The sequence below is a fragment of the Xyrauchen texanus genome, chromosome 5, assembly GCF_025860055.1.
Source record: "Xyrauchen texanus isolate HMW12.3.18 chromosome 5, RBS_HiC_50CHRs, whole genome shotgun sequence".
Taxonomy (NCBI): Eukaryota; Metazoa; Chordata; class Actinopteri; order Cypriniformes; family Catostomidae; genus Xyrauchen; species Xyrauchen texanus.
The window spans coordinates 4,731,331-4,803,419 of record NC_068280.1 but is presented as its reverse complement, the minus strand read 5'-3'; the positions used below and the strand labels follow the sequence as shown (position 1 = coordinate 4,803,419).

General features: G+C 38.9%; 4 protein-coding genes across 5 annotated transcripts in view; 1 reads left to right on the top strand and 3 right to left on the bottom strand.

Annotated features, from left to right (window-relative positions):
- Positions 1 to 3,191, top strand: part of LOC127643449 (BTB/POZ domain-containing protein 3-like) — a 13,911-nt gene extending 10,720 nt beyond the window's left edge. The window contains exon 5 of the mRNA XM_052126215.1: positions 1 to 3,191. This exon is cut by the window's left edge and continues 918 nt beyond it. Within this exon, the coding sequence (XP_051982175.1) occupies positions 1 to 115 (115 nt within the window). The 3' untranslated portion in view covers positions 116 to 3,191.
- A 419-nt stretch (positions 3,192 to 3,610) lies between these two features.
- esf1 (ESF1, nucleolar pre-rRNA processing protein, homolog (S. cerevisiae)) lies at positions 3,611 to 18,727 on the bottom strand. The gene is made up of 14 exons (XM_052126214.1): positions 18,662 to 18,727; positions 17,703 to 18,207; positions 15,771 to 16,075; positions 14,575 to 14,688; positions 14,348 to 14,457; positions 12,131 to 12,283; positions 11,885 to 11,999; positions 11,610 to 11,763; positions 10,199 to 10,357; positions 8,279 to 8,403; positions 8,079 to 8,175; positions 7,523 to 7,611; positions 7,291 to 7,440; positions 3,611 to 5,237 (listed from the first exon to the last, which is right to left on the bottom strand). Exons 2-14 carry the CDS (start codon positions 18,163 to 18,165, stop codon positions 4,917 to 4,919), a joined length of 2,355 nt encoding a protein of 784 aa, XP_051982174.1. The 5' UTR covers positions 18,166 to 18,207; positions 18,662 to 18,727; the 3' UTR covers positions 3,611 to 4,916.
- Positions 18,728 to 23,865: 5,138 nt separating this feature from the next.
- Positions 23,866 to 61,094, bottom strand: LOC127643446 (kinesin-like protein KIF16B). Of its 2 annotated transcripts, XM_052126210.1 has the most exons (32): positions 60,799 to 61,094; positions 58,714 to 58,783; positions 58,509 to 58,622; positions 57,136 to 57,252; positions 56,798 to 56,895; positions 56,398 to 56,507; positions 56,099 to 56,241; positions 55,716 to 55,884; positions 53,689 to 53,820; positions 53,420 to 53,595; positions 52,041 to 52,106; positions 51,874 to 51,933; positions 51,537 to 51,656; positions 51,318 to 51,369; positions 50,996 to 51,133; positions 48,708 to 48,790; positions 48,185 to 48,273; positions 45,459 to 45,491; positions 45,095 to 45,148; positions 42,663 to 42,864; positions 40,487 to 40,683; positions 38,176 to 38,560; positions 35,878 to 36,135; positions 35,192 to 35,529; positions 33,326 to 33,487; positions 32,755 to 32,860; positions 28,409 to 28,456; positions 27,707 to 27,751; positions 27,500 to 27,622; positions 27,260 to 27,349; positions 25,405 to 25,488; positions 23,866 to 25,307 (listed from the first exon to the last, which is right to left on the bottom strand). In XM_052126210.1, exons 1-32 carry the CDS (start codon positions 60,843 to 60,845, stop codon positions 25,149 to 25,151), a joined length of 4,068 nt encoding a protein of 1,355 aa, XP_051982170.1. In that variant the 5' UTR covers positions 60,846 to 61,094; the 3' UTR covers positions 23,866 to 25,148. The 2 variants fall into 2 exon arrangements, with proteins under 2 accessions (XP_051982170.1, XP_051982171.1); XM_052126211.1 differs by lacking the exon at positions 45,459 to 45,491.
- A 2,494-nt stretch (positions 61,095 to 63,588) lies between these two features.
- LOC127644126 (gastrula zinc finger protein XlCGF57.1-like) lies at positions 63,589 to 71,302 on the bottom strand. Its single transcript, XM_052127149.1, has 2 exons — positions 70,967 to 71,302; positions 63,589 to 69,230 (listed from the first exon to the last, which is right to left on the bottom strand). Exons 1-2 carry the CDS (start codon positions 71,049 to 71,051, stop codon positions 67,477 to 67,479), a joined length of 1,839 nt encoding a protein of 612 aa, XP_051983109.1. The 5' UTR covers positions 71,052 to 71,302; the 3' UTR covers positions 63,589 to 67,476.
- Between the last annotated feature and the right edge of the window lie 787 nt (positions 71,303 to 72,089).

The window sequence follows — 72,089 nt, the reverse complement described above, 5'->3', positions numbered from 1 at the left end:
GATGACGGAGGTGCAGTGTGGAAAAGTGACCTTTCAGTTCCAGTGCTCGTCAGACAGTACCAACGGGACAGGTGTGCAGGGGGGGCAGATTCCAGAACTCATCTTTTATGCCTGAGAGAGAATATGGAGAGTCCTGGTGGTAAATGAACAGAGTAGATTAGAAACTGACTTTCTTTTGTTCCTTAATGAAGTGTTGCTCACATTTTGCACAAAATCTGCAAAAAGAGAATAATAAAGATTACAGTACACTGACAATCGATATAGTCTATTTTAAAAGTGTTAGTGCACTAATGAAAGTTCTGTCATTTACTCGGCCTCGTGTCATTCCAAACCTAAAATACTGTCTTTCTTCCAAGGAACATAAAATAGATGTTTTGAAGAATGTTCAGGCTGTCAGGTGCCATAAAAGTAATCCATATGACTCTGTGACATATGACATATGCTATATTCCGAGTCTTCTGAAACCATGTGATAGATTTGGGTGAATAAACAGGCTTAGAAAATTGTGAGTGAGTTGCATAGACTATTTTTTTTTTTTTTAGGTATTTTTTTGTCCTTTTTGGGCATCCTTTCATGTTCCACAAAATAGAGAAAGACATACAGGTTTAGAAACGCACGAGGGTGAGTAAATAATGACAGAATATTTTTTTTGAAAACTATTTTTATTCACTTATTTAGATGGACAGATCTGGGTCTTTATCTTAACACTATTCATTTTCAAAAGTTTCTTGCTAAATGTAAAAATAATCTTGGCATAACAGAATTTCAACAAAATTCAAGCCAGAAGTTTTACTCTTGAATATTCATATTGTTGATGTTTACTGCTCTGACTAAAAGCAGACATGTTGTGTCTCTAATATCTTAAAATCGAACTTGTGAAGTCACACACTCGATCATTATATTTGTATCATTTTTGTTGAGTTATTGTTATGAAATGTATTTTACTGAACTTTAAAGTATTTGTATTATTTTTTACTTAACACATGAAGCACAAGGTCCTTAAAGGGACAGTTCACCCAAAAAATTCTCTCATCATTTACTCACCCTCATGCCATCCCAGATGTATATGACTTTATTTCTTCTGTAGAACACAAAGATTTTTAGAAGAATATTTCAGCTCTGTAGGTCCAAGATTTTGAAGCTTCAAAAAGCACATAAATGCAGCATAAATGTAATCCAAACAACTCCAGTGTATAAGTTCTAGGCTGCTGATAAGGGGGGGACATCTGGTCTTTTTGTCCTAGGTCCTGGCTTAAGTGGGGCCCCAGAAAGGCAATTTCATATTGTAGAGCACATCTAAATGCGTTCAGCGTGAAATGCAGATATAAACATGGAGATGGCATGCAACCACGAAAAGTGTCTTGGTAGTGCACGTTGATGGGATAACTGTCCACCACCCCCCCAACTCCCCGTTGGACAATGGACAGAATGAGGGGCATGCTGAAAATATTTTGTACCCCGTCTAAGAATTCATAACTGCTGCCCAGGTTACGTTAATGTCTTATAGTGATATAATTATTGTGGGTGAGAAACAGATTCATATTTAAGTTCTTTTTTTACTATAAATATCCACTTTCAAACAGCCCTCCTATGCGCGTTCATGAAAGGTCCTCCTCTTCTTTTGTTTTTTGGCGATTTGCATTTTTCGTGCATATTGCCACCTACTGGGCAGAGAGGAGAAAGGAAATCTGGGAAGGAAAAAGCAAAGGAAAATAATAAATAAATCATTTGCACAACAGCCCAGTAGGTGGCGATATGCACAAAGAATGTGCAAAAAACAGAAGAACTCTCTTGAACGTGCATAGCTGTGGTGTTTGAAAGTAGATTTAAAGTAAAAAAGGACTTCAATGTTGATACGCTTCTCACCTACACCTATCATATCACTTCTGAAGACATGGATTAAACCACTGAAATCCTATGGGTTACTTTTATGCTGCCTTGATGTGCTTTTTGGAGCTTCAAAGTTCAGGCCACCATTCATTTGCATTGTATGGACCTACAGAGCTGAGATATTCTTCTAAAAATCTTCATTTGTGTTCTGCAGAAGTAAGTCATGTCTGGGATGGCGTGAGGGTGAGTAAATGAGAGAATTAGCATTTTTGCGTGAACTATTCCATTAAGAGTTTTGCTAAAAATCTATTTTTCTATGTGTAATATTCACGTAATCCTACATATTCTTATTTTTATTTTCCAAAACAATATTGTGCGACAACATGTTTTGTAAACATCATAGTTATGAGGGGTTTTACAAATACTCAGATTTAATTAGTTGTAATTGCCAAGCATCACTATAAGCTATTGTTGCTCTTATTAGTGTTTGGGGATTTGAGCATCCACACTAAGTTTATTGTTTTCTTAAGTATGCAGTAATGGAAAGCAGTTTTGAAACTTTCCATTTTTGTTTTAGAAAAAACACTTTTAATGGGGATGTGATGCAGTGAAATGAACCTTTACAAACGTATTAGTCTGGACATTGCCAAAGAGACTCCAGTCGAGGGTGGGCTGTGATTTATGAGCTTAATACAGCTTTATATAGTGCATGCCATTGAAGAGACTGCAAGTCTGTCCCCAACAGCCTCGTTTCCATTCACATCTAAAATCAAATATGGCGCTAATGTGATGTAAAATATAGTTATTACAGTGGCAGTCTAATTTATGTTGCTAGCAAGACTATTTTTATAATTAGACTACATTCAAGCTCTTTCATGTACATTTTTATACGTGGATGTCAAAGTCAAACCTTAAATGCACAATTTTTCATATAGTAGGTGTAGTAGGTATTCGTAACATTATGGCACAATCTTGATTCATGCCATTCTAGAATGGTTGCACACTTGAAATGCTACGTTTCCTTTTGGAATGCCATTATGAGGTCATATCGAATTCTCTGTTCGTTATCTAACTGTGTTCTAAATATATAAAGTGTGCCTTTTCTAGATTGGGTTTACTGGTTTAAATTACCCAAGCAGTTCTTACATATACAGTTTTGAAGTGAAGAAGTGAGACGAGCTCAAAGCACTGGTTATATTCACTGTAAAAGTCATTCTTTCACATCTGTGTTGTGAAATATCTGGCACAGGGAAGTCTGTTTCATCTGTTATGTAGGAAACATATGTGCCAAAAAAGTGCCAAAATAGTTTTTTGAATGTGTAAACCGCATTTGTGTCGATATTAATACAAATAAAGCAAACTTTAACACTAAAATGTCATGTCTGTGTTTAAAGATTTCAAACTTCTTCACAATTGCAATTGTCTCTTATGTCTCACAAACACAACTCTATCATAATTACACCTTTATTTCTTGCAATTCTTACCTGCTCATAATTGCTATTTTATAGTCAATGCAACTGGTGACATGAAATAACAATGAACAATACTTTTACAGCATTTTTTAAGTCTTGGTTAATATTGATGATTTCCCAATTCAATTCCGATTCACAAGCGCTCGATTTGATATCGATTTATATGGGTATTTTGTTTAATAATGTCCCTTTTTCTCCCAGCTAATGTTGTTAATTACACAGGGGACCTTCTAACTAGGGACAATATGAAAATATTAATTTTAATAATTATATATAAACATCTATTTTGGTCACATTTTGGCTTTTTAAGAATGAACAAATCAATGTAATTAATCAATAAATATTATTTTACATATATTTAGTTCCATGTTTATTGTGTAATTGCATTGTACAAGTATTTACATTGATTTGTTGAACACATACTAAAAACCGGTACTGTCTCTTTAACCCTCCCATTGTATTGGGCAAAAAGTTAAAACATGAAGAAAACATGAGAATGTGGCATAAATTGGAGGCAGATTGTTGCCATCTGGTGGACAATATGTAAATAACATGACTTGAAAACCATGTCAGACAACCTAATTTTATATTTTATCACAAGATATGCATTTGGATATATATTTAAACATTGTCAAACCACTATTTGTCAAAGTTTAGCAATTTAAAATCAATTTGAAGTGGCAGTTTTTGCAGTTTATGTAATTATGCTTGTCATCAAACCTGACCATGGTGTTACAAAGACAAGACATCATTTATTTCAAACATAAATATTGAATAACTCAAAGTAAATCCGTAATAATGTCAAGAAAATAAACACGCAAGAGTATGTGTGAGATTGCTGTCATCAGCAGGAAAACAACAGCTGACTTGTAATGTCAACAAAGACCACAAGATGGCTCTAGAGCTTCACTTATTGATGTCCTGATTCTGTGTGTGTTCTGCATTGAGTGTGTTCTCAAATTTGGTTGCAAATGCAAGTGATTTCCTCTCATTGTAGTGGAGGGATGCACATAATGGATCAATCTTGGGATTTAAGACTCGATATGGAGATCGAAATGCATTGGGAAATTGACATTTATTTACCCACGCCAATTGGTTAAAGTTAATTTCTACATAAACGGATACATTTTAAGTTGTATAATTGTATATTGAATTTGATAACAATGAAGACTAGTAAATGTATAAATTAACGTTAACCTAGATCAATCAATGCTGCATACAACTGTTTATTCATTGTTTGTTTGTTTATGCTACTAATACATTAACTGTTTTACCAACCTTGTAAAGTGTTTCAAACTAGAGAGTTGTCGCACTATGCAGCAAAATATCCTTATTGTTTTAGAAGAAAACAACTCGATGCTTTAGTCACAAACTTATTGGCTACAATTTTCAGTACAGATTTCAGTACAGTTTGAACGAAGCCACTGACGCGTTCCAACAGTCATAATGTCCGTTCTCAGTCTGAATACAACTGTTTTAATCAATAACTTGTCATTGATCATCTTACATTAAAATATGAAGCTTATTATCATCAAGTCAAAAGTTAAGTTTGTCCTCCTAGCATGAATACGTCCCCATGGTCACTACAAAGGGAACAAGGACTCTTCCAGACTCTTATTTGGTCTTCAGTTTCTTGCGTGCTTGAAACTGTTCCGTTTTGTTCTTGATGGATTTAATGAGCATTGATAAATTAGGGTCCATGACTTTAGTGGAGGACGCGTCTCCTGCGCCGGAGGCCTCAGGTTTGGCTTTCTCCTGCGCAGATTTGCTCTTTAGCGCCCCCTCTTGGCCACGCTGCTGCTTTTCTCTGCGCCTCTGTTTCTCTTCTAAGATGCGCTGTGTGCCTTTGGTCTTCTTGTAGGCCGGATCGGACGGGTCGAGGTTGTATAGATGGGATGTGAACATGGCCTGGAAGCGAGAATCCTGAACATCAACCTGAAAAATACCAGAAAGAGAGTGTTTGAGATTTGTTTTATAGATTTAGAAATGCCATTAGTTGTTTTTAACCCTTTAGATTACAAAACAAAATCATCCTTTCATTTACAAGAAAATAACTTACAGTATTACGTACAGTGGAGCGACATATTAAACATTGTTTAGATATTACTGGCAATTTTTTATATTATAGTAATTTTGATGCACCTTCTATTCTGCCATTAAGTTTTGTAAGGAGAACACAATTTGCTTTTTTTTAATATTCTAAATATTGATATTTAACAATAAGCTGACACAATTTTTTTTTTTTTTACTTCACACATCTTAAGGGTCCTCTTGTTTGTTTTGTCACATGACAACAAAATGGCTACCTACAAGTTGGTTACACCACATGACTTCGATTTGGTGGAAAACGTTTTTAAATTATATTCATTTAAATATTATTATTTTAAAATATAAATGTTTTAATATATTTTAAAACAAAATAGTTTTACTATTTTTTTAAAGAAATAATAAAAAGATTATTCTGCACTTCTCGTGGCAATTATTTATTTATTTTAATGTCAGCTTGAGACTTTTCTTCTTTTTGCAAAAGCACCAAATTTAAAATATATCATAACCAAGCGGATCTGTTGATCGTGATGTAACATAACCAATAACAAACCATTAAATAGAGAACCTCTAGAAAACACCAATAAATACAGAAAAGAGAAACATACACATCACATACACTGCCTGGACCAAAAAAAAAAAAAAAAGTGCCCATTTGGATTTTAATAAGCAGATCCTAAAGAGTCAATGATTGGATCATTAGTGTAGTGATTAATATGTTTCAGCTGGAAACAATTTAACCCGAACTGATGTAGTGTAGCGCTTCTCATTTCTTAATCAACCTTGGATCAATGGAAAAAGGTCATGTGGTCTGAGGAGTCCAGATTTACCCAATACCAAAGCGATGGGTTTGTCAGGGAAGAAGGGAAGCACATGATGCACCCATCATGCATAGTGCCCACTGTACAAGCCTCTGGAGGCAGTGTCATGATCTGGGGTTGCTTCAATTGGTCAGGTCTGCTCTCAGTAACGTTATGCGGCAATAAAATGAAGTCAGCTGACTATCTGAATGTACTGAATGACAAGGTTATCCAATCAATTGATTTTTTTTCTTCCCTGACGGCATGGGAATATTCCAGGATGACAATGCCTAGATTCATCAGGCTCAAATTGTGAAAGAGTGGTTCAGGAAGGGGGCATGGGTAGCTCAGTGAGTAAAGACGCTGACGAATCCAGGGAGGAATATTGCAGAATGTGTCCGTTCAAAACTGTTTAGATCCACTTTCAGATTCTCCAGACGGGTTTTTATACATAGGCCAAATGAAACGTGTTTTTTTTTCTATTCATATATTGTTGAATGCTGAAGTGGGAAAACTGCTGAATAGTCTGGGGTTTTCTTTATTTGTTTTAAGTTCGGTTGCATATTGTAAGGCCAACTTTAGGCGTCTGATTTCCAGGGATGGTTCATTGGCATAGAAACTTTGGATTGGTGAAGTTCTGTAGGCTCCCAAAGCTAGTCGTATACCGTGTCCAAAAGTCAATACTTCCATAGTCCAGCTTTGAGCGTGGACTCTTCTGTACAAGTTCAAGAGAGTTGAGCTGTATGCTCCCCATTTGGTTTTGGATAAAACCTTTAAAACTTTCATAGCTTTAAAACATTTATTTTTCAGTGATTTAATATGAGGAATAAAAGAGAGTTTGCTGTCAAAGGTGATACCAAGAAACCAGTTTTCTTTAACAACTTTAATAGGGACTCAGTCCATAAACAGCTCTGGTTCACTTTTAACAAACAAAGCAGACAAAAATGCGTGCAGATGGTTGTACACACTTTAAACGTCATCACCGACGGGACTTAATGATGAACTCCTTTAATGTGATTCTGTAGATATCCTGTATGTATAGTTAAGAGGATTTTCTTCAACCATCATCTTGTCACTTTTGACAAAAGGGTTTCCTAAAATGAAAGCCTCAATATAAAAAGTGAATGTGATTGAGATCTGACCTGGAATTTGTCCTCGTCCAGTGGAGTGTCGCTCTTCAGGAGCTTCTTCCTCTTATTCTTGCTCAGGTTCTGCTGCTCTATGATCTTATCATAGTTAAAATGTTTGTGCTCGTCATCCTCATCATCATCCATTAGCAACTCCATCTCAGCCTGCAGACATCACGACAAAGCAGTTATCACCGGTTACGTCACATATAAACACACATTCCTCCCAACCATCAGGGAAACGAACCCTCTGTTTCTGCAACACTTCCTCTTCTTCTGCGGTCCTCTTTTCATCCTGTATCCTGCTCTTCTTGATCTTTTTGTTTTTCAGGGATTCTGCGGTATAATAAGAGAGGACATTCACCATCAAACATACACATAAGATGATAGCGCAGGTTCCAAAACCTAGTGAACTGCCTTGGTGTCTACTACCCACAGAGTCAGATGCCTTTTAAGGCTGTGACGGAACCCAAGAGACTGATTAGGACATGGACTGCAACTCTTCACGCTCCACAATCATTTCAATTGTTCAACACTGGCGTTAGCATGTTGCTAAGCTAACAATGTGATCCTCGAATAAGCATAAACACAGCATATTAGGGAAAATAGTTTTACATTTTAACCAGACTATTTTTAGCAATACTTTTCCATTTTGAAATGAACTACAATGTAGGCAGCTCACTAGATTTTGGAACTTATTAACTGTAATGTGCTCCGGCATCCCTTGTGTAATGACTATGATTGAGAAAAATGAAATGTATAAAAATAAGTAGTGTGAAATATAATGCAGGATTGTAACTAACGTGTCGAGCAGAGCTCCTCTGTGAAGAAAGGGTCATTGAGGTCAACATCAGCTGGAAGTTCATCATCACTGATCTCAGGCTCTGCATCCATCACTTCCTGCATAAGTAAAGAGAGAGCGTTTGGCCGAGTTCAGAGTGGCATACTAACTTACCATTTCTCTCATATGGCAGATGTTGTAAGAGAGCAGTGTCACATTCACCTTCTTTCCTTTCCTCTTCTCATTCTTCTTCTCTTTTTTCTTCTGCAGGTATTCCTCCCATGGAGTCAGTTTATCTTTGCCCTCCATTCTTTTCTTCACAAGCTTCTCAGTTGTTTCCTTCAGCCCTAAAAACAAGTCAAAAGGACATGGTAGGAATTCACAGGAGCTCACACCAAAGGAAACTAAAGATGCGTTCACACTGCCAGCTACTTTTTCGCTGCATGTTGCCAGTGGTTGGCGGTTAGGTCGCTAGTGGTTGGCGGTTAGGTCGCTAGTGGTGTGTATGGAGAGTCTAAACAGCACTGTTTCTTTACAATTAATATTATTATTAAAATATTAGGATCAAGTGAGCTCTACCATCTTCTCTCGTATTGGCTGTCACTCCCGCAAGTCGCTCTTTTTTGCATTAAGTTACAAATTTCACGCCCACTTCCGGTCGCCGTCGCTCGTGTTGCCTGAAGTCGCCAGCTCTCATTGAAAATGAATGAGATCAGGTCGTTTGGTCGCTGCCAGTGTATATCCAGCTTAAGGCTTTGTTCAGAATAGCATACTACATTCACCATTTCTGCAATACATAATATGCATTTTCACCCAAATGTCATTTTGAAATGTTTAATCATTAACTGAGGTCACAAAATTAGGCTAAAAAAGCTAAACTTTTTTTTTTTTTGTCCCAATATGACAACTGGACAACACTTGCTGAACTAAACATCGAACGAGATGAGGTCATGTGACAGCAATTTGACAACAATACTACTGTTTGAAAAGTTTGTTGCTATTGTTGCTTATAGGAGTGGTGGTGGCGTAGTGGGCTAAAGCACATAACTGAAAATCAGAAGGTTGCTGGTTCGATCCCCACAGCCACCACCATTGTGTCCTTGAGCAAGGCACTTAACTCCAGGTTGCTCAGGGGGGGATTATCCCTGTAATAAGTGCACTGTAAGTCACTTTGGATAAAAGCGTCTGCCAAATGCATAAATGTATTTGTTCTACCATGGTCTATTCGAAAACTCGATTCTTATTGGCGGGAATGCATGCGTTAGAACCGTTTAATGCACAGGTGTTTCCAGTCAGTTTTAATCACTGTTTGATATTAATGCGCCTACTCTTCCTACTCTGCTGTCCTCCGCAATAAGACATTGCAAGAGTTTTATGCCTACTTCCAGACACTATTGCCATCTTTAAATCAATTGTGAAGCACTACTGGAAACACGCCAAAGACACGAGCGTTCAACAGCTCCGTATTACTGAGTCCGACCTGGAGAAAATTACAAATGCACCTGCACTTTCCCCTTCCACACCGATAGGGCTTGTAAGGAAAGTATGACATTATTATAAGTTTGACATTTAGCTATGATTTGCACAAAGGCGGAGAGAATCAAACAACCCATTAACGGAGTCTTCCGCAGTCTGGCAAGACGATTTGAACTGTAATATGATAAACATCACCTTATATTGCAGCACTGTTCACTTGTGCTGAGAGCACACACGCTAGAGGGCGCCGCTTGATCACACAGCACTGAATGCAGACTAATAAAACACAGCTTGTGTTGCTTTGTGGTTTAGTAATCGTGCAAGGCCACATGGAGATTTCATCTTAATTCAATCAATCATGCTGATGTCTCAGAGAGGTCAAAGTCTGCAGGCTGCAAAGCATTTTGGATGGTTTTACCAAATCATGCAAGCAAAACGTTTACAAAGATCATGTCCATAAACGGCATTTATTTCCTCAATGTGAAAATTATAAATAATAGAAATTAAAAATGACATTTTTTCATTCTTACAGTCACAATTAACACACCTAGCCGTAAATTATTCCTTACATAATGCCTACTGTTTCAGTTACTATTCTAAAAGAAAAACAATGCATACTGCGCAGTGTACAGAAAGTAGGAAGCTAGAATTCCATCCCAAACATACCTGGTACCCATGTGACCTCCATGTCCATGTTGTCGTCCTTCTGTTTGTCTTTGTCCTGAATGCTCCTCAGTAGTTCTCTATATTTCTCGATCTGGTCCGAGTCTTTCTTCCTTTTACTCATCTTCTTCTCCTCAGGAAGAAACTCAACCGGCTTTATAACTGAAAGAATAGTCATGAAAACAAAACAACATTTGAAAGCCACAATTTGAAAGTTCCCTAAAGATTTATATTAGTGCTAAAAAGAGCTCGTTCGCCATTGAACGAACAAATAAAATGACAAAGTTTCATATGCCTTCAGAACAGAGGTAGACCGATATATCAGATTTACTGATTAATCGTGCCAATTGTTCATTTTTGGAACTATCGGTGATAGGGCCCCCCACCCCCACCGTGTTCCTCTGTGGCTGGTGATATTTTGATTAGATCAAGTTATCTAAATTGAAATCGCTGTCATTTCAAAATGAGAGCCGCTTGTGTTTCTGGCTTGTTTACAGTTAAAAGTCCCACATTATGCACCAAATCTTAATTTTTCTTTTTATTAGTGGGATTTTGGTTGAACCGCATATGGGATTTCCTAAATTTTATAGCCTCTGTGTCTATACAAGTCACAGTAAGGAAAGAGTAAGATATTTTTTACATTCTTTAAATTGAATTTAAGAACTATCGGCCGATTGATCGGTTATCAGCCTTTTCAAATCCCCTTAGTTATCGGTATTGGAAAACCCACTATTGGTCGACCTCTACTTAAGAGCACTTGGAATATGATGCAGGAGTCGAATGGGCAACTTTAGATAGACCGATATATCGGTTTTACGGATTAATTTGGTACCGATAGTTGCTTTTTGTAACTACTGGTTATTGGCAAAAATCTATGCTGATAGTTTTTTATTCCTCATATAATCTGGTGAAATTGTAGACAATAAAAAGATTAATTAGTTAAATATTTGCATTTAAAGCATTGTAATAAAGCCAAGTCTCTGTCCTAAATTATGAACTAAATTTGAATTTTCTGGTTATTATTGGAATTTTGGTTGCACAATAAACCGCTTTTGGGATTTGATAATTTTTTTACTCTTGTAGCCTCAATATATATGCCGGTCATTAAGTAAAGACAAAGAACTATTTGATCATTTTATAAATCGATTAAAATAATACATCGGCCGATTAATCGGTTATCAACATTTTTTCACCACCTTAGTTATCGGTATTTGTAAAATCCACTCACTATCTGTCAACCTTTACTCACCATCCAGTGACATTGGATTGAAAAGACAGATATTAAAAGAAATATTCATAAAAATAAAAAAAAACTATTACAGAATTTTCATTTATGTGTGAACTTATCCTCTAACATACAGATAATCTACAGACTGATAGAACAGTGTCAGTAACTAGATTCAACATCACAAACCTTCTGTCTCTTTCTCTGGCTCTTCCTCCTCCTCCTCGCTGGAGGATGAGGCCAGATAAGCCTTGAAGTCCATATCCAACAGCTCGTCCTTACTAAACTTCCTGCTAAGAGCCGTGACCCTGTCATGATCCGTTTCATCCCACGTCAGCTCAACCTGACCACAGCACACACAAACAAACACACACACACACACACACACACACACACTTATTTTATTACTGGAAAAATGTATATTCACTCTAGAACAGTCCATGACTGTGGTGTTGTGTTCAGACCTTGGCTGTATTGGTGGCAGTGGATGTGAAGAGTTTGGGTTTGTATGTAGCGTAATCTACATCTGTGGCTCTGTCTTTCGGCTTGTCATCAAACGTCACATAATTAGGGATGAATCTATGACAAGTGAGGAAGTCCAAGATGATAAATCTATGTTAAAAGCAAGTGGCACGCTCTTTGAAACAAATCTCTTTATTCATGTTTGTTTCACATATTTTTGAAAAACTTTTATAATTTGTCTCTCTCACCGCAGGTCGATAGTGGAGGAGCTGCTCTCGTACTCAAAGCCGTCACACTCCTCGTAAATCTTTGCCGCCGTTTCGGCTGAGTCGCACTCCACCACAGCGTAATAATACCGCAGACGTTTGAATTGGTAATCACGCACCTTCTCTCTGTAGATCCTAAAAACACACAGGAGACCCTTCATCATCACCATTTTGGGCAACACTTTGTGAATAAAGCAAAAAAAAAAAAAAAAAAAAAAAAGACGCAATAATATTAGCCTAAAACTAACTACAGGTTTCAATTAAGTCCTGATTACATTATTGTAATCATCGGTCACTTTTACTCATAAATCAGATCCTCTCTCTCTCTCTCGCTCTCTCTCTCTCTGGTAAACAAGATTACTGAACTAAACAAACAACATTTGCTCTCTCCTTCAGTCGGTCAACAGACTCTGATCCACGCTTTTCACAAACAGTCTTGTTGAATCTCAAATGCAGGGCTCAATGTTAAGGACTTTTGCTACTGGCCCGGTTGGGCTTGTGCTTCTACTGGCCCTGGCAAAATTTTCACTGGCCCCAAAACAAAAATTACAAATAGCTGTTTTTACCAAGATGGCTTTAAAAAAATATGTCCGAAGGTAAATATTTTTTACATATATTATGTTTTTAATACAATGTCCCCCAGGGACCTGGGTAGTTTAGAGAGTAAAGACACTGACTACCACCCTTAGAGTCACGAGTTTGAATCCAGGGTGTGCTGAGTGACTCCAGCCAGGTCTCCTAAGCAACCAAATTGGCCCGGTTGCTAGGGAGGGGAGTCACATGGGTGTCTATATTGTGGTCACTATAATGTGGTTTGCTCTCAGTGGGGGTGTGGAGAGTTGCCGCGGAAAATAGCGTGAGGCTCCTTAAGCGTTATGTCTCCGCAGTAACACGCTCAACAAGCCACGTGATAAGATGCATGGATTGATGGTCTCAGATGCCTTTGATTTATATATTAGATGATTAATGCCTTATGTAATCCCATATATGCGCTTTACAGATATAAATTCATAAATACATCATATTAACCTCAGCCGTCCTGCCATTTACACACGTGCTTTTAAGCCAAGAGTTCTGTGGAGGAGATGATGGGTTTTCGGTCACCCATTTAGTCATGCATCTTTTGCCCATGTGTAGTGTTTTCACAAGAACGATCAACGATCATGTGATGTGTAATAGTAGGTAGCTTTTAGGCCTAATCTGTGAATTAACAATGTGTATATAACATGAAATCAGACAACCAAAACAAGACCAACACTGACTGAGAAATGGAACAGGTGTTTTATGAGGATGATATGAGGTAGACTGTTTCAAATATTCATCATGACTCATCATGGCAGCTGAACAGCTCTGATAATAATAGCCATAGTGATCTTGCTTCTTTTCACATCAAACGCCATTATCATGTTGAATTAATAATTACATTTTGAAACATTACCTAATTAAATGTATACTTATATTTTGGATATTGAGCAGCTCGTGAGTTCCAGACACATGTATAACTGGGGTTTAACAAAGTTTATTACGTCTCATTTGGTGCTTCAACACTATAAAGGCAAATTAATGAGAGAAAATGTGTTTGTTTTTTTACTGTGGGAATAAAACTAGCACTCTGTCCCTTTAAGAGAGCACATGCATGTTAACCGGGCTCCGCTGCATGGAGAGAGATGATGATGAGACATGCACGGAGAGACATGGATTTTCAGTCATATAGAAAGAAACTGTTGATTTCTTGTGTTCCAATGTGTGAAAACAAAAATGTGGGGATTTCGTGCACTGTGAACACGGAATGTCCGTTTTTGTTTAGTGTCACACCAATGATATACTCCTCCACAGCCTATACTTGAATGCTATTGGCTCACGCTATAGTCAGTCTTTACAATTAGGAAAAATAAGCCACCAAAGAATTCTCGCGCTTCAAACGAACTCACAATGTGCGATCACACGTTTACATGCTGATTACAATGTCACAGATTTTTAGGGGGGCTAAGATTAAATATAGTGGGGCGAAAACCTCGTAAAATGGGTCTAACAACGCCTATAGATACAGTATATTTGAGTCAAGTGTTCTAGAGAGCCATAATAAGCAATACATTATTCTATGTGTATAATAACAATAAAGTATCATTCTTTCGTGAGCTTAATTGATTATCACAGTCCTGAATGAAGACCTCCAAATGCCAAATCTTGCTCCGGTACCTCTGCTCTTCTGTATCTGCATCAGGGTTCTCCGGGAGATTGGTGAGCTCCAGCGGACCTTGAGTCTGTTCTGACCGCATCCTCTCTTTCCCAAACTCAGATGGATAGATCTGAAAATGCATGTCAACATCAAGGTATCAGACTCACACAGCTGCAGGCCTGACTTCCTAAGCTAATGGGAGGAGACAGATCAGTACATTTACAATTATATATAGAAGGATACCTACGGTCACAGACAGCACCATGCCTTCTATGGGTTTAAAAGAGTTGAAAAGAGCCAAAAGATCTTTTGCTTTCAGTCTGTCCCAATTCATGTTACAAACTGCTAACCGCCGTGAAGTCTAACAACACAAACACAGAAAAAAGGAGAGAATGTCTTGTTTTTATCTATGTAAAGTTTGACTGCATCTCACAAAAACTGGTCCAGGTCACATATATATAATATATATACACACACACACACACACCGATCAGCCACAACATTAAAACCGCCTGCCTAATATTGTTGTCAATACAATTGTACAGAGCGGTTATCTGAGTTACAGTACACTTTGTCAGTTTGAACCAGTCTGGCCATTCTCCATTGACCTCTCTCATCAACAAGGCGTTTCCGTCCACAGAACTGCCTCTCACTGGATGTTTTTTGTTTTTGGCACCATTCAGAGTAAATTCTACAGACTGTTGTGAGTGAAAATCCCAGAAATACTCAAACCAGCCCGTCTGGCATCAACAATCATCCATGTTATCTAATCAGCCAATCGTGTGGCAGCAGTACAGTGCATAAAATCATTCAGATACGGGTCAGGAGCATCAGTTAATGTTCACATCAACCATCAGAATGGGGGAAAATGTGATCTCAGTGATTTGGACCGTGGCATGATTGTGCATACCGGGTACTCGCTACAAGACCTGCCGTTTTGGAGATGCTCTGACCCGGTTGCCTAGCCATCACAATTTGGCCCTTGTCAAAAGCTCAGATCCTTACGCTTGCACATGAAATTCAAGAACTGACAGTTCACTTGCTCCCTAATATATCCCACCCCTTGACAGGTGCCATTGCAATGGGATAAAGGTTATTCACTTCACCCATCAGTGATTTCAATGTTGTGGCTGATCATAGTGTATAATATATATATATATATATATATATATATATACACACACACACACACACACACAGTATATATATATATTTTTTTACAGTAAGTATAGAGATTTTTTTGCATTATATTAATGAGCACTGATGAAGGAAAGTGTGCTGAACTGTCATTACAGTAATGTCACAATACAAAACCTTCCTAAAACAAGGTTTATTTTCAATGAGCAAACTATAATTGCTCATTTCTTTCTTTAGATTTTTTGGGGTGAATATGACCCGGACACGTTCTCGACAGGTATCGTGACAATTTGTCAAGAGTCTCACATCCTCAGTGCGTGGAGCGTCTTTCCACATCTCGCCCCAGTCATGCTCAATCTTCTCTTCCTCGCGCTGCAGATATTTCTCCACCTCATCTTCACCATCTTCATCTTCATCAGAGCTGGACTCAATGTTCCCCTTCCCTCTGGCCAGATCAGGCCCATTGTCACTGTCTTCATCTGACTCACTCTCATCTTCATCATCATCATCATCATCATTATCAACATCATCGTCACTGCCTTCAGAAGAACCCTCTTCCACACTGACATCATCATCATCTTCCTCTTCCAAACCAGAGACCTTGTCCTCATCTATTAAAACCAAAAAACAATATAAGAGGATACCAAGCCAAAAAATTACTGGAAAATATGACACAGTGCCCTGCAAAGTGGACTTCACAGGGTATTCGGCCATCTTGAGTGAGATTACTAATCGTAGTTAGTGTATATTCTCCGTAAACTTAGCAAAAGATACGGTAAATGACATTGAGAACAAGTAAACGTCAATATATCACTTCACATTAGAGATAGACCGATATACATATATCAGTTTTACCAATTAATTGGTGCTTGTAGCTTTTTGGAGATATCGGTTAAATACATGCCGATAGTTTTTTCTTATTTGTTATTAACAATCATTTGCTGTATCTAAATCCTTCATCATTGACAATATCCATCCATATTTTTATCTTTTAATGCATATTTTGATTTGATAATCGAGGGCATGCACACATTGTTTTTTGACTATATGGAAACGTGCCCCGTCATCACATACATTGTGTCTCCATCTTGTGAACAATAATAAACCTTATTCCTCATCAAACCTCATCTATGAAATATCTACACAAAAACTCTTCATCTGGTGAACATATAGGCTATAAAAACTTAATTTGGTAAATTCGTACATGTAGAGCATTGTAACAGAGCCACGCCTCTGTCATTTCAAAATAAGAGTCCCTTGTGTGTTTTTGTCTTGTTTACTGTTAAAAGTTCCACATTCTCCACCAAATCCTAATTTCTTGGGGGGGTTTATTAGGATTTTGGTTAGACAATAAATAATTGTAGCTCTTGTAGCCTTTGTGCCCATTAGAGTAAGTAAACCTTAAGAACATTTAACATCCTATAAATCGATTTGTCAATCTATCCGCTGATTAATGGGTTATCTACCTTTTCCTCCACCTTAAGCTCTAGGTATACGTTCATTTTGAAGCGAAAGCTCAGCATCTGCGTATGCTCGAACGCAGCCTCTCAAAGTATACTCGTATGACCGTACGCACATACACAGGCGGTTGGAGCATGCGACTGCGGAGACACCGTACTATCTCCTCTCGAATTTACAGCCATAAATAAGTCTTTATCTTCATTCAGACTCCAGTTAAACAAATGCAGGTATCTCCAGACCTCCTCAAACACACGCTCTTGACTTGCACATCCACGGTTATTGTTTTTACAGTCATCTCCTAATGTTAAGAGGGGATTATTTTTTTCTGCTTCGTGACAGCGACGGCTCAAAATGTAAGTGATACCACCTTGTGGTCTCATTAATAAGTGCACATATGCGTGTCCAAGGACACACGAATAGAAAAATTGGGCTCAGTGCGCTCAGTGCTAGCGCACTCTGCTGATGACGAGATTTGCGGCACGCGTCCTGTACATGGAGGCTCAATGTTCTTGTCTGCCCAAAGTATACTTTGAGCTTTAGTTATCAGTCAACTTCTACTTCACAGGAAGTGTACAGGGAAACTGACCAATTAGTTATTATTGCACACCACCTCAGTACTTCAAGAAGGTTGGCTAAAAAAGGCAGTATTATTTGGTTTAAAATAATGGTTTGGGATGAAATGAGGGTAAGTAAATAATGACAGAATTGTCATTTTTGGGTGAACTATGCTTTTAAGAGGCTTGATCATTAAAAGTATAAAGAGTTTTATAGCTGTACCTTCTTCAAACACCCTCACTCCCTTCACTGGCAGCTCTGTGCTTGGTCTACTTTTCTCTGGATCATTTGACTTCTTTTTGGCTTTCTTTGAGGATTTTTCTGAAAGATCCTTATCATCATCCTCCTCAGCTTGAGCTTCCTTATCAGCCTCTAACTGTATGGCCTTCTTTTTCTTCCTCTTGGTCTTTTCCGTCTTGTCTTCCTCCTCCTCATCCTCATCGTCAGACAGTTCTGAGTCAGAGAGCTTGTAGAAGCGTTTGAGATCTTCGGATGAAGAGTGGTTGACAGGTCGACCGCGTTTATCGACTGTATACTTCAGCTGAAATCGTTTGTCATGGAACATGGACTGGAAACGCTTGTCAATCTTGACTTTGCGCTCGGTGTCAGGCATCTCCCAGAAGCGAGGGTCCTTTTTAACCTTAGAGAAGCGGTCATCAACGCTCACAGTGTTTTTGGAGGTCATGATGATTTAATCTTTATGAAAGAGCCAGACAAAAACCTTAACCTGTGAACAACATAGAAGAGGCGAGAGATATGTATCAATTACTCATAAATGGAGAATCATTCAAAGAAATGTCAGGCAACATGTCTTAGGCAGACAACCTAAAATAATAACTCTCAAGTTTGTTATCTAAACTCATCTCAGATCAAGCCAGTGCCGGGCAAAATTCTGAATTAAAGAATTGAATTCATGAACTGGAACGTGAATGAAATTGGACAAATAATATGTAGCCTATTTTTCTAAAGTTCAATAATGCAAAAACAATTAGTACAGCAATCAATGCATGTTTTAATTTGGCCATAAACAATAATAAAATGTCCACCAAACCTTTTTCAGTACTGTCACTTATCATTTGCGAGCTACACGTGCGCCAAATGGCACACTGTCAAAATTACAGCACCAAAAAAAAAAAACTACTTACTACAAATAAGAGTATTTCTTAAAGGCCGATACTCACTTGCAGTTTTCATGAGATTTTCACCACAGATCCACACGTGTTTACCCGTGATGCTCCACTACTTCCGTGACAACTATGCAGCTCCGCCCTCTTTTCCCTACGGCGCGTCAAAGAGCTCAAACCACACCAGACGCGAACAATTTCGCTTTTTATTTGCTGTTTACTTTGTGTGTAGAATTTATTTCGTGTTTAATGTGGATGCTTGTTGCTATAAATATGAAAAGTTTGCGTTAAATGTAAGATTCAAGCTGCAGTAATTTTCTTAAGTGATAAACTGATCAGCATTAAGAAGAATTAGCATTTTCAAGACTTGTGATGTTCCTGTGGGGTTTTATAATAGCTGTGGTAAACATTTTTTGAAGGTTCATTACTTGAAGGTACTAGACAGTTTGTTCTATAAAAAAGAAAATACACAAAATCATACCCCAAATGTGAATTTTGAAGCATTTGTGTGTTTAAAAAAAAGCATGGTGCTAAGAAGTATGGAGGACCAAACCTGCAAAAATAAGTAATAAATAAATAATAAATACACAAATACATGTATAAATAAGTAAATAAATCCACATATTTGTGCATAAATAAATACATAAATAATTAAATGTGCGAGGAGATATACAAATAATTAAATAAAAAATAAAAAGCAAACTCCCGCCAAAAACGTTACATCTGGTATCGATAATTTGACTTTTTGAGTTTGCCTGAACAGCTGTTGACATCCTCTCATAAGCATGTTGCATGAAGGAAAAACAAATACAGAAATTAAAATGTATATGATTTGACAGGAACATGAAGGAATGGGCGTCATCATTACAAGACAGTGACAAATAAGATTACCTTCGAGACGAGGTGAGATATTACTTTACTTTATAAATAGTGTCTTTGTCTGAAATGAACTGTGTTTCATGTTCTGCTTTTTTATGTTTTTGCAGGTGGAGAGCAGATTGGCAGACAGAGTATATGATGTCTCAAGGTCACTGTTCAACACTTTTATAACATGGAATATAATGGTGTGTTTGTAATCTTAAAGGAACAGTTCACCACCACAAATAAAAATAAAATAAAAAAGACAATTCCGGCATTATTTACTCGGCTTATTTCCCAAAATGAATGCGGTTATTAAAATAATATTTAGGGGACAAGTACAAAATAGCATCAAAAACATATCATAAAAGTAGTCCATATGGCTCGTGAACTATATTCCAACACTTTTGGAGCCATACGATATCTTTGTATGAAAAAAAGACGAAAAGTTAGGTAATTATTCACTGAAAATCTTCCCCAAATTTGCAGCTCTCAAATGTTATTCTCCCTCAGAAGACTTGTCATATCCCAGATAGCACACATACGTCATCTGCTAAATATTGATGCTGACTACCATGCCTGGAGTCGTGAGTTCAAATCCAGGGCGTGCTGAGTGACTCTAGCCAGGTCTACTAAGCAACCAAATTGGCCCGGTTGCTAGGGAGGGTAGCGTCACATGGGGTAACCTCCTCGTGGTCACGATTAGTGGTTCCTGCTCTCAATGGGGCACGTGGTAAGTTGTGCGTGGATCACGGAGAGCAGCGTAAGCCTCCACATGCGCGGTGTCATGCACAACAAGCAACATGATAAGATGCGCGGATTGACGGTCTCAGAAGCGGAGGCAACTGAGACTTGTCCTCCACCACCTGGATTGAAGTGAGTAACCGCGCCACCACAAGGACCTACTAGGTAGTGGGAATTGGGCATTCCAAACTGGAAGAAAAGGGGAGAAAAAAAATTAAAATAAAATACTCAATGTTTCAAAAGTATAGCCACAAGACTTAAAAAAAACATACATGTTAAAATGATTTTAGTGTGATAAACCTGCTTACTAACATTTTCTGTGTAAAGTTATAGCCAATTTTACAACTTCGTTGCCGTGACGACATAACACCATAAACCAGCCCACCCACACACAAACACACAAACACTCACACACACACACTGCGGCAGGGTGGAGGGCGAGGCCGTGTCATTATTCCGCACACCCTTAATCAGGCTAATCAAGCCTCAGAGAGGGATAAAGGCCGACTGGTAGCTGCAGTGCGACGAGAGAGAGAGAGAGAGAGAGAGAGAGAGAGAGAGAGAGATTTATTAGAGAAATACATTTGTGAAGTACAAAGTTTTTTATTAAAATATTATTTATATTCTCAAGCCGGTTCTCGCCTCCTCCTTTCCATTAATCCCTTTACACACATTTTTGCAAATAATTTTTACTATATAAAGTTTAATATTGCAAAATGTTTACTCTGATTCTTCTGTTTCATACTCTATTTGAATTTTCTAAATTTTGCTGTTTATTTCTGTTTCTTGATAATAAAAATGCTTATTCTGTGTCTTCTCTTTGTAACACCATGGTCAGGTTTGATTACAAATACTGATACATTTTTTAAATCAAAAGTTGTATTAGTTAACATTAATGCACTATGAACTAACATGAACTAACAATGAACAATTGTACTTTTATTAACTACCATTATGAATATAAATGCTATAAAAAATATTTTGTTCATTTTTGGTTCATAATACCTAATGCGTTAACTAATGTTAAAGAAATGAAACCAGTAAAATTACATTAATTGTGAATTGCTAACATTTATTTGTTTTGTAACAATATTGAATAGTTCTGTTGTCAATATCAAAAGGTCATTGTGACATACTGGCAACCAGTTAAAACCATGAGAGCATCACACACAGCAGAGATCCATTATAAGCTTTAAAACTGCTCCAATGAGAAATCATTAATATCTATGATTTGTTTACTGTCTTTTGCATCTTGTTGTAACACAAAACACTAATTATTAAGCAAATGTGTGGAGTCGCGGTGCCGTTATTGAAGGTTAAACAGTTACATCTGTTATTAGTGGTATTGTGACCAACATTAATCTAATGTGAATTGGGATCCTCACAGAATAGCGCTGGGATGAGTGACTGATCATGTGATATTGAGAGGTTTCATTGACACAGAGAGCGCTCATGTTGAAGAGAGTGAAGCTAAAATATTTTATACCAGTTTGCCTCTTTATCCTCTTCCTGCTCACTGTGCACCGAGTCAGAATAACTACCGTAGAGACTCTAGAAAATGGGCATCTTAATATTCATGCACGTATGTATGTGTGTTCTTACACATTTTTAAAAACGTCATGTCTGAAAGATTAAATTCACGAATGCTTAGAATTGCGAACAAATCACCCTCCAAATCAGTACTTTTACCCAGCCTAGTAAAGATATCCTGCCCACTGATAGCAGCACACATATGTCTATCACAGTTTAAATGTTTTGACTTCTTTGATTAGTGGATATCCCTTCAGGATTATGGGTAGTGTAGTCCTTTGCTGGGAATTGAGCAATCAAACACTTTTTTGGAAATGAACTAGAAATCACACAGACTTGTGGCTCCTACAGCATATATCATTGCTTAATTTCAGAGCTCATGGTAGGTCTGTAGAGATTGCAAAAATGGATTTAATGGGATACAAACCTAAGTTTTTAGATTACAATTGGGTTTATAGTTGGATTGTGTGTGATTGAAGTAGGGCTCATTATTAATTTGTTGATTTGCTCATTATTAATCTTATCCATGACATTGATGAAGTCCAGGTCCATTATCCTGGTATTCTAGTAGTCATGAGTGATTTGCAAGGTAAATTAAGTGTCAGGTATGGGTGAGAGCAACTGTGCATGGAACAGAAAGTCACTCTTGCACAGAGATACCATACTGGTGGCAGCTGCCATTTATAAAGGCGAGTCTGCAAACTGCACAACATACAGAGTTTAACTTAATCTAAATGAGCTGTAATGCCATTCTTCTCAAATCATCTTTTGGTGATGATTTGATGAAATTTTGTAATTCTATATAACAATGCTTTTTGTAGAGACGTATACGGCTGTGAAGATGGACCAGTTCCAGACACATTTCAGATTCTCTACATGATTGTCTGGAAGCCTCATGAGTCTCAGGTCTGTTGCATCACATTCCTCCAACCATGGACTTACTCTTACCATGTGTTGAATTTATAGGCAAAACCAGCAAGAATAGGTTCGGCAAATGTCTCGTTTGCTGATTTGTCAAAAATAGACAAACTTCAAACTGACTAACAGAAAAAACAATGATGATTCATAGGATAAAAAGACGCATTTGTACCCCAAATCAACCCACGATGGGCCCTTTAGAGTCTGATTTACTCAAATGTATATTCCAAAATGTTGCATCAACATAAATACTTTTTTTTCAGAAAAATTGTTTTTGTGTGTGTGTGTCTGACATACAGTATCTCACAAAAGTGAGTACACCCCTCACATTTGTGTAAATATTTGATTATATCGTTTCATGTGACCACACTGTAGAAATTACACTTTGCTACAATGTAAAGTAGTGAGTGTTCAGCTTGTATAACAGTGTAAATTTGCTGTTCCCTCAAAATAACTCAACACACAGCCATTAATCTCTAAACCGCTGGCAACAAAAGTGAGTACACCCCTTCTGCTCATCAGTGTCAATAAAGCTGATTTGGCATCTTTGGAGTGTGTGTTTGGAAAAAGGGGGCGCAGTGATTACAAACGCTCATCTTGTGGAAATTCTAGAATGGCTAAAATCGCATACAGGACCTTTAACCTAAACTATATTGTTTCTAAACATAATAAACAACCTAAAATCACTATAATTATTTATTAAATTATGTCATTCACAATGCTTTATTGGATTGTAGTTCATACCCTTGTGAAAGATGGGAAGTACACAGTCTTGTACCTTTGTCTTTTTGTCAGATTTTCAAATGCTTCAATTCAAAGTTTGTGATGTTGTGATTCACCTTGGAGCTTGTTGGTTTTGTTCATGGCTTACAGCTCTTTAAGGATTTTATAAAAAATTTAAAAAAATGGAAAAATACTTCTGAAACCTAGACGGCTTAAAAGGTGGGTGGGCACCATTTCTCTTTATAGCACGCTACTTTTACTATTTTTTGTTGTTGTAAATAGCTGAAATATTTTTACATTTAGGCCATTTAAAAATAATAGAAAAAGCGCAGTAGAGTAGTATGTAATTCAGAACTTTTAAACTGATTTTCCGAACTAATTTACAGGCGAAACCAGCAAGAAAAGGTCTCATTTGCCATTTTGTCAAAAATAAGCAAACTTCAGACTGGCCACTAGAAAACCACAACCATTAGTCACTGGATGTCAAGATGACTTTTTTTTTTATGAGACTTTTTATTATCTGCTTTACTTAAATGTACATGATTCCACTGAAATGTTGCCTCAGTTTGTGTCTGACAAATATAAATAAACTATTAATTAAATAGTGTTATTTTGTGTTATTTTCTCTCAAATCTGAAAAGTACAGATATTCAAATCACTGTTCCTCACAAATCATTACATTCAGTTTCAGAAATAAAAGAGGAAATGAAAATAGCACATCTTTTAAAAATGTATACATTTTACTCTTGTGTAGAGAAAAAACCCTTCTAGTGTATATATCTACTTAGAGAACCCTTGAAATGTTTATCTTATAAAAAATGTCCATTACAGCACTACAGTCCCTTTTCTCCTAACAGATGTGTTAAATGCAAACAAGCTCTTCTGTACCGATCAACAGTGTACAATACATTTTCCAATACATTGTGCATATACATATGGCTTTATAGTGGTCAACATTAGATGAATCATTCTCAAGGGACACATTTACCAGTTACTACAGTATATTCTACTGAAAAAGCCCTTTAACTGTCTTCGGTTGAGTATAAAAGACAAATGAAGTGGTCTATATGACTTGTGAGTGTATATTCCAAGTCTTCTGAAGCCATTAGATAGCTTGAATTTTCATTTTTGGGATTTCTTTGGGGGGGAAATTCCTTTAACTAGGAGTCGGTTAAGTAGAGTGCAAGTTTAATGGGTTGATTTAAGCATTTACAGCACATCGAAATAGTTGGCAAATCTCACCACAAAAAATATCGACCAATCATCTTGTCAGGGCTTAGAATACAGAGGAAAGAAGTGGCGATTCATCATACGCAGCAACTTAAAAGAGATGAACATGAACAACACGCTTGTAGCAGCTACAGGACCTCCTGTCTGATGGTTGGTTTCCATAATAACAAGCTCCATGGTCCTCAATGTAAACACAAGATGTAAGAAGCAGGTTATGGCAACGACCTACTGTCATCAAGTCCATTTTACTCATTTATTGAAACATTTAAAGCTCATTGACTGCCTACAAGGCACTGCAAAACTATTTACATAAAATATTTTAAATTGCATCTTTTTCACCAAGTTCTCCACATACACACCATTATCTCTTTCCTGAGTGTGTTCATTAGCGTGAAACCTGTCAAGAAAGAATTTGACGTTTTAGTGAGATTCGCCCCTTCTGTAAGTGAAACAGTTTGTATTTATGTGCATATATTCGGGAGCTTCATAAAGTTCATGTGAATGAGTGTGTGTGTGTGTTTCATTGGAGCTTGTATATGTGTCAGCCTGTTCCGTGGCTGCTGTAGTCAAAGACGCCCTTCTTAAAGAACGGAGAGATGTCACACACAGCGTGTTTGGAAAGGTGTAATCCACACTCGTCTTTTCTCAGAGGAGAAGAGAAAGATGACAGCATCACATGGAAGAATTTCCGCAGGTATTGCTGGGAAATACAAAGACATCAGCACATTATATGAGCACAATCCTGTAGTTTCATGTAACTTCCTCATTCAGGTCATCGTTGGATTTGTTGAATTTACCTCCAACTGATTCCGTCGTTCTGCAATCATTCTCTCGTCTCTGTTTCCAAAAATCTTTTTGGGAGGAAAATCCAAAGCTGCGAGCTAGAAAAAGACATTAAATAATATAAAGATCTATTATGCTGTAGTTAAGGGAATGTGTAGGTCATATTTTAACCAAAAAAATAAAAATGTTTTACCTATTAGTAGTGCATAAAGAAAACAATCATATTCAGGCATTGTGACATTATTTTCATGACAATTAAGCGATGGATGGATGGATGGATGGATGGGACTCGTTTGGGATGGATGGATGGGACTCATTGGAACTCGTTTGGAATGGATGGGACTCGTTGGAACTCGTTTGGGATGGATGGGACTCGTTGGAACTCGTTTGGGATGGATGGATGGGACTCGTTGGAACTCGTTTGGGATGGATGGATGGGACTCGTTGGAACTCGTTTGGGATGGATGGATGGGACTCGTTGGAACTCGTTTGGGATGGATGGATGGGACTCGTTGGAACTTCGTTTGGGATGGATGGATGGGACTCGTTGGAACTTCGTTTGGGATGGATGGATGGGACTCGTTGGAACTTCGTTTGGGATGGATGGATGGGACTCGTTGGAACTTCGTTTGGGATGGATGGATGGGACACGTTGGAACTTCGTTTGGGATGGATGGATGGGACTCGTTGGAACTCGTTTGGGATGGATGGATGGGACTCGTTGGAACTCGTTTGGGATGGATGGATGGGACTCGTTGGAACTCGTTTGGGATGGATGGATGGGACACGTTGGAACTCGTTTGGGATGGATGGATGGGACTCGTTGGAACTCGTTTGGGATGGATGGATGGGACTCGTTGGAACTCGTTTGGGATGGATGGATGGGACTCGTTGGAACTCGTTTGGGATGGATGGGACTGGTTGGAACTCGTTTGGGATGGATGGATGGGACACGTTGGAACTCGTTTGGGATGGATGGATGGGACTCGTTGGAACTCGTTTGGGATGGATGGATGGGACTCGTTGGAACTCGTTTGGGATGGATGGATGGGACTCGTTGGAACTCGTTTGGGATGGATGGGACTGGTTGGAACTCGTTTGGGATGGATGGATGGATGGACTCGTTGGAACTCGTTTGGGATGGATGGGACTCGTTGGAACTCATTTGGGATGGATAGATGGGACTCGTTGGAACTCTGCCAATTTAAAATATTCTGCTCTTTTAGAATATTCTTGCCGTTCAAAAGATAATATCTTGCAGCTCAGCTTTGGAATAGGCGATTAACTATCAGTAAGGGTTAAATCAGTTTCAGTGTTTTAGACGAAAGCTTTGACCTAGGCAACATTGTTGCTGTTGATTTTATGGTCATTCATTATAGTTCATTTTATGATCGCTTTATGTTGATTTTATGGTCATTAATGTTTATAATGCAGCTATTATTTTATGCGCATAACATTTATTTGATGTCTCAGTGTTAAAAGTTAATGCACTTTTTAAAAATGTCATAAGGAGCTGTTTTTATGAGGCTCTTTTTGTAAGTATAAGAATGGACAAAATTATTTTCCTCTTTTTACTTTTATGTTAAAATGATTATCCAACTCAAATGCATGTGACAAAGTATAATAGAACTAGGTTGAAAGTAATCCAAAAGTAATTAGATTAGATTCAGTACCTGATTACAATTCACAAGTAATCTGCCCAGCATTGTTTCTACATTAGCTTATTTGGATTATTTGGACACTTTTAGCTAGTATCCTTCATTTAGCAATCTGACCTGTAGCAAATAATGTTCACTTTAAATTCCAATCACATTTTCTATCCAAATAATGCATCACAATTGTTTCCATGTGTACATATAGGCCATGTACCTCTGGATATTTCATCTTGAGAGATTTGTGCATCTCCCGAAAACGACTGTATCTTCTGAACACTGTCCATGTTTCATCCAGAACTGTGATCTAAAAATAGACAAAATAAAAGCTCAATCTCTCAAACATCAAAGAACTCAAAGATTGAAGCGATTGTGTGTGTGTGTGTGTGTGTGTGTGTGTGTGTGTGTGTGTGTGTGTGTGTGTGTGTGTGTGTGTGTGTGAGAAACGCAGACAAACTTTGACTTCAAACTCAAAGTGTTCATCTTTGCCCTGTCCGCATAGCATGTAACGTGGAATACTGATCTTCACAGGATCTTTAAGACTTTCTGAACTCGGATCCAGAGGTATCGAAACCAGCCGCTGTGAAAAGACAGTTAATAACAGTTAATGATTGCAATGAAATAATATGAAACCATTTTACACAAAGCTATCATTAAACCATACCTCGTATTTCCATTTGGAAGCACCAACATGTTTTTTATCATTTTCCTGTGAGTGAAATAAAAAGTTAATTAGAGACACAAACTAACTTTAACAAACATGACTGACTTTAAAGGTGAGGCATGTAATTATGTCCCTGCTTAATAAGCACAGAAAACAAAAAAGTCATTTGAAGGTTAATTTCCCCAAAAAGTGTAAACACTGTCCTTGAGGCGCTATTAAAACACTGCTCTGTTTGTTTGAGAATCCCAACCAACCTGATAGAGCAACACTGAATCAACCAATGGGGTGAGTTTGGGGCAGTTATGAGTTTTTCCAACCAATGGCAGATAAGGAGAATGTTCAGAAAACCTCTTTGAAAACAGCCACTATTTTTGCAATTTTGTTTGCTGATCCTTGCGGTTCAGAAATGACACACTTCACCTTTAACAATCTGAAATACTAGCATCAGTTTTTCAGGGGGCAAGCAAGCAGACATTTGTTTGGCATTTCTCACCTCAATCATTTTATTGCAGCCTAAATCTAAAAAGTAAAATGCATCTACACAAGACAGTTGTGAGCAGACTGCATGCTTCCAGAGTAGAAAACACAATCTACTGAGATCCAGGATCATTAGTGATATGCAAATTAATAAGGCTAGATCATGCAAATCAGTCACCACAGCTTTTGCTGCAGAGACAATGATTGGCTGAGGCCTGTGCTTACCTCATCGGTCAATCTAACAGAGCTACCCTCACTATCCTGCTCCTCCTCCTGTAGGGTTAAAAAAAACTTTCATGACACCATAAACAATTCTATAGGTTTATTACTGCACTTGTGCATGACACGGTGATGTAAAAAGATTTGATACCATCTTTTTAAGTTACATTGAAAAATTGCAACAATCAAAAGAGCAAGGGGCTTTTTCAATCACATGTACAAGTTTTACATTTATGTAGTTAATGTAAACACAGCAGGACAGCATTTGCAACATATGTAACTTCCGTAATGTGAAACAGAATATTGAGTGAGCAATAATAAAGGGGCAAAAATTAGTATTTTTCTCATTCATAAGAATTTGTTTTAATGAGCTATTTAAACTGATGTATTTGACAAAAGTTTGATTTAACTGGTAAGAGAAAAATATGCTCTCATAAAGGAAATACAATTCAGGGGGAAATACTGCCATTTCTGACACATTTTGAATATTAATGATATATATTTAGTATTGTTTTGTTGGCAATTGAAAATGAACTGCAAATATCACAGTAATATTAATGTGCTTTTTTTATTTGGCCATTAAGTTACCTAAAGCTGCGGCAGTTGGTCAGTTTTGCACATGCTTCTTGTTTCATGAACTCCTGACTTATTTAATTTGTATTTGATATTTCTATATAATTATTTTATTTATATTTGGCTGTGAATCAATCAAATGTTTTAACTAATTAAATCGCAGTTTTCAGTGATTAATAGCAATTAATCATGGTAAATGTTACATTAAAACAAACATTAAAATATATTTACTTTATTTAGTAAATTCTAGAGATTGTTGTGCGTGAAAATCCCAGAAATACTCAAACCAGCCCGTCTGGCACCAACAATCATGCCACGGTCCAAATCACTGAGATAAATTTTTTCCCCATTCTGATGGTTGATGTGAACATTAACTGATTTTAATGATTTTATGCACTGCCACACGTTTGGCTGATTAGATAATCGCATGGATGATTGTTGGTGTCAGACGGGCTGGTTTGAGTATTTCTGGGATTTTCACACACAACAGTCTCTAGAATTTACTGCCCCATTTCCCATTCAATGAATCCCAGTTGCCCAGCCTTCTACATGACACCTCCTCAAAAGCTGCCATCCTTCCCATCTCCACGCACCACTCCCGAAATGAGGGCGCTCCGACTGACTTCCATCCCCATAAAACAATCTGTCTGCCTGTCATAACACTGGTCAGGACAACATTTCTTATGTGTTTATCTCCTATAATGATGACCGCCCCATTGCCCAAAACACAGAGTCTGAGGCAAAACAAAACCCGAGTGCCCAACACATCACACTTAAAACTCTGAACCTTCAACCAAAATTCCTGGATCTCAACACACAACCAAAAACCATGGGCCGTGCCTCCATCCTCCGATGGGCATCGCCAGCAGGTGGGTGTGCCCTTAAGATCAAGATTATACAATCTAGAGGTGGTCCAATAGATTCTATGTAAAATCTTAAATTGCATAAGATGCACCCTTGCATCTCTAGATACAGACTTGACATTTTTTAGAATCCTAGCCCACTCTAACTCCTCCTATACCAAGTTTAAATCTTTCTCCCATAATCTCTTGGTTGAAGTTAAAGCTCCGTCCCCCAGACTCTGAATTAGCAGGAAGTAATACACTGATGCCTCATGACCTTTTCCAATAGCAGGAATCACCACTTCCAGACTATCTATACATATAGTACAGAACAGATGGCGCAGCTGTAAATACCTAAAGAACTGAGATCTGGGAATCACAAAATGTTGAACCAAATTTTCAAAGGATCTCAACACTCTCATATAGGTCACCGAGCATATTAACCTCCCTCACAATCCACTCTGACCAGCAGAAAGGGGACTTATTAATACATCATTTTGGGTTCAGCCATATGCTCGAGGCAACATTTAAATAAATTACTGAATTAAACACTCAGGCAGGTGGTTTAAATGTTGTGGCTGATTGGTGTACATGCCATAAAATCATTGGACATGCTGCAATCAAAAGTTGGGCAGTCGTTTTCCAGTAAATGCGCTCCTGTGTCCTAAATTTGCGCGTAATGAATAAGCGTGCACTGCTCCATACAATCAGTTTCTATGCTAGGATGTGCAGTCGAGTCGAGCGTACTGTCTGGAAGTTTATATATGCCAATTTTAGTCACAGGAAGAGGGGGAAAACATTCAAAGTTTTAGAAAGTAAAAAACAAATCAATTACTGTATTAATTGTGTTAATTATTTTAACTATTATTCAGAGGAATTAACGAATTAAATTATCCCGCCCTTATTTATATTTATATGTTTAAAGACTGATATTTTAATAGTTTGTCTGATGTAACCCTCATTTAAATGCTGATCGAGTTGATAAGCTTGATTTATTTCAAATTGTCTGTTTCAATGAGGTGGTTTAATGATTCATTTGTGTCATGACTCAAAAGTGTTCATGGAAGAAAGCGTGACTTTTTCATGTATTAAAATATTTTAGTGAATATATAAATAGGTACATATTGCCGTTTAGGGCTGGGTATTGATACAGATTTCTGACTCGATTAACTTCACAGGCTTTAGATTCATTTAATTTCGGTCGGCAGTGGTTCAGGAGGTAGAGCGGGTCAGCCACTAATCGCAGGGTTGGTGGTTCAATTCCCGGCCCACATGACTCCACATGCCGAAGTGTCCTTGGGCAAGACACTGAACCCCAAGTTGCTCCCAATGGCAGGCTAGCACTTAGCATGGCAACTCTGCCATCATTGATGTGTTAATGGGTGAATGAGACGCAGTGAAAAGCACTTTGAATCCTGCTAAAGGTTAAAAAAGCGCTATATAAGTGCAGACCATTTACCATTTCCGATCTCGATTCAATATCTGTTATAATGTCCATTTTGCTTACATATAAAATAAATTCTCTCTCAGCTAATGCTCTTAATTATAAAGGAACCTTCTAGGTAACCTTTCTAGCTACGATTTGAAAATATAAATTTGACTAATTATATTTGATCAAATTGGTGACATTTTAGCTTTTGACAATTTTTTAAATTCAGTCTATTCCATTAATTAATGTCTTGAAATTGCAAATATTATGTTGAACGTTTATCTTTGTTACATTTTTACTGTTTACTAGCATCATTTGTAGTATTTATAAATATTTACCTTGATATGTACAGCAAGTGCTTAATTGGTACTGTCTCTTTAAGACTAGCAGCATCAGCCAGTAAGCGCATATAATGAGAGTGTGTGTGTGTGTGTGTGTGTGTGTGTGTGTGTGTGTATGTGTGTGCTTACTTTAGTGCATCCATGTGTGAGTAGAATTAAATGTTTCTTTTTTATTTATTTTTTACCAACTGACTGTAAAAAACAGAAAGCGTATTAAAAGAGACATTAGCAACCAAACTTTTACACTCAACACGCAGTGAAATATCTCGGTGCTAATAACTTTACTATATACTACTCAATTTCTAGAGAGTGAAATCTGAACATTTACCACCAGTGGCTAATCACAGACATTTTTAGTTGCATAGCACAGAGTGAAAGATCGATCTTGAGATTTAAGAATCAATATTGAGATCGTTCAAATGAAGATCACGATGCATCAGAAAATCTATATTGCCCAGCCCTAATGCTGTTTATTATTATGCATAGTTACTGTATATTGGTACATATTAATGCAAATCTCTAAATACATAGAATATTTTACATGCATTTAACAAAAATCCCCCTTTAAACCCATCTCAGAGCAAACACATACTAAGCAATATATAAAAAATTGACTAAAGAATGAACAATATTGAGATTTTACAGCCATGTACTGTATATTGTCCAGTTCTTGGTGGGGATTTTATCCTGCAGTGTATAATTGGATAGTTGCATATTAGATCATATTATCGCTAATTATTTTTCTAGGTTATGTCTGCAGAAAAGAAACGTTGTTTCAGAAGTGGAGAGTTTCTCATTTTGATAAAGGAGGACGTTACATGAATTTAATAATTTAATTTAATTGATCAATTGTCACACATTATACATACATTTTTGCATATACATGGTGAAATTATTTATTTTTCACATATCCCAGCTAAGCTGGGGTCAGAGTGCAGGGTCAGCCATGATACGGCGCCCCTGGAGCAGATAGGTTTAAGGGCCTTGCTCAAGGGCCCAACAGTGGTGTCTTGGTGGTGTTGGGGCTTGAACCCCCGACCTTCTGGTCAGTAACCCAGAGCCTTAACCGCTGAGCCACCACTGCCCTAGCAACTGCAAATACAGGTCAGTTTTGATTTCATGCTGTCTGTAGTTCAGTCGTGTTGTAATTGTAGTTACATCCAGTACCTGTAATGAGTCTGAGGACAGAGAGAGTGTGTTGTTATTCTCTCTGTTCAGCAGGTTCAGTTTCTGCAGTCTCCGCTGCACCTCCTCTTCAATATATGCGTGTATCCTGAAGGAGACAGAAGAGAGTTAAAGAAAGTCACTCAAAATAAAAATTAATTCAAATTCAGTCATCATTTAACCATCCAGACCTCATTATGACCCAGTATTATTTGATTTCTTGAAATACAAACACAGAAGGTCTAAAGGGCTATTTTCTATACAATGAAAAATCTTCCCCTGCCCCAAAGCTCTGAAATCTCATTCATATCTTCAGCGAGGAAAGCTGCTTTGGGTCAGATTTGACGTCATTGAGGGCATCCATCGCAGTGCAATGAGTCTGAATATACTTGAGAGCAACAGCGAAGGTGAAGAGTACAATAAATACAGGGTTGGAACAACATGAGGGTGAGTGACTGATGATAAAATGTGAATTTTTGTGTGAACCTTCCATACATTTTTTATATTTTTTTTAAATGTTGCTTGTATGAGATCATTATGCAGTCATTTGAAAAGTTAGTTTCCATCTGTGTACCTCTCATCTCTTATAGACAGTACAGTGGGGAGGGTCTGTATGGGGCTGATCGGTGATTGGTTCACGTTGTTCTTTTCTTCAGCACTCACACTTAGACTCCGCCCACTTCCTCCTTCACTCTCACTGATTCTCTGCTTAAGCTGAGCGATCTCTCTCTCCATCCTGAGAACATCCGGAACAAACCATAATGATACAAATTGCAAAAATAACATGATAAATTGAATAAAGAGACCACAAAAAAAGAAATCAATAGTTTGTATTATGGCATTTAGTCCATGTCTATTAGCTTTGAGTTCATCTACAGTGGCAAGAAAAAGTATTTGAACCCTTTGAAATTAGCCGATTTTCTGCATTAACACTCTCATCTACTTTACATCAAAGTCACAAGTACAGACAAAGGACACATAATCTATAAACGCACAATTATAATCTTTCATGTTTTTATTGAACGCATCCCATTAAACATTCGCAGTGCTGTGGAAAAAGTAAGTGAACCCCTAGGCAAAAGACAGGAGTCAGGAGTTTGCAAACATGGCATCCAATTAATGAAACTAGATTGGAGGTGAGGGTTAGAGCTACTTTGACTTTTAAAAAGCACTCAAGCGTTTTGAGCTTGCTATTCAAAAGAAGCATCTGCTAACATGGGCCATGCCTCGTAATAAAAGAGATTTCAGAAGAATTTTTGCTTGCATAAAGCTGGAAAGGGTTACAAAGTTATCTAGAAGAGTCTAGATTGTCATCTGTCCAGAGTTAGACAAACTGTCTATAAATGGAGGCAATTTAGTACTATAGGTACTCTCTCTAGAAGTGGCCGTCCAGCCAAGATGACTCAAAGGGCACCGCAGAATGCTCAATGAGGTAAAACAGAACCCTAGAGTGACAGATAAAGACTTGAAGAATCATTGGAACTGGTTAACATCTCTGTTCATGAGTCTACTATACAGAAAACATTATACAGGCATAATGTCCATGGTAGGACAACACGAAGAAAGCCGCTGCTTTCCAACAAATACATTGCTGCTTGCCTGCAGTATGCACAGCACTACATATGGTGTAAAAAGTTTACCGCATACAAACATGAAAATATCATCCCAACGGTGAAGTAAGGTGGAGGAAGATTTGGGGCTACTTTGCTGCTTCAGGACCTGGACCGCTTGCCATCATCAAAAACATTTTTTGTCAGGGTGGCTGTGCACCAGCTGAAGCTCAGTAGAAGATTGGTGATGCAGCAGGACAATGACCCTAAACATCAAATTAAATCCACAACAGAATGGCTTCAAAAAAAGAAAATCCACCTTTTGGAGTGACCCAGTCAGAGCCCAGGCTTTAACCCAATAGAGATGTGGAATGACCTCAAGAGAGCCGGTCACACCAGACATCCTAAGAATATGGCTGAGCTGAAGCAGTTCTGTAAGAATGGTCCAAAATTCCTTCTGAACGTTGTGCAGGTCTAATACGCAACTACCAGAAACACTTGGTAGAGGTTATTGGTGCCAAAGGAGGTTCGACCAGTTATTAAATCCAAGGGTTCACTTACTTTTTCCATAGCACGGTGGTTGTTTAATGGGGTGTGTTCAATAAAGACATGAAAGTTTATAATTGTTTGTGTGTTTTTAGCTTAATCACATTATTGTTTGTCTATAACTGTGACTGAAGATATCACATTTTATGACCAATTATCGCAACAACAAAAAATTCCAATGGGTTCACATACTTTTTCTTGCCACAGTATATAGTTTTAGCAAATTTACAGTCTTTCTGTAAAAGACTAGCTCTTTGACATGTCCCACCCCAACTTCCTGTTTCAACAGAAAACAACAGAATCTGCACTCATCAAGTGAAAAGCAACACTAGCAAACAGCACACCTCTCCTGGTCAAGGTCTTGAGTTCCAGTCGATCTGAAAGTGCTTTGGCCACGTGCAGACTGTGACCTCCTGCGTGGCTTCTCGGCATCGGGCTCCAGACTGAGGCTCCTGCGAAGCGCCGAGTGTCTCCTCTCCAAGCGAGTGACCGCCTGCTCCAGCGCCTCCCGCTGCTGCTTCTCCCGCCACTCCAGGATCTCCTTTTCCTTCTTGCGAACCTTCTCCTCCTGACGGGCCACGTTCGCCGTGAACTCGTACGACTGCTGCAGCTGCTGCAACTGCTCGGCGCTGACGCTGTACTGAGACAAACGCTCCTCCTTCTCCTCCAGCTCTTTCTCTACCTGCAGAACAAGAGAGAACGGGATTCTGATTTCACCGATATAACAAAAACAAAGCGGTTCTGCTCGTGCATATTAAGTTTGCTCCCTTCTAACAGATCCTTCCAAAGCAAAGGAAGAAAAAAAAAACATTGACATTTTGACAAAATCTTATCTTTGGCCAACCCTGTGACTAATCCTTAACAAGAAACCTTAAAAACACGACTTCACATATGGAAATGGCACAGCGCCAGCCAATCAAATTGGGTGATTCTAGCCAGATCTTGCAATATAGACTATGGGCCGTCTGTAGGCTTGGCATTTGAGAAAAAACCCACCTTGAATCCAGAACCTGAATTTCTTGAGTTTTACCTGATACAGCATCTCATCCAGCTCTTTGTCCATTTCCTCCGGACTCCTGTCTGTCCCAGGAGACTCTCTTCCTCCTTTCACTCTCTCCAGCAGTTCACTGGCTCTTTGGCGCTCCTCACAGACGGCGGGCAGTTGTTTTTCACAGAGAGAGAGGAGCTGTCTCTCTTTAAACTGGAGCCTGTGTTCTGCCTGCTGGATCAGCACTTCCTCCTGACTGAGAGACGACACATCCTGCACGCCATGCTCCATTTCATGAACCTATAGGGATGAGGAGAAGAGGAGTGAAAGAAAGAGTAATGAGAGAGGAAGACTGGGATATGTAATTACAGTAGGTCAACCGATTGGTTGAGAAAAGTATTCAAACATAAAATCTCTCCAATCATTAATTCACTCTCATGTCGCTCCAAATAGAGCTTTTACTGAATAATCGGTGCTGAGAGTTGCTTTTTTGGAACGATCGGTAAAAATCTGTTCCAATAGTTTTCATTTTTTTATTTCTCATGTTCCTGATCGTACAGTTAGAACATCTTGGTTCTACAGTTTAACAGCAACCTCTAGAGGTGACATAAATACAAACACTGACACTGCATGGGTAGGACTGGGCAATATATAGAATATTAACAATATAATCGCTAGGATTTTTTGACAATATGAAATTAAGCAATATCGTAATGATTTAAAAATGTTTACTATTTGGCCAATTACATAATTAAACTGCAAAATGCTGCAGTGAAAGACAAATAATTATTCTACAATTTGATTGTAGTCAACATGTGGCAAACTTTATTAATTGGACATGATTTGGAAGGTGAGGTCAAAGGAACTGCCTGCAGAGCTAAGAGACAGGATTGTGTCGAGGCACAGATCTGGGAAGGCCTACAAACAAAATTCGGCTGCACTTAATGTTCCCAAGAGCACATAATTCTTACAAAATGGAAGTTTAGAACAACTAGGACTCTTCCTAGAGCTGGCCACCTGGCCAAACTGAGCAATCGGGGGAGAAGAGCCTTGGTAAGAGAGGTAACCAAGAACCCGATGGTCACTCTGGTTAAGCTCCAGAGATCATGTGTGGAGATGGAAGAAACATTCAGAAGGACAACCATCACTGCAACACTCCACCAATCTTGGCTTTATGGCAGAGTGGCCTGACGGAAGCCTCTCCTAAAAAGCTCCTAAAGGACTCTGACTGCGAGAAACAAGATTCTCTGGTCTGATGAAATGAAGATTGAACTGTTTGGCCTTACTTCCAAGCATCATGTCTGGAGGAAACCAGGCACCGCACATCACCTGCACAATACCATCCCAACGGTGCTGTGGGGGTGTTTTTCAGCGGCAGGGAGTGGGGGACTGGTCAGGGTTGAATGAAAGCTGAGTGCAGCAAACTACAGAGATATCCTCAATGAAAAATGGTCCAGAGCACTCAGGACTTCAGACTGGGCAGAAGTTTCACCTTCCAACAGGACAATGACCCCAAGCACACAGCCAAGACAATGCAAGAGTGGCTTAGGGACAACTCTGTGAATGTCCCTTAGTGACCTGGACTTGAACCCAATCGAACATCTCTGGAGAGACCAAAAATAGCTGTCCAACGGCTGTCCCCATCCAACCTGAACATTGAGGCACTATGTGCCCATCATAGTAATAAAAGAAAAACTATCGGCCGATTAATCTGTTATCGGCATTTTCCACCACCTCGGCTATCTGTATCGGCAAAATCCACTATCGGTTGACCTCTAGTTCAAAACGCACGACTTTCTTATTTATTTAAAACACTAAAGAAGAACATTTTCTGAATCGCCTATTGGCTAAATTCAAAACAATGGCAGTACATAGTGACACACTTTAATGCTTAAAGCACCTACAAGAGTCATTAAGGTAATCCATGCGACTCGTGATTACTTCGCATGAAGCACAGACCATAATTTAAGTCGTTATTCACTCTAAAATCGTATTAAATAATTAACAAAGCCAGTAAACATGATGATCTTGCGACAGGAAGTGTCATGTTTGGTCAGGCAAGAACCAATTTTGGTTTGAGTCATTTCTCTTCCGTGTTTAAGGGCTACAGACTAATCAGAAACAAAAACAACCCTAAATACAAGATTGATTATCAAAGGGTCACACTTTATTTTACAGTATTCATGTTACTGTATAATTACATAGGTAATTACTGAGTAATACCAATAAACTACATGTAATTGCTTAAGAGCGCTGCTTGTACTTACATATTGTTATTACTACTGTAATGAATAATAGTAACAAGTCTGTTTCCTCTGGTTTCAGTGTGTTTTGCAGTACCTGACTCTGATTTTCCTTGTGTGTGTGCAGCATCAGGCCAAGTGACATCCGTTCACTGGTCACCTCGTGCTCCAGTCTGTCCTTCTGCTGCAGGAGTGACTCCTCCAGCAAACCCAACTCCTCCACCTGCACTTGCTTGAACTGCTCGTACCGCGCCTGTGCACTCCTCCGCGCCTCCTCCCCTCCCTCCTCCTCACCGTCGATCCGTGCCTCCTTTGCTCGGAGTAGCTCCTCCCTAAGCTCAGTGAGTGTCCGTCTTTCCTCCTCCAGGTGACGCGCCGCCTCCGGCGTCAGCAGGGTGGCCGCTTCCTCACTGCGCTCCCTCAGCTGCTCCTCAAGACGCCCGACCAGACTCAGCTGCTCCTTTTCTCGCTCCTCCAGACGTCTGAAGATTAAACACGTTTGTTTTGATATGCTTTCAAAATAAACCACTAGTCATGTTTCCATCCAAGATACTGATTTAATTTAATTATCAGCTAAATTGTAAAATATCTGCGAATAAAGAAGCGTTTCAAACCCATGTGTTTAAAAAAAACACACACAATTGGCACACAATAGAAATGAAAAAAGAGCCACTGCTGCTCTTTTGGAACAAATTAATTGGGGTTTAGAGTACGCAGACAAAGCGCACTGGGAACTTTGAGTTCTAGAAGTAACATTAACCAAAAATGTTGATGAATGTGTCCAGCATTTCAGAATAACAAAAGCAAAATCTTAATGCGCATATATACACATATGAGCCAAAACATTATGACCACCTCCCTAATATGCTGTTGGTCCTCCACGTGCCGCCAAAACAGTGCTGACCTGCCAAGTCATGGACTCGACAAGACCCTTGTGGTATCTGGCACAAAGACATTAGCAGCAGATCCTTCAAGTCCTGTAAGTTGAGAGGTTGGTCCAGGACATCCCACATATGTTCAATTGGATTTGGAAATTTGGAGGCTAGGGCAAAACTTCAACTCTTCATCATGTTCCTCAAACCATTCCCGAACAATGTGTGTAGTGCGGCAGGGTGAATTATCCTGCTGAAAGAGGCCACTGCCATCAGGGAATACCATTGCCATGAAGGGGTGTACCTGGTCTGCAATGATGTTTAGGTAGGGGACACGTGTCAAACTGATGTCCACATGAATGGCCAGACCCAGTGTTTCCCAGCAGAACATTTTCCAGAGCATCACATTCCCTCCACCATCTTGTTGTCTTCCCACAGTGCATCATGGTGCCATCACTTCCCCAGATAAACGGCACACACTTACATGGCCATCCACGATGTAAAAGAAAACGGGACTGATCATACCAGGTGATCTTCTTCCACTGCTCCAAGGTCCAGTTTGGACGTTCGCATGCCCATTGTAGGCACTTTCGACAGTGGACAACATGGGCACTCTGACCAGTCTGTGGCTATGCAGCCCCAAACGCAGCAGGGTGCAAAGCACTGTGTTGAAACACATTCCTCCCGTAACCATCATTACAAATTTCTGGGACTTGCACCACAGTAGACCTTCTGTCGGTACGGACCAAACAGGATAGCATTTGCTGCAGTCACGCATCGATGAGCCTTGGTGCCCAACACCCTGTCACCAGTTTGTGGTTTGTCCCTCCTCAGACCACTGTCAGTAGGTACTCACCATTGCTGACCGGCAGCACCCCACAAGCCTTGCCGTTTCAGAGATGCTCTGACTCAGCCATCTAACCATAACAATTTGGCCCTGTCAAAGTCGCTCAGGTCTTTACTCCTGCCCGTTTCTCCGGCATTCAACATGTTGATTATGAGAACTGGTTGTTTGTTTACCATCTAATCTACCCAGACCTCAACATGTGGCATTGTTAGTTCACTTCACCTGTGAGTGGTCATAATGTTTTGGCTCAGTGTATAATACTTTTGGTTCTCACTCTGAGTTTCACGATTTTCCTGTTGTTTGTGATTGTTGGATACTTTTTAACCAAGTAGTGTTGCTGATTTTTAGATTATACTTTTTATTATACTATATATTTCACAATGACAACAACTACTTGATACTGTTGTTGGATACACCAACATTAAAAAACACTTTTCTTATTTAATATATTTTTATTGGTTTATTAAAAGAAAATTGGATGGGGATTTTTGTCCGATTTTCTCCCCAATTTGGCGTGCCCCATTCCCAATGCTCTATAAGTCTTTATGGTGGCGTAGTGACTCCCCTCAATGTGGGTGGCAGAGTGCTGTGGTATTGTGTGCTGTGGTATTGGAATTGGTGAAATGTTGGTATTGTAACAACCCCACATCATAGTAAAACTTTTTCAGCCATATCATTGACGTTCTCACCTTCGTTCCAGCTGGAGTTTAACGGTCTGCTTCTCTCTCTCTCTTTTGAGGTGCTCCAGCTCACGAAAGAGCTCTGTTTGTTCTGCTTGCTCACGCTGGGATTGGGTCTTCTCGTGGTCCTCCTTTACCTCCTCCTCCTCCAGCTGCTGGTGTCTTCTCCGTTTCTGCTGCTCGTTTTGTTCTCGGTGTCTCTCTTCCTGAACACAGCAGACAGTTTGTCTTAAGGCCCATGATACTCCCATCAAACAAATGTCAAGATGTCATTAATTGTCACAAATACCATCTTAAAGTGATAGTTTATCCAAAATGAAAATCCTACGTATGGTGAAAATATTATTATTCTTCCCATCATGTTGTTTCAAACTCATATGGCTTTCTTCTTTGGAAGAAAGAGAATATTAACAAAAAAAACACACACCGTAAAACCACAGTAAAAGACATCATCAGAGAGAACTGGGAAGAGAGCTGTGACATGATGTGGATTGATGTCATCATCATAGAGGGCTGTGAGGAGAGCTTTTGGTGTTGGAGAAACTAGGTGGAGAGCTCTCAAGTCAAAGACGACTGGTAAGAGTGCTTTGACGTGACGTTGGCTGACGTTATTGTTCTAGAGGACTGGGAGGAGATATTTAATGTTGGAGAGAACTGGGAGGAGAGCCCTCAAGTCAAAGAAGACTGGTAAGGGTGCTATGACATGACGTTGGCTGACATCATTGTTGTAGAGGACTGGAAAGACAGCTTTGGCTTAACATTCCCTGAGATTGTCAAAGAGGATTGGGAGGAAAGCTTTGGTGTCAGAGAGAACTGGGAGGAGAGCTCTCTTGTTGATGAGGAGTGGGAAGAGAGCTCTGTCATGACGTTGACTGATGTCATTGTCGTAGAAAACTAGGAGGAGTGCTTTGACGTCACATTGGCTGACATCATTGCCATAGAGGACAGGGAAGAGAGATATGCATAGGATAGAACTCAGAGGAGAGCTCTTTTGTCGAATAAGAGTTGGAGGAGAGCTCTGACATGATGCTGATGTCTTTGTGGAGAGAATTCAACACCTGCACAGATCTCTGCCCACTGTCAGACCATCGCGCCACCATCTTCCCAGGAGCTACAGAATCTGGCCTTATTGCACCAGGCATCTCGGACCCTGGACAATTCTGACAGTGGAAGTAACCAGTCACCTTCTGTGGAAAAATACCATCAAAAATGTGGATGATGACTCAAGTAAATGGTCATCACAGTGACCAGGCTCAGAAACGCTGTGGGTACACTTGTGAGCAGCCCCATAAGTCTCTTGGCCCTGACTTCCCTTGAAGCTAAGGGAAATTGGCCGTCCTCATGTATTGTGTGCAAAACACGCAGCTGTGCAAAAAAATATTTTCATTGTTTTCGACTTTAAATAAATCAGCGCAACAAATTATTATTTTTTAGTGAGTATTTTCTCATTAAACATGTGTGCCAGCGCTAAAAATCAAAACAAGACAGTCTATGCTAATCGTGGTCCGACACATTTCGGAGTGCAACAATGTGCAAGATTGAGCTTGCATAAGTAGAAGCATCTAAAAACACACTAAAAACAGATTAATCAAGGTCCAAAACTTTTTCAGATTTGTTTACTTCAACCACATTTGGAGGTGGTCGAAAGTGGTCGAAAATGAGTGTGATCCAATTGGGCGCATAGTGTAAACGCTTACCCTTTAAACAGCAGCAAAGAACCACATACTTCACTCCGTAACACAGGTGTTTTAAACTTTGCCGGTTATGTGAGGCTTTGAAAGGATACAACCACCCGTTCGTGAAATTTAAAAGGGCGTATAAACGAACATGCTCAAAAACGTCACATTTTTGCGCTTTATCATGGAATAATACACTAATGTAATAATTGATGCATGTCATCAGAGAGCCTTCCTTCAAAATTCAAAACACAAGTGGTCAAATTAGATGCATATTACAACCAGGTGTAAACAGTGATGTGTCACGCTTGTCCACTTGAGATCGGATCGCCCAAAACACATTTTAATATCAGGTGTAAACAGGGATACAGTTTTATGAGCAGGAAGATACCAGAACAATTCCAGAATTATTTTGCATTATAGCAATGAAATGTAAATTTGTATTCAATATTAATAATGTTATTAAAAGCAACAACCATAAAGATCAAGTGTTTGATCAGCAGTCTGACCTGGAATCGCTCTTTCTCAGCAATCAAGTCTCTGAGGCGGCTTTCGATGTCCTGACTGCGTCTTCGCAGGCTCTCCTCCTGTCTGCGTATTTGCAGCTGCACCTGCTCAGACTCCTTTCTCTGAGACTCCACCTCCTGTTGCATGCGCTCAAGCTCAACCTTGTCGCTCTTCTGCTTCTCCTCCATCTCTTTGATCAGACGCCTACATCAACAGAAAAGCAAAGGGAAGGAAGGTGAATGGATAGGGTCAACAGTTAGGTCACATACCCATGAAACAAGACGAGAAGGAATTTATTACTTGGTGTAATGTAAAATAGTTTAGATTAAAATTTAGGTGTTTACGGTTGCAGAGCAATGTCGCAATTTGAAGCATTATTACAAAATTCAACTAATGTGTGATCACAGGTGTGTGTGTGTAAAAAAGATTGTCATTTAGAGCATTTATTTACTGAAAATGACAACTGGTCAAAATAACAAAATAGATGTAGTGTTTTCAGACCTTGAATAATGCAAAGAAGACAAGCTCATATTAATTTTTTAAGAAGTGTTCATAAATAACTTTTTGTTGGAATAACCCTGATTTTTAATCGCAGCTTTCATGCGTCTTGGAATGCTCTCTACCAGTCTTTCACATTCCTGTTGGGTGACAAATTCTAGACTATATAACAATTCCAGTGGGTCAGAAGTTTACTGTGCCTTTAAGCAGCTTTGTCGAAAATGATGTCAAGCCTTTAGACAATTAGCTTCTGATAGGCTAATTGGATAATTGGAGGTGTACCTGTGGATGTATTTTAAGGCCTACCTTCAAACTCAGTGATCAAAAATCTAAAGAAATCAGCCAAGACTTCAGAACAATAATTGTGGAATCCTTGAGAGCAATCTCCAAACACATGAAGGCACCACGTTCATCTGTACAAACAATAGTACGCAAGTATAAACACCATGTGACCACACAGCCATCAAATCACTCAGGAAGGAGACACATTCTGTCTCCTAGAGATGAACGTAGTTTAGTGCGAAAAGCGCAAATCAATCCCAGAACAACAGCAAAGGACCTTGTGAAGATGCTGGAGGAAACAGGTATAAGTATCTATATCCACAGTAAAACAAGTCCTATATCGACATAACCTGAAAGCCTGCTCCGTAAGGCAGAAGCCACTGCTCCAAAACACCATAAAAATACAGACTACAGTTTGCAAGTGCACATGGGGACAAAGAAATTTCCTCAGGTCTTATGAAACAAAAATTATGTTTGGAGGAAAAAGGGTGAGGCTTGCAAGCTAAAGATCATAATCCCAACCGTGAAGCATGGGGGTGGCAGCATCATGTTGTGGGGTGCTTTGCTGCAGGAGGGACTGGTGCACTTCACAAAATAGATGACATCATGAAGGAAGGAAAATTATGTGGATATATTGAAGCAATGTCTCAAGACATCATCCAAGAAGTTAAAGCCCGGTCGCAAATGGGTCTTCCAAATGGACAATGACCCCAAGCATACCTCCGAAGTTGTGGCAAAATGGCTTAAGGACAACAAAGTCAAGGTATTGGAGTGGCCATCACAAAACCCTGACATCAATCTGATAGAAAGTTTGTGGGCAGAACTGGAAAAGCATGTGCGAGCAAGGAGACTGTCAAACCTGACCCGACTCTGTCTGAAGGAATGGGCCAAAATTACAGCAACTTATTCTGAGAAGCTTGTAGAAAACATTTGAACCAAGTTAAACAATTTTAAGGCAATATGCAACCTTCACAATGTGTAAACTTCTGACCCACTGGGAATGTGATTAAAGAAATACAAGCTGAAATAAATCATTCTCTCTGTTATACTTCTGGCATGTCACATTCTTCAAATAAAGTAGTGATCCTAACTGACCTAAGACAGGGAATATTTTCTAGGATTAAATGTAAGGAATTGTGAAAAACTGAGATTAAATGCATTTGGCTAAAGTGTCTGTAAACTTCTGACTTCAACTGTACCTATAAATCATAAATCAAGAGACACTGATAATTTTTCCAGAGCTGTATAGATATGTACAAAAAAAGCACTTTGAATGTATCCCTTTTCTATTTTTGCACAGATGCCAGACTTTTTTTTTTTTTTGCTAAACATTCGTAAAATGTATGAAATCCCATTTTTGGGGGGTTTGCTTCAATCAAGTTCAAAACAAAAAGATAAAATAATCACAATAACATAATGTACCTTTCATTTCCAATTTAAATTAATGGATTAACCAGATTTTGCATTACCGCAAGGTTAAAATACAAACAATTTTTAGTTACATTTCTGTTATGTTTGTCATAGAATTAGTTGTACCTTTTTTGAGCTTATTTCTTGTTAAAGGAAGGGCTAAAAAAAATCTTATTAGTGTTTTATTGTAGTATTTGCATGTATTAATGGTTGTTGAATTTGTGGTCTGATTCACATGACAAACCTTTTATTTTCAAGTTTTTCCAGTTCTTCTCTTTGTTGCCTCTCAAACTCCAGTCTGAAACACACAAGACACAATCAGCTTCCACCCTTAAAACACACACACACACACACACACACACACACACACACACACACACACACACACACACACTGCATGCATTGCAAATATAAGCACATGCAGCAGAATACAAACCTTATAACAAACAAGCAATCAAATGTAAACACATCAAACTAAAGTGTCATGATGATGAAATGCAAGGGGACAAATAACATTTCACTAGCATGAAATGGAGAGACCGAACCCACAAAAATTGTCTAAAAAAAACAAAAAACGACAGTAAACACTAGTTGTGTGTTTGTTCTACCTGAGAAAGATGGGTCCCTTTTCAGTGAAGAGACTGTTATAAAAGAGTGCAGAGAGAGGAGACATTACCAGAGATCCAGACTCTTCAGTTTGAACTCCTTTTTATCCTAAGTATGTCTCAAATGTTAGCTTGTGACCATTACATTAAATCAATTTTATAAATTATATTTTGCTCAAAGTTAGTGATTTTTGTGCCTTTAGTGACACCATATGGAATTGCAAAAAAAAAAAAAAAATCTTTCTTCAAACACCATTCCCTTGTGCCACTGATCGTTTTTTTTTTCTAAACTTTGCTTACATATTTTGTTTGCAATTTAATAAAATCACATTTCTTTTGACAGTTTGAGTTTGAATAGTCTTGGCCTGTTTGAACATTCCTTTAATATAAGTCATCCACTGTGCAAAAATTGTAATTCAGATCAGTTAGAAAACACATGGCACACCAAGTCAGAACAGTCTGAAGGTCTGTGCCAAGTTTTGTGCATGTAGCTTGAAAGCTCTAAACAAATGATGTAGAATAACAGTTTCTTGGCCAGTATATATATTTTACTTATTCAATATTCAAACTTAATAACAGCCTGTTTCGATTGAAAAATTATTTACTGCATTCAAAACAAATACAAAGACATATTTTAGAAGTATTACATTATTTACGTATGCTTTTACAAGCAGTATGCAATGTGGTGGTGGAGACAGGGTCCAGTTCACCCCCCTAGATCTTCCATAGTGGTATAAGACCCCGTTTCCACCTGGTATTAAGATGGGTTTCAAGTGGTCAGCCATAAATACAGGTCTAAACAGGGTCCGCATACGAATGTAGTCAAAAACGCATGTGACCACATCACACGAGGTGTAAACGCTAATCCATCCTGTACGAGTCCTAACAGCAGAGAAGTGCCTCCCTTGCCTGTCAATCAACCGCTGTGCTAATACAAGAGTATAAAGTTTGAGAGTTTCAAGCTGCTTTAAAAGGAAATAACCGTCCGATCTGAAAAATAAAAAAAAAGTTTATACCTACACAATCACGAGAACTTCACGGATCTTCTTTAGTGTGTCTGATATCAACACAGATGACAAGCACGAACACCTGAAGCTCCTTTAATAAAGGTGATCCAGTAAATAACGGATAATTCTGCATGCTTAAATTCAATTTCAACTACATCTGGGAGAAACAGCGAGCCATTTTTTTTCGCCCTTTCTTTTCGCCCTTTCTTTGTCTTTACTTAATTTGTTGCACTTTATTATCATTCAGAAACGCACTGATATAGTGTTTGATGTATGTCGTCATCAAACGGAGACCTTCCCCTCCAAATCCGAACACAAGTGGTCACAGGAGACGCATTTAACTGACCAGGTATAAACAGCGATGGGTCTCACCAGACCACATGTGATCGGATCACCCAAGACGCATCGAAATACCAGGTGGAAATGGGGCCTTAGATCATCAATTGATCGTAACTCTAATGTTTGTGATCAAAGAATGTGCGATTGCCTTGTCAATAGTCCAAATATAACATTTACATTTATGCATTTGGCAGACACTTTTATCCAAAGCGACTTACAGTGCACTTATTACAGGGACAATCCCCCCCGGAGCAACCTGGAGTTAAGTGCCGTGCTCAAAGACACAATGGTGGTGGCTGTGGGGATTGAACCAGCAACCTTCTGATTACCAGTTATGTGCTTTAGCCCACTACGCCGCCACCACCGCCACTCCAAGTATATAACAACAGCAGCTGCGGAGTAAATATCTATGACATCGATCACATGAAAAATTTGAATTTTTTTGCCCCGTTCCACCGATCCTGATGGAAAGCCCAAATCCCCAATAATCTATTGGAAACAGGTCCACAAAAAGCACTTTTTGGTCATTTTTAGCCCATTGAAAGCAGTTATTTTCTGGGGAGTCAATAGAACTGTATGTTTGTCAGTACAGTAACTTCATCTATAGTGAGATGTTTTAAGAATATAGTTATATATTCTTAAAATATGGTAGACACCATGTATGAATATACCACATTTCATGATGATCAGCCCATTCACAACTGAAAGTATTGGCAGCTATAATTTGATGGCTGTTGATTTGCTCAACCAAATGTTTGCAGTTATTAGTTAATTTTTTTAGTTTTGGAGCCCACTTTGGGCGAAATTTGACAAAATTCAGTGTGCTTCCTAAGAATATCCTGGTGTCTTTGTGCACCAAATTTCGTTGGACTTTGCATTCAGAAGATTAATGTCAAAGAGGAGTACGCCCAAAAATGTACTATTAGAAGTTAACGAAAAGGGTTGAGCGAATTTGGATGCTAATTTAAATACTATTTGCCAAAGAGGGCTTCTGAGCTGTTGCATGAGCCAATTCATCACATACTTTATCCCACATTTACATTGGTTGATAATGTTTTGGCCACCAATATGTCATGCATCCCTATTGTTTAAGTTTGGTAGGAGAGGATCACTGGCAAGCAGGGTTTAAAGAGGATCACTGGCAAGCGGGGTTTAAAGTCAGGATGGGGGTTTGTGAGTATTCTGCGAGCGGTTTTATTGCACTGGGCATCAGCAGTACCAGCAATGGCATCGGAGGGCATGAAGAGAGAGGAAGATGGAGAGAGGAGAGAAGAGGAGAATCCTGGGAAGGAAGAGAGGGATGAGGGCTGTGGAAGTGGTGTGGGGAGGAAGATATCACTCACGCTGTTGCACACACTTAATCACACACACATAGCGACTTACCCAGGGTTATACAGCATGACTGTGGAGAGGTTTTCACAGGAATTGGACAGATCAGACATGGATAAACTCAGGCTGGTCAGAATGCCACTCTGGAGAACAGAAGCAGTCACATGGAATAATCAAAAAATTAAACGTTTACTCATTTATCATGTAATACCAAACCCATTTACTGATATTACTGCATGGAACACAAATATATATATATTTTTTTAAGAATCTTCAAGCAGCTCTTTTTCAAAGAATGAGAGTTCATAGTGATCATGACTTTAATGATTCAAAAAGGAGAACAAAATAATCATTGTAAAAATGGCCTCTCCACTGATGGCAAAATGCTCTTTTTGGTGCTTTAGAAACATGGTCACTATGAACTGTCAAAAACTCTGTGAAGATTCTTCAAAAAATTCCCTTTTGTATTCCTAGAGACAAAAAAACAGCGTACGTATTTGATACAACAAAAAGGTGACTGACAAATTGGAACACATCATCACAGCAGTTTCAAGATCTGTGCATCAATATCTCTTACTTTTCTCTTCTCTCTTAATTTAGCTGCCTCTTTAGGATGATTAAATCGGAACATATTGGTCCTGCCAAGGAGAATGACAGCACCTGAGATAAACAGAAAACCGATGGTTAAACAGACATACAGACAGATATATAGAATGATAGATAGAGCAATGGATGGAACGATGGATAGAAAGACAGACAGAGAGAGAGAGAGATAGATAGATAGAACCGGACCATGGATAGAACCATATATGAATAAAACAACAATACAATGAATAGAATGGATAGAATGATGGATAGATGAATAAAACAATAGAAATATGGATAGATAGAATGATAGACAGACAGAACTATAGACAGTCAGACAGATAGATAGAGCACCATGGAAAGAGCCATAGATGGATAAATATGGTGGATAGAACGATGGAAAGATGGATATATAGAATGAGAGACAGATAGAACCATAGATGATAAAATGATAGAAAGATGGATAGATGAATAGAGCGATGGACAGGCAGAACGATAGAACGATGGATAGATAGAATGACAGAACGATGTATAGATACAATGATAGAATGATTGAAGGAATGATAGATGGATAAAATGAAAGAACAATGGATTGCACAATATAACGATTAATGGAGAGATGGATAGAACAATGGATTGAACGATATAATGATGTATGGATGGATGGAACAGATTGATCGAAGGTTAGATAGAATGATAGACAGATACAGACAGACAGACAGATAGAACAATAGAAAGAACGATGGATAAAACTATAGATGGATAAAACGATAGAACAATAGATGGATAGAACAATGGATGGATAGGTGGATAGAATGATAGAATGATAGATACAGACAGATAGATAGAACGATAGCAAGAATGGTGGATAGACCATAGATGGATAGAATGATAGTTAGATTGGATAGAACAATAGAAAAATAGATGGATAGAATGATGGATGGAACGATAGATGGATAGAATGATAGAACAATGGATAGAACGATAGATGGATAGAATGATAGAACAATGGATAAAACAATAGATGATAGAATGATAGAACAATGGATAGAATGATATATGGATAGAATGATAGAACAATGGATAGAATGATATATGGATAGAATGATAGAACAATGGTTAGAAGGATAGATGGATAGAATGATAGAACAATGGATGGATAGAATGATAGATGGATAGAACGATAGAACAATGGATAGAACGATAGATGGATAGAATGATAGAACAATGGTTAGAACGATAGATGGATAGAATGATAGAACAATGGATAGAACAATAGATGGATAGAATGATAGAACAATGGTTAGAACGATAGATGGATAGAATGATAGAACAATGGTTAGAACGATAGATGGATAGAATGATAGAACAATGGATGGAACGATAGATGGATAGAATGATAGAACAATGGTTAGAACGATAGATGGATAGAATGATAGAACAATGGATGGAACGATAGATGGATAGAATGATAGAACAATGGTTAGAACGATAGATGGATAGAATGATAGAACAATGGATGGAACGATAGATGGATAGAATGATAGAACAATGGTTAGAACGATAGATGGATAGAATGATAGAACAATGGATGGAACGATAGATGGATAGAATGATAGAACAATGGATGGAACGATAGATGGATAGAATGATAGAACAATGGATGGAACGATAGATGGATAGAATGATAGAACAATGGATAGAATGATAGAACAATGGATAAAACAATAGATGATAGAATGATAGAACGATAGATGGATAGAATGATAGAACAATGGATAGAACAATAGATGGATAGAATGATAGAACAATGGATAGAACAATAGATGGATAGAATGATAGATGGATAGAATGATAGAACAATGGTTAGAACGATAGATGGATAGAATGATAGAACAATGGATAGAACAATAGATGGATAGAATGATGGATGAATGGATGGATGGGTGGATAGAACGATGGATAGTACGACAGACAGATAATCAGACAGACAGACAGATAGATAAATAGATAATGTTTGAATTTTTGACTGATAGAGTTTGAATAGTGGCCATTTGAACTATCTGTCAATGTAAGTCTATTGAATTTGTCCGATTTTTTATTGTTTGTTGTATGAAAACCGTAATTTCGATCAGATCAAAAAGTCATAGTTCAAGGATGAGGATTTTGGTCTTGGTTCAGGGATTTTTTTTAAAACCCCTAAACCAATTTAGTATAAATTTTACACGTTTAAAACATTTTTGTAAGAGTATAGTAATTGAGAGAGGTTTATATTTATACCCTGGTTGAGCTGGCAGTGCTCTGTGATTTGCACTCCATTGACTGAACACTGCGCATCATTCAGAGGAATCAGCGTGACCGTTCCATTCTGATTCTCTATCTGACAGTGCTCACTCTCCAGACCCAGACCATGAAGAACTATTCAGACAGATAGAGAGAAAGAGCATTTACACATGCTTTATGACTGCGGTTACCGTTTCTGACAAATAACTGTTCAGACAATACAGCATATTATAAAACGCAAATGAATGTGAGTGAACTGAACAGATAAAACTGATCAAATAAGACCAGTAATGAAAGCAGATCAGACTGGTATACTCACTGATGTCCTGTTCATTAGTGGCATCTTCCCGACCAACATATGTCCTACCCTCCTGTAAAAACACACAAACACAATGCATTTATTCATCACACATCTAAAAACGATCCTGAACACAGACTGGTTCTTTGATTACATTTTAAGGTCAAATTGTTAAAAATGCAATTAATAATGAATAATCTCTTTGTTAATGGTTATCTTTGCCTGATGTATGTTTAGTACCTTTAAATGATAGAGAATAATGCCAGTGCTGAGCAGATCATCATCAATGCCAATGAGATGAGGAAGCTCTGAGTCCAAAATCACTCCGATTCCTTCCTTCCTCAGGGCCAGAGTGTCCTCCTATATAACAAAAAACACACAACACACACTTAAGGTTTTACGGTCAGGATCCAAAATGAACACTTGTGACAAATGCAAATAACAATTTATTCAGTTGGCTGTTAACTTCATTAACAACACAGTAGGGAGTTCAAATCGGATTTTAAGATTGGTAATCTGACCCTCATTAATGTAAGGGATTTCCATAATACAAATCTGTATAGTCACTGTGACAAACCTTCAGGATGTTCTGGGTTTCATTCCATTTGTTCGTCCATTCCTTGGTTAGCTCTAAAACCTGCCGGAGAGAAACACACACATTTCATACACTGCCAAAGACAGTATGACACAGAGGACAGTGTGTCTGTTGCAATGTGACAATGACAGGTATGAAAGGTAGGTTACCCTGGCTTCATTTTGATGCAGTTCCTCCTCCATACTTAATGCTGTGGGAGAATCAAGCAGTGCTATCTGAAAAAGACAAATAATAGTAAATATGTTAAAATAAAGCAATAAGGATTGATCTTAAAGGCCTATAGTTATTATCAGAATATGAAATTCTTCTGCCAAGTAATAAAGTTTATTAGCCAAACTGTTGCAAATCGATGTAGCAAACTTGGTGCAATAACACAAAGTGTGTCAGAAGTGTGCAATTATCTGAGTTTTAGCACGGCTTGTTAGTAATAATTGTTTAACACTTTAAATCTGAGGGTGTTTAAAAAATAAAATAAAAATGTATCCCCTTTTGTTAAAATTTGGAATGCCCAATTCCCACTACTTAGTAGGTCCTCGTGGTGGTGCGGTTACTCGCCTCAATCCGGGTGGCGGAGGACAAGTCTCAGTTGCCTGTGCTTCTGAGACGTCAATCCGCGCATCTTATCAAGTGGCTCGTTGTGCATGACACCGCTGAGACTCCGCGTGTGGAGGCACATGCTACCCTCCACGATCCACGCACAACTTACCACGCGCCCCACTGAGAGCGAGAACCACTAATCATGACCACAAGGAGGTTACCCCATGTGACTCTACCCTCCATAGCAACCGGGCCAATTTTGTTGCTCAGGAGACCTGGCAGGAGTCACTCAGCACACCCTACATTCGAAATTGTGACTCTAGGGGTGGTAGTCAGCATCAATACTTGCTGAGCTACCTAGGCCCCAGCTCTGAGGGTGTTTTTAAAGATTTCCTGTTTCAGTGGCATACCCAAAATTAAAGGGTGTGGCACCGAAAAACTGCTTGCAGTCTTGCATAGCTTGCAGATATGATTTTAGTAATGACATTTCACAGAATGACTTTCCTTCTGTGCCATTTGAGTCATCATTGAGTTTGTGTAATGTACTTGGCGCCATCTCCTGGTGGCCATATGTAACATTGTGCTTTGTGTGGATTATCTAATGATCTCTGCATCTGATTACCTTGTGTGTGTGTGCTTGTCTGAAAGATAATCACCTCCTCTAAGTAATGGCATGTGATATTTTATGTTCCATTTCATTAAGTTATAAGTGAAAATGTGGCATAAACAACCAACATAAATGTCAAAGTCATACTTGGCTTTGATGCACAGATCTTGAAATTTCTAAGATTTCAAACTATACCTATTTTGTGTTGGTCAAGCTATCAATATTTTGGGAATGTTCTTTTTTTTGGCGGGCCCATCCGAGCTTAAAGGGTTAACCCTGACCCAGTTTATCAGGTAATTACAATTCCATTTAATATAATGAGGCATTGAAACATTGTTTTGTTGTTCTTAACCTTTTATGGTAAATAATATTTAAATAACAGACCTGATTTCCCTGTGCGAGCAGAGCTTTGAGTCGAGCAATCTCCGCGCGGAGTTCTCGGATAAGTCTGACGTTGGACTCTTCGTTAATCGTAGGTTTGTTGATTATGTTTTTGGCACGGTTAGCATAGCGTAACGTGCTCAATGTCTCGCCGTAATTCACATCCGCAGGTGATATAGCTGAAAAACCAAAAACGCAAATAAATCAATGCACAGAACATTCAACAAGCCAAATCAAGCTGCCGTAATGAGGGTGTGTGATTGTTCACCCACTTGCGATCATGATGGTTTTGGAGTTTCCTCCCAGACTGTCCTTCAGTAGCCAAGTGAGCACAGAGTCTCTGTATGGAACAAACACCTGCTTCTTCTTCAAATGACTGTTTCCTCCTTCCTGAGACAGATCAGCTACAAACACAGATAGAGTCATTATCACAATATCTGTTAAGAGAGACCAATTCAAATGTGTTGAAGAAAGTTCTGGCATCTGCACCTTTAAGAAAGCAGGAAAATAGAGCACAACAGTCGGAAGTAAAATCCCATTCATGTTCTCCATAACTTTTTTATTACTAATCACTTCAAATAAACCTTTCAAGACAGACCATGGCAGTAGAGATGAGAACTAAGGTGGTGAAAAAAGTTGATAACTGAAACTGCTAGTATCTAAAAACTATATATTGAATGCGTTGAAAAAATCGTAGTATTTCCTTACTGGGACGGTCACAGACATTGAGGCAACAAGAATCGAAAATGAATGATATCCCAAAATGAAATCCCAATAATGTGGACTTCTGAAATACACCAGGGACTTTTATTTTGAAAAGTTGATTAATCAAACGATTAAACAATGGGCTACTTGCATTGAGCCTCACGACGTACTTCTAGTCACTAGTTTCCGGTTAAATGTGTTTATGTGAACCGTAGTTGCCTAATTCCAGAAACGCCACTTAAAATGAGTGTTCAAAAGAGGATTTTAGGGTACGGATCTTTTCAGAGATAGGAAAAAGAATATTATGAACATTACCGTGTACAGCTTCTTCAAAATTCAGTGGACGAGCATTTTACTGAGCTTTAATTCAGTGAAGTGACTAACATTTATTATCTTGTTACAATGGCACCTGTCAATGGGTGGGATATATTAGGCAGCAAGTGAACAATCAGTTCTTGAATTTCATGTGTTGGAAGCAGAAAAAATGGGCAAGCGTAAGGATCTGAGTGACTTTGACAAGGGCCAAATTGTGATGGCTAGACGACTGGGTCAGTGCATCTCCAAAACGGCAGGTCTTCTGGGGTGTTCCCGGTATGCAGCGGTTAGTACCTACCAAAAGTGGTCCAAGGAAGGAAAACTGGTGAATCGGCGACAGAGTCATGGGCACCGAAGCCTCACTGATGCATGTGGGGAGCGAAGACTAGCCTGTCTGGTCTGATCCCACAGAAGAGCTACTGTAGCACAAATTGCTGAAAAACTTAATCCTTCACCTTCATAATTGAAAGGTGTCAGAACACACAGTGCATCGCAGAGTGCCCATGCTGACTCTTGTCCACTGCCGAAAGTGCCTACCATGGGCATGTGAGCGTCAGAACTGGACCATGGAGCAATGGAAGAAGGTTGCCTGGTCTGATGACTCACGTTTTCTTTTAGATCATGTGCACGGCCGGGTGCATGTGCGTAATTTTCCCGGGGAAGAGATGGTAGCAGGATGCACTATGGGAAGAAGGCAAGCCGGCGGAGGCATCATGATGATCTGGGCGATGTTCTGCTGGGAAACCTTGGGTTCTAGCATTCATGTGGATGTTACTTTGACATGTACCACCTACCTAAACATCGTTGCAGACCAGGTACACCCCTTCATGGCAACGGTATTCCCTGATGGCAGTGGCATCTTTCAGCAGGATAATTCACCCTGTCACACTGCAAAAATTGTTCAGGAATGGTTTGAGGAACACAACAAAGAGTTCAAGGTGTTGACTTGGCCTCCAAATTCCCCAGATCTCAATCCGATTGAGCATCTATGGAATGTGCTGGACCAATAAGACTTAAAGTATCTGCTGCTATGTCTTGCTGCCAGATACCACAGGACATCTTCAGAGGTCTTGTGGAGTCCATACCTAGACGGGTCAGAGCTGTTTTGACGCCACAAGTGGGACTTTCACGATATTACCCATAATCCTAGTGAGGTTTTTTTTTTATTGGAGAAAATGAATGGAAAAAAGAAAGGCTGTTTAAAAAAATGGACAGCAAATGTTGTGCTTCATAGTACAGTATACAAATTCAGCTTTATGCTACGTACAGTTCTTCTCACCTAAGGCTGAGATGACATTGCCCAGAGTGACAAGTGATTTGTTGATGTTGCCTCCCTCTTTGAGACGCACACCAGTGGCTCCTGTAGCGTCAGCCCTCTCACTTCCTGCCAGATCCACCAGGTGAATCTTACTTATTGTCTCACTCGGCATCTCTGCATCAAACTTTGCCTGAGGAGAAAAGACAATGCATCACCTTTTTAGTGTATGTGAAGGTACGAGTACATTTAGTCCTATAGCAGACGCTTTAATCCAAAGTGATTTATAAATGAGAATCACAAGATATTCATTTTAAAGAAGTAACCAGAAGCTAGATCCGATGTTATAGGTGGTACAGGTGAATATATAATTGTATTGCTGGTTTTGTTTCATACTGCACAATTACCTGTGTGAAGTTGATGGTGAAGATGGCATGAGAGCGGCTGCTGGCATCGTTCATGCCAGTGCTGGCCGTCGTGCGGTTGATGTTTCCTGCCTCCATCAGCTCCTCCACATCACTGTAGTTCTGCACTAGGTGTTTCGACAGGTCTGAAAAGAGTGAGGAACAATCTTTAAGAACTTACAGTGACTATGAATGCAGAAACCTTTTAATGCAATGTCAATGAGCTTTATAACATTTGAACGTTTATTAATGCATTGATCAATATATGTAGATTTGTTTATGGTTTTGTCTCATGGTCTCACCTTCCACATAGGGTCCGTCTTTAGGGTGCTCTCTGACTCGGAGGTTGTACGTCTTCGCCAGTTTTCTCCTTAACAAGTCACGCACTCGTTCATTGTAAATCTCCAAATAACTGCCATCAAAACCAAAAACCAAAAATAAGTGCGGGTTTTCTGGATGGATGCTGCAACTGGCCCTGACTTTGAAGATTTTTCAATGGAAAAATATAATTAGTTGAAGGGTGTAATGTCTGCACCACTAGCGGCACCAAACAGAGTCAGAATCAATTTGTTTGAATGGTAAATTTGGTTGAACATTGGCTAAACCAATGGGGCGGGACAATTACACACATTAGCTATAACCTGTGAGCCTTTTTTCAACACATACAGCAGCCGAAGACTATCAGACCTGTACTCGACTCACCTCACTTCTGTACGGAAAGAAGCTTCATCTCTCCGAGTCATTCCAGAGATTCGGCTGAATAATCCTTCACAGATCCGTGGAATTAAACCAACATCACCCTAAAGTACAAACAGTCACGATTCTGAGCCAATATTCAAATGTAGAACTCCCTTCTAAGAGAGTTAACAAACGCACAGTGTGTACCAAAAGTCCAAGACAACTAGTAATCATGCTTCTATTTCAATGTGGCCTCAGACTTTTGGAAGCCACTATTCGTCTGTAATAACAAAACAAACGAAAACATTATTTTGGCAGGAGAAAATACTTCAGCTGCATTTATGCGATAGATCTTCTCTTACAGGGATGCCCATCATGGTGTGTGACTTCCCCGACCCGGTCTGGCCGTAAGCGAAGATGCAAGCGTTGTATCCTTCAAATGCGGCCTTCAAAACATCAGTGCCTAAATCCTTAAACACCTACAAACACACAATTTCACATTCACTTGCCATAAATGACCCATAACAAATACAGTGGCCATGTCATTTTGATGCCTGTATGGTGTATTTTATGTTTCCCTAATGTTTATTTTATTAAATGATATACATATGAACCGTCTGGAACTATATTAGTCTGCTTTTCAAAATGCCACATGATCAATTAAAGTTCATCAAGAGTGACCTTTCCGAAGCAATAATTAATACACATTTTAAGTAAGAAAATAACAAGAAACATAACTATTCTCATAAAATATAATGAAATGTGATGAGTCACACAGGGACTTCTAGAAACATCTGATTATTGTTTTCATCATAATTTTAACAATAGTTTACCGTAGAAAGTACACGTATTCTCGTTAAACGTAATATAAGATTTCACCATAAAATTGCACGTTTTGTCTTGATAAAAATATGATAATTTTTTATAGTATATGTTAATGTACTACCCGTTAACCAATAAAGATTTTTTTGTTACCGTAGCATTTTTACTTTGTATTACCGTTAATGTTACGGACATTTTTGTTACACGGTCAAACTCTAAATTTGAAAACATTTGACACTAGTGATGTTTTAAGAAAATTTCAAGCTAAATTTCACTTGCAAGCAGAATATTTTAATTGGGCATCATTTTATGCCGAAATGTTGTAATTTTCAAGACTTTCAGAATTTGTATTTACAAAAATGACCTGAATCTCTTGTGATGTATTTACATACACTGTTAGCACTGTTACACATTGTTAGTAGAGGAAGATTTAAGCTCCAAGTGTATTAAAAGTGCCCGAAGTTGAAGAAACACCCATTCATGAAAATGGTTGAACATCACTCTTGCTTGAGTTTATTTAGTGTACAACAGCGTGGAAAACATTCCTTGGTTATTAAAGGTTCACTCAGTCACTTTTGCCTTTGTGTCTTCTTGTACTGACACTGACACCTAGTGGCTTGGATGTAGAAAACATTACTGAGTGCACCTTTAAACTATAGATTTACTGTGTTTTTGTACTTCCATAATTTTTAATCTACTTCGCAACAATGACAGTTTGATTGAAACGATGGTTCCTCTGATTGAGGTATATCTTGAATATCATCAAAAGGATGAAATAGATATTTCTAGCAATATCACCCAGACCTAGCTCTAATTTCTTACATCTAATTAACCATTTATGACTGTACATGGCATTGGTTATACAATCTTGTGATCACAGCAGCCATTCTGATATGTTCATATATGCACTGACCTTCTCCTGCGACACAAAGCTGCCATTTTTACAGTCCGATGAGTCATACGAGAAATCGTACGTGAATGTCTTTGTTCTCTCTCGCACCGAGTCTCCAGTCACTCCGTCTGGTATCTGACGCAAAAATAACACAATAATTAGTCAAAATAAAATGTATTTGTGAAGCTCAATCAATCAGAGCTCAGAAACGGTCAGTTCAACCTACTTTTAGGTTGGTGATGGTGGTCTTGTTTCCTTCCATTTCGATGATGCATTTGGAAGACAGGTCTTTCTCCCTATTCAAAAAAATCAATAATACATTAATAAAATAGAGGTAGACCAATATATCGATTTTAACGATTAATCGGTGCCAATAGTTGCTTTTTGGAACAGCAATCTGCGAAAATCTAGATCTATGTTTTTTTTTAATTTGTGGCCTCTAGAGGTGAAAAAAAGACAATCACTTACACACTATTAGCAATATAAAGAAGAAAAAAAAAGGAATAGTTACAATAGAAGTACATGGGTGCCAGCACTTTTGAAGGTCCAAAAGTCATATTATGGCTGCATAAAATTAATCCAAATGACTCCAGATGATCAACAATTGTCTTCTGAAGGGAATCGATAGGTTTACGTAAGAAACAAGTCAATAATTAAACGTTTTTAAAGGCCACTCCCGAATTCTCTTGTGAACTCGCTGATGCCCTTATTTCATGCTTCACATCAGCTGCTGGCTGGAAGCACTTTTTAAAAGTTAATAACATTTTAATTATCGATTCACTTCAGAAGAGGTCATTTTTAGGCAATTAGCAAATTAGCTTCTGATAGGAGGTGTACTGAATTTCAGGTGTACCTGTATATGTATTTTAAGGCCTACCTTCAAACTCAGTGCCTCTTTGCTTGACATCACGGGAAAATCAATAGAAATCAGCCAAAACCTCAAAAAAAATCATACTTGAGAGCAATTTCCAAACACATGAAGGCACCACGTTCATCTGTACAAACAATAGTACGCAAGTATAAATGCCATGGGACCATGCAGCCATCAAATCTACTCATGAAGGAGACACATTCTGTCTCCTAGAGATGAACGTAGTTTAGTGCGAAAAGTGCAAATCAATCCCAGAACAACAGCAAAGGACCTTGTGAAGATGCTGGAGGAAACAGGTAGACAAGTATCTAGATCCACAGTAAAACAAGTCCTATATCGATATAACATGAAATCCTGCTCCGTAAGGCAGAAGCCACTGCTCCAAAACCACCATAAAACCACAGACTACAGTTTGCAAGTGCACATGGGGACAAAGATCTTACTTTATGTACTTCTTACAAATTTCCTCTGGTCTAATGAAACAAAAATGTTACTTTTTGGCCATAATGACCATCGTTATGTTTGGAGGAAAAAGGGTGAGTCTTGCAAGCCGAAGATCATTATCCCAACCGTGAAGCATGGGGGTGGCAGCATCATGTTGTGGGGGTGCTTTGCTGCAGGATGGACTGGTGCACTTCACAAAATAGATGACATCACAAGGAAGGAAAATTATGTGGATATATTGAAGCAACATCTCAAGACATCAGACAGGAAGTTAAAGCGCGGTCGGAAATGGGTCCTCCAAATGGACAATGACCCCAAGCATTCCTCCAAAGTTGTGGCAAAATGGCTTAAGGGCAACAAAGTCACGGTATTGGAGTGGCCATCACAAAACCCTGACATCAATCCGATAGAAAGTTTGTGGGCAGAACTGGAAAAGCATGTGCGAGCAAGGAGGCTGTCAAACCTGACTCAGTTACACCAGTTCTGTCTGGAGGAATGGGACAAAATTACAGCAACTTATTGTGAAAAATATTTGACCCAAGTTAAACAATTTAAAGGCAATGCTACCAAATACTAACAAAGTGTATGTAAACTTCTGACCCACTGTGAATGTGATGAAAGCAATAAAAGCTGAAATAAATCATTCTCTCTACTATTATTGTAACATTTCACATTCTTAAAATAAAGTAGTGATCCTAACTGACTTAAGTCATAAATGTCAGGAATTGTGGAAAAACTGAGTTTAAATGTATTTGGCTAAGTTGTATGTAAGCAAGCGCGACTATATTGGCCAAAACTGCTGTCTAATCAGAGCCGTGGCATAGTGGCAGCCCGCTATCTCACGGGGATTTAGGTTCGAATCCAGCCTGCGCCATGACTCGCAACTTTCAATAATAAAATTATTAATTAATAATACACGGTTTAATCTGTTTCCTACCACTGGCATGTATTTAACTCCGCAACGTTGGCTTATTTACATATTGGTGACTCACTCACCGTCTGTTCATGGGCCGGACCCGCACTGCCACCCGAACCGATGCCATGGCACATCCCTGAAGATCAGAGTCGACTATCACAATCACAGAGACACTTTCTATCACTTCTCATGGATGATTAATGATAGCGGCTCCAGACAGTCCTGTATCCGTGTACAACAGACGAATATGCGCGTGAGAGGAGCTGGTGACGCTCGTCTAATGCACGATCATGATTCCTCTTGTAGGAAAATACATTTCAGCAGGACGCTCTTGTTCAGTTTGTTTTATTTTGCCGGAGAATCACAACGTCCTCCTCTTTGCTGGTAGAAGTGCGGCATACACAAAACTCACGAGACGCGATACTGTCCCTGCTGGTGTGGAATGATGCTGCGTTTCAAAGGTGAGCATCTTTGACCAGTGGTTCTCAGCTGTTGTTGTTGTTTTGGTCGTGTCCCCTTGGAAACATATTTTAAAGTGTTTCCTTGAGAGATAAAAAAAAAATCGTTATCATTAAAGAATTTCGTCTATTTTAAACCAAACATTTTGTCACATCCCTGGGGCACTTCACTACGGTGGCCCAGAGGTGAATAACACAACAACATTTTCAAAGCAAACAAAAGTTTACAACACAAAGAAATTAAGCCACAACATATTTCCGTTGTATTGTGGATTAATTATGTTGTGTTATGGCTTAGTTTATTTATTTTTGTAGTGACTTAATTTCACCGTGCTGTGGCATAATTCATGGACATCACTTTGATTAACCCTACTATGGTATTCGGTCATTTTTGACCAAAATAAATTTGTTAAATTTAATCAAAATAGTTTATTTTATCCAAGTAGTACAAGACTTGGTTACTTTTCCTCCATTTGGAATCTGAACATACCAAAAATAAAATTGGGCTGTATTCGATAAGTCTATCTGGTCATAAACAAAAAAGCAACACCTTTGGTATTTGTGGTCAAAATTGACCGAACATTGAAAATGAATGGGAAAGACAGTGCAATTTTTCAGTGCAGAGAAAAACAGTGCAATTTTTTTTTATCTGTCAAATACAATCAATAAATCAGCCGCAAGGCAGAAAAAACAGACAGAAATTACAGGGTGAGACTCTAAAACATCCTCAGTGCAAAACATACACACACACACACACTCACAGGAAAGGATGAACTGGTGAGACTTTAACACAACACTTTTTTTACATTTGTCAAATAAAACCAATAAATCAGCCTCAATGCTAAACACACACACACTCAGAAATGAAGGGGTGAGATGATAACACACTCAATGTAGAACACACACACACACACAGAGTGAGAGAGAGAGAGAGAGAGAGAGAGAGAATCAGGGCATCAATAACTTTCTCTACAGCCATCTTTTGGACTTTGTTGCCATTAAAAGTCAGCTGTTGTTTTACAGCTGATGACAGCAATCTCACACACACACGTTTGCAATTTGAAATTGCAAAATGTTTACTCTGATTCTTCTGTTTTAAACTCTAATTTACATTTTTTAATTTTGCAGTTCATTTCTGGTTCTTGAAGTTCATTTCTTGACATTATTATGCTTTTACGTTGAGTTAATAAATATTTATGTTTGAAATAAATTATTGGTATAAGCATGTATATTCTGTGTCTTCTCTTTGTAACACCATGGTCAGGTTTGATGACAAGCATAATGACATAAACTACAAAAACACTTCAAATTCATTTTAAAATGCTAAACTTGGACAAAATGGTTTGATAATGTTTAAACAAAGTATATCCAAATGCATATCTAATGCATGTTTGTTTTAAAAAAAGCAGGCTATACATTTTTGTTCCTCAGTCTGAACACAACGCCGACACATTCTCAAGCCATAAAAATGTTGGTTTTACCCATATGTGAAATGATTAACCATAAGTGACATCATTCATTGAGACAAGACGTGAGTAACACTATTTGACAATTAAAACGAGAACATAATTAGCAATCAATGTATTGTTTGCTGAGCACAGACTGACATGTTATGGGGTAGCACAAAAAGTTTGGGTTTTAGTTAAAAATCTGAATTTAATAAATTTTTAGCAAAAATTGAACTTTCTGTAGATTCATAACTCATCTATTATGTTGAGAACAAAAGGTGTCCAAATCAGAATAAATATTAAAAATAATAAAATGGCTTTGATGCCTGAGGTGGGAAAATATGACTTGTTGTAGGTATGAAATGTGCCTAATTTTGTGGCATATTCAAACATTTTATCAAATGTAGTTGGATGAAAAATTCCAAGTTGAAATATTAAAGATTCCCAGGAATATTGATGCTGACTACCACCTCTGGAGTTGCGAGTTTGAATCCAGGGAGTGCTGAGTGACTCCAGCCAGGTCTCCTAAGCAACCAAATTGGCCCAGTTGCTAAGGAAGGAGAGTCACATGGGGTAACCTCCTCGTGGTCACTATAATGTGGTTCTCGCTCTCAGTGGGGCGTGTGGTGAGTTGTGTGTGGAAAAACAGATTTTGATCTGTCTGCATTGTACAATAGAATGAAAAGTTACAATTTTCACTGAAGAAAATAATCTGAATTAACTTTTTGTCACTAGGCCATTCTGAATAAATAACAAAATATTTGTAATTATTTACTTATACAATATCCTCAAAAAACAGAAAGTTTTACAGCTTGCAGGAGCAATGTTAACATAAAAAGCTACATGATACCATTATGTGTGGAACCATTGGTATTCAATGCAATTCTTCTCCACCCATCCAAATCTGGCAGACACACGAAAATGCAAAGATTTCTAAGGAATGTGCAGAGAAAAGGATCTCATGAATCAAGATTTATTTTGTAAATCAGAGAGTATACATCACATTAACCATGTGAGCACTGTGAAACATCATCATGGGTGCTTTTGCTCATATACAGACAAAACACTGATGAGAATAAACAAACTACTCCTACAAACTACTCACAAGCATAAAAGAAAAGCAGTCCTACAAAAATATGTGGAGTTTCACAAAAACATGCCTTAATTTTTTTATTTTACTTCCCGAAATTTGAATAAAAAAATTGCGGATTGAATATTATCAAATATCTAAAATATCAAGTAACATTATAAAACAATGGAATGTCACTACAGGGGCAAAAAGTAAACAGGATGCAAGGAAGCAGTAAAGAATCCACTAAACCAAAACACTTGTGAGACACGTGTTATTCTTAAAGAGACAGTACCATTTTAGCGCTTATCCAAAATAATGTTACCTCAGTGTAAGTACTTGTAAATAGTACTTATTATGCATATAAAAAACAAAAGGTAGCAAAATGAGTGATAAATGTGTATGTTAAAATCATACATATATTTGAACTTCAACATACAATAAGACTGAAGAATTTAACAGGCTCCTAAAGTGTCTGTGCAGTGGGTTAGTGAAACATCTGCAAAGCCTTGCCCCATAAACATAATGTTGTTTTTACATAATAACATGGTTGCACTTAAATGTTAAGTGTGGAATTCTGTTTTCAATTTTAGGTTTCAACCTTGTAAATCTTAAAAATGTGTAGCTGACATGACATTTCAAACAGTGACAGCTCATATCATTATTAAATATGCAGTTTAAATTGATAGAATGTGGAATTTTTACATTTTTAGAAATCTAAAATGTGATAATGTAGAGAAACAAATTATGAAATTAAATAAAAATGCACATTTACATACTAAATATAGCACATGAAGTCATAAACCGATCAGCCACAACATTTAAACCACCTGCCTAATATTGTGTAGGTCCCCCTCGTGCCGCCAAAACAGCATCAATCTGCATCTCAGAGTAGCATTCAGATATGATATTCTTCTCAGCACAATTGCACAGAGTGGTTATCTGAGTTACTGCAGACTTTGTCAGCTCAAACCAGTCTGGCCATTCTCCGCTGACCTCTCTCTTCAACAAGGTGTTTCTGTCCACAGAACTGCCCCTCACTGGATGTTATTTGTTTTCGGCACCATTCTAGAGACTGTTGTGTGTGAAAATCCCAGGACATCAGCAGTTACAGAAATACTCAAACCAGCCCATCTGGCCACTTCCAAATCACTGAGATCAAATTTTGTCCCCCATTCTGATGGTTTATATGAATATTAACTGATGCTCCTGACCCGTATCTGCATGATTTTATGCACTACTGTCACCAGATTGGCTGATTAGATGATCACATGGATGATTGTTGGTGCCAGACGGGCTGGTATGAGTATTTCTGTAAATGCTGATCTACTGGGATTTTCACACATAACAGTCTTTAGAATTTATTCAGAATGGTGCCAACATACACAGGTGGTTGGCACATGCAAGATATGACTGCTATGAGATACTGGACTCATAAAGACCCATAAAGTCTTTATATTCCTTCAGACTCGAGTTATACAAATGCAGATATCTCCTGACCTCCTCACACACACACTCTTCAAGTTCACCTTCGTCGATTACATCATCTTCCAAGCGCTTCTTTGTGAAAGCAACAATTTAACTCTGAGTGTTGCCACTTTGTGGACCCACTAATTAGTGCAAATAATTCCAAGCCCATACACAAACTGCACATTTAGAGAACGCAATGTCAGAAAAATCAGCCTGCATGCGTTCAGTGCTCGAGCACACTGCCGATGACGACATTTGCATTACGCCTCCTGTATGCAGACGCCCTAGCGTTCACGTCTAACTGAAGTATACTTTGGGCTTAAGCCAGTGTCACACAAACTAGGATTAGCGTCTGCCAGTGGGAGGTTGTTAACCCCTTGACCAACAGGACTCTCTACTGGCTCTGGCAACTAGAAAAGCAGATCAAACTTGTTAGAAAGAATCGTTCTGTGGCTGGGCCAGGCTCTTGCGGTCTTGTCAAGTCACCAATGAGCTTCTTTTACTGAAGAACTGACAAGATGTCATGCTGAACTGAACATTTTCATCAGCAATTACACTCACAGCAGTACATTGTTACAAACTACGATTGTAATCCATAATGATTCTGTCACCAAGTCGGCTTTATTCACCAAGCCCATTTGGGCCTGGTTAGCTCCGTGAGTATTGACGCTGACTACCATCCCTGGAGTCGTGAGTTTGTATCTAGGGCATGCAGAGTTAATCCAGACAGGTCTCCTAAGCAACCAAATTAGCCCGGTTGGTAGGGAGGGTAGAGTCACCTGGGATAACCTCCTCGTGGTCGTGATTAGTGGTTCTTGCTCTCAATGGGGCATGTGGTAAGTTGAGCGCAGATCTTGGAGAATAGCATGAGCCTCAACATGTGGAGTCTCCGTGGTGTCATGCACAGAGAGCCACGTAATAAAATGCACGGATTGACTGTTTCAGAAGCGGAGGTAACTGAGACTTGTCCTCCGCCACCCGGATTGAGGTGAGAAACTGTGCCACCATGAGGATCTACTAAGTAGTGGGAATTGGGCATTACAAACTGGGAGAAATGGGGATAAAATGTAAAAAAAAAAAATACAAAATCACCAAGCCCATTTACATGCACAGAAATACACTAATAACTCCAATACTCCAACTACAATAAAAATGTTCTTCTACACTAGCTTCTATACCACACCAGCCAATTTAAGAACTTGCGATACTGCAGATATTACCCACTTTTCCACCATTGGGCAAGTGTGAGCCAGGACTATCAACTGGTCATCCGGGGCCAATAGCCTCGGGCCTCTATCTGCATTCCCACCCTCAGGCCAATAGCCTTAAAACCATAAAATAGCCATAAAACGTGTCATTTATGGTGCCAACATCACACCCCGTCAATTTCACAAGTAAGACGATGACTCATTTTTTAACATTTTAATTCCCAAACCTGTACCGTTGTGTGATGGATACACAACTTTGTTTGGCAATAATATACTTAATCATGTCTTCATCCAGCAGAAAACGTTGATCTGAAGTTGCATTTATTTATCAGCCCTGATTTCCTCGACTGACCAGTACTGATGATTCTCCATTCTCAATTGATCTGTTGAGGTAAGCTGGCAGCTAGATATGAAAAATTGGGAAATGATGTCTTTGTGCTGAAACCTCTGACCTGACTCAGCGAAACTCAGCCTTTGACATTGACCCCACCTCAATCCCCAGTTACCCTTCTTTGGCCCAAGGGTAATCGGAGGGCCAACTGTGCTTGGCCATTGGCCCAGAAGAAGCCCAGAGGAGGCAAGATGAAGCCCTTCAAGTGATAGTGGGAATGCAACTGGCCCTGGCACACACTAGTAAGCCCCATTTGGTCGATAGTGGAAACGCAGTTATTTTTGACTTAAGTGCAACAAATTGCTTACTGTGTTCCTCATTTGTAAGTCGTGGATAAAAGCGTCTACTAAATGACTAAATGTAAGAAAAGGATGTTTACATGAGATATGAAATAATCGAAATATTTCCTGCCGTTGATGTCAAACCTTGAAGAGGCATGTGCGTGTGTACACATTGGATAAGCCGACTAGAGTGCCGGTTAAGGTGTGTACATGCAACGCAAAATTAGGGTAATGGGCAAACATCTACCCATGTCAGTCGGTTTACTCTTAATACGTTTATGACCTTACACTGTTAAGGAAAGACTTTTAATGTGTTTGCGTATAAGAACGTGCATGTAAACGGCCTCACTGAAAGCTGCATATGGTATACGGGAAGCCTCAAGACTTTTTAAATCAATTACATTATTTTCACTGAAAATGACATGCAATTTGCTCACTTCGATAACTTTGGGCAATACTTTATTCTATGAATCTGTAGAGTATATAATTGGCTGAAACCCTTCCTACATGAAGTGCAGTGGTATGGCATTCCTCCAATATGAACTCTCTCGTGTATTTTCAGGCTTTGCGACAGAGTGAAACCCTTTCCGCAATATGAGCACCTGTAAGGTCTTTCGCCAGTATGGATTCTCAGGTGCCGCCCCAAGTCACTGGTATTAGAAAAGGCCTTCCCACACTCCAAGCAGGCGTGAGTTTTTTCTGCTGATCTAGAGGAACGATTCTGCTCGGTATGAACTTCAAGGTGTATTTTTAGGGCTGATGCCGAAGTAAAATTTATACAGCACTGATCACAGTTAAACGACCTCACTTTAGAGTTAGAGCAAACGTGATTTTTAAGACTTCTCGGTCGTGTGAAGCCCCTCCCACACTGAGAGCACGTGTAAGGCTTCTCTCCGGTGTGACTTCTCATATGGGAATCAAGTCTTCTTTTGTTTGTGAAACTCTCCTCGCACTGCTGGCACGCGAACGGCTTCTCTCCGGTGTGAATTCTCATGTGCGTATTAAGTGTCCTTTTGCGCGTGAAACTCTTCCCACACTGGAAGCAGGTAAACGGCTTTTCCCCAGTGTGAATTCTCATGTGGGTAGCAAGTCTTCTTCTGTTTGTGAAACTCTCTTCACACTGCTGGCACGCAAACGGCTTCTCTCCTGTGTGGATCCTCATATGTGTATTAAAGGCTGTTCTTCGTGAAAAGCTCATTCCACATTGAAGGCATGGGAAAGGCTTCTCTCCAGTGTGAATATTTGTGATGTGATTGGTAAGGCCTCCTTTGTCTGTGTAACCTTTTCCACACTGAGGGCAGGTGAAAGGTTTGACTGCAGCGTGAACTTTCATGTGCCTTTTCAGGTATCGTCTACACGGGTAGCTGTTTCCACACTGAGGGCACGTGAAAGGCTTCTCTCCGTTGTGAATTCTTACGTGACAGTTAAAGCTTGGTTTATCGGCGAAGCTTTTTCCACACTGAGGGCATGTAAAAGGCTTTTCCCCAGTGTGAATTCTCATATGCAACTTAAAGGACTCTTTACGTGTGAAACTCTTCCCACACTGGGAGCACGTAAAAGGCTTCTCTCCGGTGTGAATTCTCATGTGGTATTCAAAGCTTTCTTTACGCGTGAAACCTTTTCCACACAGAGGGCACTCGAAAGGCTTCTCTCCAGTGTGACTTCTAATATGATGGTTAAAGCTTTGTTTCTCTGTGAAACCTCTTCCACAATTAGGGCATGTGAAAGGCTTCTCTCCGGAGTGAATTTTCATGTGACGGTTATAGTACTGTTTCACGGCAAAACTTTTTCCACACTGGAGGCAGGTAAAGGGGTCCCGTGCATCGTGAATTTTCACATGCCTAGCAAGAATTCCTTTGCTGCTGAAATTCTTCCCACACTGAGGGCACGTAAAAGGCTTCTCCCCGGTGTGACTCCTTATGTGCGCATTAAGTCTTCCTTTAAACATGAACCTCTTTTCACACTGAGGGCACGTGAAAGGCTTTTCTCCGGTGTGGGTTTTCAAGTGCACCTCAAGGTTTCCTTTACTGCTGTAACTCTTTTCACACTGAGGGCAGGCGAAAGTCTTTTTTTGCAAGACATTCTTTTCAATCTGTAAGCAGCTAGTCGCTTTTTCACGAGGTACCTGATGCTGATGTTTATCCTCCACTTTCATTTCTTCACTTTCCTCTTTCAGTTCCATCAGTTCTGAAATCAAATTTCAAATGGTAAAACAAAGCATTTTAACAGGGACAAATGTGAAATGAAAGGAAATAAGAGACCAAAGATTAATAAAAGTTGTCTTGCTCAGCTGAGGCGCCTTCTGCTGTAACATGAGTGCTCCGACTGACCCCAAAAACATTTTCCCTAAGCATATTTAAGTACAAGAGGTTGACCGATATATCGATTTTACTGAATAATCTGTTGCATTTGTAAACTATCGCCAAAAAACAGTTTTTTTTTGGAACAGCCCTCATAAGTGCTCATCTCTCCTAAGAGGAGTGTCTTTTGTTTTTGGTGATTCGCATTTTTCATGCATATCGCCACCTACTGGGCAAGGAGACGAATTATAGTAAAAAACTTCGGAACTTCGGATGGAGCGGAAATCCATCCATCCATCCATCGTCAACCACTTATCCTGTGTACAGGGTCGCGGGGGGCTGGAGCCTATCCCAGCCTATCCCAGCTAACATTGGGCGAAAGGCAGGGGACACCCTGGACAGGTCGCCAGTCCATCGCAGGGCCACACATAGACAGACATACACTCACACTCACCTCCACATCCACATCCACATCCACACCTAGGGCAATTTTTTTGGAGACACCAATTAACCTAGCCTGCATGTCTTTTGGATGGTGGGAGTACCCGGAGAGAACCCACGCAGACACGGGGAGAACATGCAAACTCCACACAGAAAGGCCGGGGCAACCAGGGTTTGAACCCACGACCTTCTTGCTGTGAGGCGACAGTGCTAACCGCTGCACTACCGTGCCGCCCTCAGAGCGGAAATATTCTTCTAAATATCTTTGTTTATGTTCAGCAGAAGAAAGTAAGTCATACATATCTGAGATGACATGAGGGTGAGGAAATGATGAGAGAATTTTCATTTTTGGGTGAACTATCCCTTTAATGCCAAACAAACTCATATTTAAGGAAAAAAGATTCAGAAAACTGCTTATACTAGTTTTTATTACGGCACATTCCATGTTTAATCAAATATAGCGCAACCCCTTCTTTATTAAATCCTCATTGTTTGTGTTCTTATTTTAGTGCTATTTTAGCATGCTTTTTAAATCTTAACAATGTTTACTTGCATTGTGCGGTTATAATTATAGGCTATACGAATAATTAAAGGTGCTGTAATCGGTTTTTTCATAGAAAGGTATGCAAAAAAAAGTCCTACTCCCTGAAAGATATTATTGAAATAAGTGTTGTTTGTTATAAGATATCTCACCTGACATTGAGCTCTAGCTCTGTAAACAGCTAATAAAAATGACGCTTTCTGCCGGTCAATCATTTTGCGCGTTTTCATAGTATTGTAGTTGCAGTGAATTATTGAGGCTTAATGCATATTTATGCCACGTTGTTCAATATAGTTGCCAGTTGAGGGCGCTATTTTGCAGCTGTTTTTAACAGCCGTTTCTGCTGTCAATGAAGCTCATGCTGGTATCTTTGGAGTTCGAGGTTTTGGAAAGAGGGGCGTGGCTAATCCAACGGCGGAAATCGCTTACAGCATCTTTAAAGGTCTTGCATTAAGCACCAGAACCCCCACCCTAAACTGCTATCAAATCTGGTATGGATAATTTACATGCATTTTTTATTTATATACTTGTTTAACAGTGTTATTTCACAACTAATATAATTGTATAACTACAGCCACCAAATATGGTGAAACTTTCATCCAGAATTCCTCAACAATATCAGATTAAGAATGGACACCAACCTCTTTGTTCCGTTGTTACTTCATCTTTCACGCTGCATGCTTCTGCACAACTCATGTCTTCACTCTCCTGTTTAATAAACTCCATATTGTCTGTAGTGTTTCCGTTGTTACATTTAAAGTTATTCCTTCTTGTTTGATAAGCGTGTCTTCGTCACGTTTGATTGCGATCACAAAGCGTTCTGTATCTCGGGGCCCGGAAAATTACGTATAAAGAAACAAAATGGCACTGCTATCTTTTGTTTCAAAAGTATTTATGTATTGTTGGAATCCTGTATCTTTGTTGCATTTTACTAGCTTACAAATTAATGTTTAACGTCTGCATGGGTGCCGCCATTATGTTACGTCATTGCCGGAAGCGCATAGTTCGTGTTTAGGGGCGTGGTTTAGCGTGGTGATAGTGGTAGTCTTTTGGCGGTCTTAAGACTACTTTTGTCTGGCCCAGGTTTTAATTCATTAAATTTAGTTCATTTAGTCAAAGTCACCTCACTCATGGAGACTCACTATATTAAAAAGTATTTCCTGTATGGAGATGTCAGAGCTTCTGTTCTATAGGATTTCACATTTTACAGACCCAGGATTTTTCAGTTAAACTTTATACTAACTTTAATAATAATAATAATTACAGTATACAATAATTACAATATTAAAGGGATAGTTCACCCCAAATAACTCCAATTACTCCAATAAAATTCTCTCATCATTTACTCTTTAACCTCACCCTCATGCCATCCCAGGTGTGTATGACTTTCTTTCATCTGTAGTGCTAAACTAAACTAAGATTTTTTTTTTTTTTTAGCAATGTAGGTCTATACAGTGCAAGTGAATGGGGTCCAAAACTTTGAAGCACTAAATACCACATAAAATAAGCAGAATACGACTCCAGTTGTTAAATTCATATCTTCATAATATGATAGGTGCCGGTGATAAACAGATCAATATTTAAGTCCTTTTTTTTACTAGACATTTCCACTTTGACCAGCCCTCCAATAAACAGTAACAAGAGAACAAAGTTCTTCTTCAGTTTTTTTGGCAATTTACATTCTTTGTGCATATCGCCATCTACTGGGAAGGGGGGAGAAAGAAAAAAAGTATAGGTCTCTGCAGAACAAAAATGGGTGTTTCC

Bases quoted from the DNA above. Each gene is read 5' to 3' on its own strand.
- LOC127644126 (XM_052127149.1), bottom strand. From the start codon at position 71,051: ATGGAGTTTATTAAACAGGAGAGTGAAGACATGAGTTGTGCAGAAGCA. The intron at 69,231-70,966 runs GTTGGTGTCCAT...ATTTGATTTCAG, and splicing joins AGTAACAACGGAACAAAGAG to AACTGATGGAACTGAAAGAG.
- LOC127643446 (XM_052126210.1), bottom strand. From the start codon at position 60,845: ATGGCATCGGTTCGGGTGGCAGTGCGGGTCCGGCCCATGAACAGACG. The intron at 51,657-51,873 runs GTTTGTCACAGT...TTTGTTATATAG, and splicing joins AAACCCAGAACATCCTGAAG to GAGGACACTCTGGCCCTGAG. The intron at 27,350-27,499 runs GTTTGTCTGCGT...GTCTATTTTTAG, and splicing joins ACTTTGAGTTTGAAGTCAAA to ATCACAGTTCTGGATGAAAC.
- esf1 (XM_052126214.1), bottom strand. From the start codon at position 18,165: ATGACCTCCAAAAACACTGTGAGCGTTGATGACCGCTTCTCTAAGGTT. The intron at 14,458-14,574 runs GTAGGTATCCTT...ATGCATTTTCAG, and splicing joins GCATGGTGCTGTCTGTGACC to ATCTATCCATCTGAGTTTGG. The intron at 10,358-11,609 runs GTTTGTGATGTT...CTATTCTTTCAG, and splicing joins GCCAGAGAAAGAGACAGAAG to TTATAAAGCCGGTTGAGTTT.